At 36.8% G+C, this 61,165-nt stretch overlaps 2 protein-coding genes across 4 annotated transcripts in view; both read left to right on the top strand.

Moving 5' to 3' along the window:
• Positions 1 to 4,893: 4,893 nt before the first annotated feature.
• On the top strand, positions 4,894 to 30,980 carry uso1 (USO1 vesicle transport factor). 2 transcript variants are annotated; one of them, XM_059341776.1, is made up of 25 exons: positions 4,894 to 5,124; positions 8,806 to 8,892; positions 9,926 to 9,990; positions 10,292 to 10,368; positions 11,275 to 11,328; positions 13,545 to 13,645; positions 13,746 to 13,848; positions 14,412 to 14,467; positions 14,634 to 14,754; positions 14,872 to 15,050; positions 15,858 to 15,998; positions 16,107 to 16,195; positions 16,288 to 16,442; positions 17,666 to 17,871; positions 22,006 to 22,116; positions 22,355 to 22,473; positions 23,585 to 23,766; positions 23,865 to 23,986; positions 24,971 to 25,109; positions 26,605 to 26,771; positions 27,784 to 27,840; positions 28,344 to 28,442; positions 28,537 to 28,641; positions 28,794 to 29,009; positions 30,593 to 30,980. In XM_059341776.1, the coding sequence occupies exons 1-25, from the start codon at positions 5,059 to 5,061 to the stop codon at positions 30,665 to 30,667; spliced, it is 2,892 nt and encodes a 963-aa protein (XP_059197759.1). In that variant the 5' UTR covers positions 4,894 to 5,058; the 3' UTR covers positions 30,668 to 30,980. The 2 variants fall into 2 exon arrangements, with proteins under 2 accessions (XP_059197759.1, XP_059197767.1); XM_059341784.1 differs by lacking the exon at positions 11,275 to 11,328.
• A 6,830-nt stretch (positions 30,981 to 37,810) lies between these two features.
• Positions 37,811 to 61,165, top strand: part of coro2aa (coronin 2Aa) — a 50,924-nt gene continuing 27,569 nt past the window's right edge. The window contains exon 1 of one of the 2 annotated variants that reach the window (XM_059341753.1): positions 37,811 to 38,108. In XM_059341753.1, the coding sequence (XP_059197736.1) occupies positions 38,094 to 38,108 (15 nt within the window). In that variant the 5' untranslated portion in view covers positions 37,811 to 38,093. Of the gene's footprint in view, positions 38,109 to 61,147 lie in introns of those variants that run through there. The other variant, XM_059341761.1, reaches the window with a different exon arrangement.

The following is a 61,165-nucleotide window of genomic DNA, read 5'->3' as shown; positions in this document are numbered from 1 at the left end:
AAGCCGATGTGAAGCTCACAGACAGACCGGGAGCCTTGATGTATCAATTAACATAGTTTGTAAGTTAAAAACAGATATACAGCGGGAAATTTGTGTGATTTAAACAGCTCTCTGAGCATAAAATGCTTCACTAAACGTGACTGTGGATTGCACGATAGAGGGTAAATGTGGCGCCCATGTCTTGCAACAATAGCGCTTTTGCACCACTCTGCTTGGACGCTAATAATTACTTTTAAATTTGTAATGAGTTAAGTAAAATCACTGTTCGTCTGAGGCCAATGACCCGTTTGTAGGGCTGACTTCCGGGTGGTCAAAATAAGGAAGTTAACATTTTTTTTAATCGGCTTTGTAAGTTCTTTATGAGGAATGACACACACACATCATGTTTGTTGGAAACAATTTGTTTTGATGAGATAATGAATTCTAGCTTACAGTAAAACTGCACATTTTACCTTTAACAGTGAAAGATGCCCTTAAGTGGAAAAATGAATTGCAATCATGTGAACCTTGAATACAGTTATTAATTTATAATTACTGCAACTAAAGGACTCAATCAGTGTAATCCTCCAGCATCTCTTCAGTCATTATCCTCTTCAGATGATGTGTCACTTGATGCAGACTCAAAGCTTTGAGCCCGGAGGGGACCTCGCTGATTTCCTGTTGGTTTGCTGTGAGGGCTCTTTGGGAACTGTTTCTCTCTCTGAAGATCCAAGAACCATCGAGGCGCCGGGAGAAAGCCAGATGTACCAACAGGAGAGTGTGGAAGAAGCTGACCCCCTCCCTGGATAAAGCCGGTATTAGCAGCACCTTGTCCAAACACATAAGAGCCTCCTCTCACTGGATACTGGAGAACGTAAAAAGGCATGGCAGGTTGGTAGAGGACGTTTGGTGGAGGAGGAGCCGGCTTCGGTCCTGGTGTTCTGACGAGGATCGGAGGTGGAGGAGTCAAAGGTTCATCGGTGGCGGGAACAACATGACATGGAAGGTTTTCATTTCTTGTCCCAACGGCAGCAGCATTTTTCACAAAAGACCCTGAGAAAAGAAGCAATGCTAATCTGATTTATCATCACTCACTGGCATATTAATATTCTCAAATTTGCGTGCTGAAAAATGAATTCATTTCATACCTTGTTTGCCATTTCCAGAATCGTCTTGTTGATAGTTGATAAGGTTGCTCCTGACAGGAAGGGCTCCTTTAAGAAAAGGCTTTTATTTTACTATTATGTCTTTTATTTTCTGTCATCAGGATTTTCTGAAACACGTCATGAGTCTAATGCATTTTGACTGTTAAACTTGTAATAAATAATAACTTTTCTCCAAATTTTAACTCTGCACACCCAGTCATTGATATTTAATGTTAAAAATAATATTTGAAGACTTCTTTTAACAGTTCATATTCTCCATAGAATTTCATTTCACAGTATAAAACTCTAAATGCTGTAAAGCCCTCTTTACAGTGCAATAAATACAATTCTACTGGGTAAATAATGAATCTTTTTATTATCTTAGAAGTCAGAATTAAGTGGATCAATTTAATATTACATCAAATCAAAATGATTAAATAAAATAAATTAAATTTTAACTATATTCAATCTAATGTCTGAAAGTCAGCATTAAGTATATAAATTTACATTGAATTCACATTCAATTTAAATGATTAAATTAAATAAATGTATTATATTTAGTGTAACGTCTAAAAGTCAGAGTTAAAGTCAGGTAAATTAAATAACAATTATTAAATAAAAAATATCTATAAATAAAATAAAAATCAGGTAATATATTTAGTCTAAAAGTAGTTTTAAGACAAGACAACTCAATTTCATTCAAAAATCATCAATTTGATAAAAAAAAACCCATCTCTGTTCGCTGCACAATATCTTTTAACGACTGTGTTAAAGAACGGTGGCTGAGACGAGTCTTACCTGTGTTTTGTATCTGTGAGCACAGAAGAAGAGTCAGAGCTGCTGTTAACAGGTCCATCGCTGATAGAAAATGTTCCCTGGAGACCCTCTGGGAAGCTTTTTAAAACAAGAGGTGACACCTTATTTGTTTTGCTAATTAATTTGTGTAATGACTCAGGTGTTGTATCACTCTGTATAAATATAATTTAGATAATCGCACTGGGTTACACCACTTTACCAACAGGATCTCAATTACTTTTAATTACTAAATGTGCCTGAATCATCTTGTCTGTGTTTTTGTAACGGTTCACTGAGAAACCGTCTGAGCTCGGATCAGTGAGTCACAAGAGGTCTTATATGTGTTTTTTTTAAGTTTCAAGGTTACATTTTTTAATCTATAAATCATAAATGTTACAGGGCTGATGTCCTAATCAACCAACAATGATGATATTGAACACTAATGACACAAGGCCTCACTACAAGACATTTCACCCCAGAACCATAAATACATAATTTTTCTCTTACGTGTAGTGCTATTTATCAGATTGTTCTGGTTTGAGTTGTCGACTGTTAGAGCTACTGAACATAGAGATGTGTACTTTTTCTTGACATCAGTGTTTCTTACAAGAAATCTTCACCCGCTCAATAATCTACAGACCTTGTGGTCTGCAGTTTAATGTAACCATTGAAAAATATTGAAAATATTGTCTTTTTTAGTATAGTTCTGGTATGAAACTGCTCAAAACAAGGTCTGTGAATTATCTGGAGTTGCTATTATCTTTGGGCTTTTTGAGCACCACAAACTGAGTGCCATCTAGTCCCAGTATAATGAAGAGAAGGCAGACATCTCTACAGTTAAAATTAAAAATATGTATTTTGGATTTTGGGGTGAACATTCGCTTTAACTTCTCCCAGATGTTGGACCATCCATGGTTACTTGACTGTGTGCTGTATTTGGATGTATGTCTATAGTAAGTGTGACATTATGTATGTTTCCTTTTATTTTATTGTACATTGGTTTATTATTATTGTAATAATTATGATTATTATTTTGAAAATTATTCATCTATGTATTCTCATTTCCCTTTTCTTATATTGTTTTTCATCGTATTGTACTGTTTGTGTTGAAAATGGCAATACACACGTAAGAAAACAAAAGCAAAATCTGAACATAAGACAAGACATTTTAATGTTATTATTATTATTATAATTATTATAATTATTATAGTTATTGTTATTTGATAATAACTATAATAAGCGTTATGTTATTTATGTCATGCATGTGTCTTATGTATAATGTGTATATAATGTATGTATAGTTATGTATGTACCTAATGTCTTATTTATTATTCTTACTTTAACATTTAAAATCTCAAGCTGCTGTGACGACTGAATTTGGCCACTGTAGGATAAATAAAGTCTCATCTTGTTTTATCTTAGCTTATCTTAAGTTAAATTTGACTAAAATATGAACATGAATGAATATATTAGCAAAGTATGTACTATTATACTATTCGCTATCTACACCACCTCTCTGGGTCAGGTTATCCGCTCACATGGCTTTTCCTATCACTGCTATGCAGATGACACTCTATCGCTCTAACGCTCTATCTGTCATTTCCTCCTGATGACCCATCGGTCTCTGCTCGGGTCTCTGACTGCCTCTCAGACATAGCCACTTGGATGAAGGCACATCACCTCCAGCTGAACCTTTCAAAAACTGAACTGCTGGTCCTCCCTGCTAAACCCACAATACACCACAACATCAACATCAAGATTGACTCCCTGTGTCTTTCACCCACCAAGGTGGTGCGAAACTTAGGGGTGATGATTGATGACCAACTCACCTTCTCCAGTCATGTCGCCTCAGTTACCCGGTCATGCCGCTTTGCACTTTACAACATCAGAAAAATCAGACCTTACCTAACTCAACATGCCACTCAACTCCTGACACAGGCTGTTGTCATCTCAAAACTTGACTACTGTAATGCCTTCCTGACAGGCCTGCCAGCCTGCTCAGTAAAACCGCTTCAGATGATCCAGAACGCGGCGGCGCGTCTGGTCTACAACCAGCCAAAAAGGTCACATGTCACTCCGCTGCTCATTGAGCTCCACTGGCTACCTGTTGCAGCCCGCATCAAATTCAAATCTCTAATGCTGGCCTACAAAGTTGTCTCCGGTACTGCTCCTACCTACCTGAACGCCCTGATTCAGACATATGCTACCTCACCACCGTTGCGCTCTTCTCATGAACGGCGCCTGGCTCTGCCCCCCGTTGGTCCAAGGCAATCCAGACTCTTTGCATTTCTTGTTCCCCGCTGGTGGAACACACTACCAGTTCCAACCAGAGCAGGGGCGTCCCTCTCTACCTTTAAAAAACTCCTGAAGACCCAGCTCTTCAGAGAGCATCTTCTCTCCTAGACCACATGATAAGTCTACTCCTCAAAGAATTGTGACTAGCACTAATAGCTCTTATTGCACTATACCTTGATTGTTTGCTTTTTACTCTTCCTGTAAGTCGTTTTGGATAAAAGCGTCTGCTAAATGACTAAATGTAAATGTAAAAATTTATGTTTTTTTATGTAGATATTATTGCAAATGAATAAACTAAATCAAAGAAACTGTAAATAAGGATGTAGTTAATACATACACAGTCATGGAAAAAAATATTGAACCACCCTTGTTTTCTTCAATTTCTTGTTCATTTTAATGCCTGGTACAACTAAAGGTACATTTGTTTGGAATATATAAATATAATGATAACAACAAAAATAGCCCCAAATAGCAAACAAATGTACCTTTAGTTGTACCAGGCATTAAATCAACAAGAAATTAAAGAAAAAGGGTGGTCTCATATTTTTTTTCTATGACCGTAGAATTAATCAATCAGTAATCAATTACTTTTTCTTTCCCTTTAAACCAGTGAACTGTCTGCTGATCAGCCACGTATCGCCACGTCTGCGCGCATGCGCAGTGTCCTCACATTAGTGTTCCGGGGTCGATCAGTCAGTGTACACACAGTAAAAAAACATCAGTGTGTACCTCTATTCATTTTCTATTCACAACGTGATCACACGGACCACTGAGAGGGGAGTCTGAGGGTTTATTCAGGAGGGAGAGACGCTTTGATTACGGCACCGAGAGGACGTCTGTAAGGATGAACTTCTTCAGAGGAGTGATGGGTGGGCAGGGAGCCGGGCCGCAGCCGTCCGGAGCGGAGACGGTAGGAAACCAGCCCGGCTATGCTAACTGTGGCTAGCTGCAGCGAGCTAACACACTTCCACCACCGACAGACCGACGCCAAACACACGTCAGCAGTAGAACTTCTGTTCATACACTGATAGGGCATTGTTTTCTCTTAAAAAAACACATAGAGTGACATGATAGGAGACCGGGGCCTCCATTAATAGAAACAACGAGCTAGTCAGAATGCTAATTAGCTAACGTAGCATATCTGTCAGTAAGCAGCAGCAGCAGTCTGTCTGACATATCTGCTGTTTCTCTACGTGTAGCTGTAATGAATGGGCAAATGAATGAAAGAAAGCAGTCTATTAAGAGCTGTTGGCAGTCATTCCCTTAATAAACAACGTCCTACAATATCTGCTTAATACATTCACATCCAGTTAAAAGGATTTAATTTAAGGCAATTAGTACCACATTAATAATAGGCCTTGTTCTTGCTATGCACTTTCATTTTCATGTGCAGCAAAGGGGCTTCAGTAATATATAGGGGTTATAGTAATATATTTTTGTCTTCTGAATTTTTTTAGCCAGTAAAGTAGAGACCATTTCTCATCATCTCTCAGGGTCCAAGGTGACATCTTCAAGGTGTCTGCATTGTTCAGTACCTAAAAATATTAAAGTATCATATCCTCGTCATATCCTGATCTTCCAGTGATCTAAAATAAGTCAAATAAATTAAATAATTATCCTCACAGGGTTTCATCCCAGAACGAAACAATCAACATCTTGTATGTCATATAAGTATGACAAAATATATATCATCAATCAATATGAAATATGTCAAATTTGTAAGATATTTTTATATTGTTTCTATCATAATGTAAAAAACAAACAAACTGGTTGATCTGTAATTGCAATATATATGAAATCAGGACGACATATTACATTTTGATCCTTGCACATGGGAGCAAAGCTGGAGCAAACTATAAATGCTCAGTTTTTCTAACATTGAGAATACATAGGATTTAATATGTGGTTTCATATTTAATATAGACTATTTATACAGTGAATTACCAAAAACAAGCAGTCGTGATTTGAATCATAAACAACATATGAAATAACCCTTTATCAGGATTGAAGATTTTAGCTATATCGGCCAGCAAGGTACAACATTTGAACCATCCACGAGACAAGTGCTGACGATATAGGTGCACTATATTGTAAATCTGTCGAGTGGGTGGTAAAATTTGAACATTCACAATCGATTTGGCCAGTGGACTAAAAAGTTTTTTGTAAGTAAAGTAATTTTGCTCTCTAAGAGCAGCATATGTGATGCATGCAGAGAATAACAGGCATTGCAGAAGTGGTGTAGCTGCATAATCAGATCTTTGTGTGTAGACATTCCTGTTTTGGCTTTTCTCACTGGCAGCATGTCTCTCCTGCAGAATGCACAATACGTCCATCAAGAAACTGTATTCAATTTTCATGTCAGTGGTTTTTAAAGAGCAGCTAGAGATTAATCTACTCTTTCAAATTAGTAAATCATATTTACAGTCAATTTACTGTTTTATCACTCGATTCTTGTCCCATTCTGCATTATAGTGCTCATAGCAATTAACGTTCCCTGCCATTTTCCAGATACTTGAGTAATTCTGTCATCTAAATCAGTGTTTCCCAGCCTACTGAAATTAAAACAATGTGGGGATGTTACAAGTTCAATATCTCAGCTGGTTGTGACCATTTTAGCCAAAGAAAATGTGTTTCCCTTTCCAATAGTTTACAAAGATTAGCTAACAGCTACATGTGTCACAAACTACTAAAGGTGGAATCTGAAATTCTGGAGATAAATTGTAGATATATTCAACGCAGCACCCAAACATTTACCCCCCAGCACCCCTGTCAGCGGTCCTCCAGAGCGTTGGCGTGTGCCAGATTTACCATCCCTTTTGCTTTCCACTTACACATTCATTCAGCTAGTTGACTGTGAGGAAATATTTGGTGAATTTGACCTTAGGTGAACCTTTAAGACATATAATACTGAACCCAAAAATATACACAGATATCATCATGCATAGCACTCTCTCTCTGCGTTGTGTTATTTAGTTGAGACCAGGACATCTGATTGGCATCCAGTCATTTATTCTGATAACTGATAACAGATAAAAACAGGTGCATCCCTCATTACACCACAAGGTCCGAATGCCTCAATTGCATGACAATAAACATAAAATACAAAAATCATACCTGATAACAGATAAAAACAGGTGCATCCCTCTGAAAAATATAAAATTAAAATACACTATCAACTTTTTACTAAAATAAAGTGAAATTAAATTAATTAATATTAAAAAAAAGACGGAGCTCATAGCCCGTAACCTTACCATTACACCACAAGGTCCGAATGCAGCTGCCCCCGGGGTGCACGACACTAAACCCCAGGGGTGCTGCGTTCAAAACCCATGGTTATTTAGAGATGGCAAGTGGAATCACTAATGCCCTGATTAACTATGTTACACCTATCCTCTCTCGACCAGACCCCCTTCAGTCCTCCCTGAACCCTCTCATCCTCCTGTCTACACCTGTTTTTTGACACCTGGGGTAGCTATTATTGTGGGGGGCCATCATTAAAGAAGGGAGAAGAAAGAAAAGCAGCTTGGACAGGCTCCCTCTGTTGGGTCTGTGAGCTGCCCATTTTGGGGCACAACTGAAACAATATGGGCTCTCTAGTGGAAATCTGGAAGTCAGTCTAACCAGTGGGATACCTTTCTGCTTCCATCTCCCATGCTAGCCTGCCAGTTGGATGCCTCAGTACCTGGAGGTTGCGTTCTTCCCACCCTCCATCAATAAGAAGAAGAATGCCTTTATTGTCACTATACACATGTACAATGAGATTTAAGAGCTGACAACAGAAAGCAGTGCGACAATAAATAAAATACATAAAAGATATACAATATAAACATAAACATACACCTACTTAGGCAAGTAAATGTAGATATAATGTAAAACATAGGCAAGAAAGGGAGGTAAGGTGCACAGTCTTCAATTCAATTTGCCATGATGACATTTAGTGTTCATAAGTATATTGCACATTGAAGGACAATTTATTGCACAAATTATTGCACATTGCCAAGAAATATTGCACAGTAATAAAGTCCATATGGAAAGTCAGTGCATATGAGACTTCAGGGTTGTTATTGCTTTTGGGAAGAAACTGTTCTTGAATCTGTTTGTTTTGGACCTGATGCACCTGTAACGCCTCCCTGAGGGCAACAGGTCAAAGGTCAGAGCCAGGGTGGGAGCTGTCCTTAGTGATGGTTCTGGCTCTGCTGAGGCAACGGGAGGTGTAGATGTCCATCAGTGATTTTAGAGGGCAGCCAATGATCTTTTGGGCTGCCTTTACAAAAGATCAATAACCACAGAACACCATACCTAAATGTGCAAGCAAACACACACCTTAGTCTACACACTCCACACGGACATCCCGGTGTCATTGCCACACACTGCCGCTTAATCTCGACTGTCTTTAAGTTGCATCATCACAGAACCTCCCTTTATGACACGTGTTATTTGCTTGTTTCTTCTCTCTATGTTCTTCATTTCTGGTTTTTTTTTGTTAGTTTTTGCATGATAATGTTTTAAAAAAGAAAAAATCACAGATTTTTTTTCTTCCCTTGGCAGTTTATGAGGCTAGCAAAATAAATAGCGATTCCTCTATTAACAGATCCAGAAGTTGTGTGACCGGGTAGCCTCCTCGACGCTGCTAGAAGACCGCAGAGATGCTGTCCGGGCTCTGAAGTCCCTCTCTAAGGTAAAAACTGGTGCAGCAGAAATACACTCAGTCGCTGTTACACCTTGCTAAAGCTAATCTAGTCTAATACAACAGTCCAACAGCACTCCTGTTTGTTTTTTGCTGAAACTTTTGTGGGTTGGACAATATACTAGAAACATTGCCCATTATAAAAAGCAGTTTGAATAGCATTATTTAACAACATTTGAACATTATAATCCTTAAAGATTGGATTTTTTGGAGGGCTGTTTTAGGTGTTATAAACTGTCAACTGAGTGAATGAGGGAGTTTTTGTTAAGCCACATTAGAGATGCTTGCAGTACTTTAGTGTTATTAACCTTTTTTAATTTACTGGAGTAGCTGTTGCAAAAGAGGACATAGCATAACAGTAGTTAAAGGAAATCCCTGTATTACTGTCATGTAAATGAAACAGGACATTGATGAAGGTTTTCTCCTCTGTCACTCTGTCACTGTCATAAAATGAACTGATCATTGACACAGACCTTTCCAAAGCCACATCTCAGTACTGTTCATGCACAGTTCTGTTACTGGCTGCCTCATCAACCATGAGTAATGAGTTTATCAGGCATGAATAAGAGGTTTAGGAGGCACAGGGCTGCACATGAACACACAGTGGTGTCAGTGCTGGTCAGGAACACAGAGACGGATGTACCGGCTTCCTGAATTTGATAACCGATGCAATGCAAAGTTCATGATTGTTATTTTTCTTTGTCCATGTGGATTGAAATTCCAGTGGATCATTGGACAGCTGTGGTTTATAAAGCATTAAGTGGTTTAGGGCCAAAAAAACATTTCTATCTACTACAAAGTTATGGACTGCCCAGACCTCTCTTTTTAAGTGTTGTTCTCTGTTTTTACAACACCTTTTTATTGGATTAAATATTGACTATCTATTCATACTTTGCACTGTAGCTGCACTTCCAAGATAAAAGAAGATAAAAAAGTATTTTAATATCTGTTATATACAACACTTTGACTTTCCTTGTTAAAAGGTGCTTCACAATAAATTTGTCTTCCCTGTTAATTTTTGTAGAAATATCGTATGGAAGTTGGCACACAGGCGATGGATCACTTGATTAACATACTGCAAACTGACAGGTATGTTTCTGTAGTGTTTGTGCTGTATTGCTGTGGTCAAGTTGTCCTAAAAAGACGTTTGACTTAAATTTTGTTAAAAATGAAACAAAATGTGTTTTGTTCATACTTGCTATAAGATTCAAGAACTTTATTGCCATTATTAACAAAATTGAAATTGCATCAGCTTCAAATGGCATTCTATTAAAAACTTCACACATGTTTATAAAATATAAATGGTGCTAATGAAATAAGAGAAAAGACATGTAAGTGATTTAAAAAGTAAAGAATTGAAACGACACTCTGTTTCTTTCTGACTGAACAGGTCTGACTCTGAAATACTCGGCTATGCTTTGGACACACTGTACAACATCATCTGCAATGATGAGGAGGAAGAGCAAGGTATTAAACCCTCTCATTAGCATTAATAGAATGTATATAATTCACCTTATATTGATTCTAAGTGATTGAGTAATTTGAAGATAATTCCTCTTAATTGTGCGGTAAACGGTGACTGAGCCGTTGTTTTTGTTTACATGTTTAACCCTCCTGTTATGTTGGTCAAAAATGACCCATTTCAAAGTTTAGAAATCTAAAAACAAAATTGTAAAAAGTATTTTTTGGGGGATGAAACTTCTTCTGCTTGGCTTAATAAGCATAATCAACATATAAAATGAAAATGGCTCTTAAAAAAATGGTTTAACATGCTTTTTTTAAAATGAAAAACTAGTGAATTATCTTCATTGAACCATGATCTGTGAGAGGTAAAGAACACCATTGCACTTAATATAGATTGAAATGGTTAGTAATGGAGTTATAAACAATGCGTTTTGGGATTTAAAAAAAAGTTTCTGATACTTTTGGGTAATAAAACATGCCCAGGGTCAAATTGACCCACGAACATTTTTGCTGTTCTAGAGAAAGAACATAACAGGAGGGTTAATTAAAGTTTATCAGTGGCTTAGCGTTCCTCTCCTCTTTTCACTGATAATGACTGCATCATGTAAAGATTCTCGTCTCTCTTTTCTCTTCCATGTTTTAACTCTACAGATGAATCAGAAGGTAAAACTCTTTGACTGTGCATGATGCCACCCCTCCCTCCCTTTAACCACCAGCAGAGCCTACAAATCAAACATTGTTATTGGTTTGATTGTTTACACATGCTGCAGAAAACAGATTGTAAATATCTGATGAAACTCACGGCTGATTCTTTTAGTCCTGGCGTATCATCAGCTTATTTTTCAGAGTGGTTGAGGTGAATGCTAGCTTTTGGGGCGAGGCTTTAAACTTTCCTCCCTGCCCTCGCAGACGCAGTAGCCCCTATCCCTGCCTCAGGGAAGCATAAGAATGCTTCCGTGCCTGGTCAGTACTGAAGCCAAAGCTGTCCCTGCCGTAGTGTCCGTACTGCTAGTTAACTAACTTTACTAAAATCAGCTAGCACCAGCGAAGTGTCTAGAAGGTGTTTGGGTGGTAACATGAGTGCTTCACTAATATCGTCACATCCCCCGAACCTCTGTCTGTTCGTATGTTGTTTCTCATTGCTCCTTTGTTTCCCCCGCATTTTAATACCTGGTTGTTTTTTGCACTGTTGTGGTGAAATTGTATATAAATTATTATATATTATATACAGTACAGGCCAAAAGTTTGGACACACATCTCTCATTCAATGCGTTTTCTTTATTTTCATGACTATTTACATTGTAGATTCTCACTGAAGGCATCAAAACTATGAATGAACACGTATGGAATTATGTACTTAACAAAAAAGTGTGAAATAACTGAAAACATGTCTTGTATTTTAGATTCCTCAAAGTCACCACCCTTTGCTTACTAGAATATAAGACATGTTTTCAGTTATTTCACACTAATTCCAAATGTGTTCATTAATAGTTTTGATGAATCTACAATGTAAATAGTCATGAAAATAAAGGAAACGCATTGAATGAGAAGGTGTGTCCAAACTTTTGGCCTGTACTGTATATATTTTTTAGATTTTTTTTTTTTTTAATTGAACCTTTATTTAACCAGGAAATATCCCATTGAGATTAAGAACGTCTTTTTTCAAGGGAGCCCTGACCAAGAGGCAGCAAACACCAAATACAGTTACATATTTACATAAGACACAGACTTAAACGTGTTATGAGAAACAAGTGCATATTGTGGAATTGGCCTCAATAACTCTCAGTTTGGATATAAAAGTGCTCAAAGAAATAAAGTCAGTTAGTTTCCAGTCTTTCTGTAGCATATTCCAGCATAAGGTGCAGAGTAAACAAATTCCCTTTTACCAAACTCCATATGAGCATAAGGGACAGAAAGCAACAATTGATCTTGTACAGAGTAGTTTGAACCTTCATTCATTGACATTCAAATTTTAAATCAACATTCAATAAAGATTGATATTATTAGTATTAACTATCTGTAGAATTAGAGTCCAGTGGGGGCTGTGTAGGATTGTTTCCAAACATTTCCAATTACTCCAGAGCGCTTTAAAATCTGACAGTCCAAACATGCTTTTATCATAAAAAAAATTCTGCTTTAATACATATTTGTTGTCATTTAGCCTTTCTGCTCCAACAGAGCCCCATAGTTATTGTATTATTGTACCGTTTATTAATCAAACAAAATTGATTCCATTAACACTTGCATTTAAAAATAAAACAGAATTCAAAAATACGAAAAATGCTTAAAATAAATACTTTAAAATAAAATGCATACAATTTTAATGTTGCAAAAAAATTAAATGAATAAACAAGTAAACTATATATTAATTATATCAACACATGTCAAAATAGAATTCAAATGCAATGTTAGAAAAAAGAAAAAAAGATAAAAATAAATGGTGATAATTTTCTTGTGAGGAAAAAATATAAAAATCAAATCAAATTTTTAGGTTAAAAATAAATAAGTAAAATATTTTTATTATGGAATTTGAAACTACACTACAATATCAGTTGGGTCCATTATTTCTGCATAAGTTAGAAAAGGTTGCCATTTCACGTTTTCAGTGCACAGCCTTTTGTAGAATATAGAGTTTTCTCTGATGCCAAATTATGTTTAAGGTTTTTGATCCTAACCTTAAAGGTTTGAGGAATTTTTCCCTCCATTTAAGCAATTTTGCAGCTTTTGATGTAATTTTCCATTGCAACCACAAAACCCCATTAACAATCATTGTTTTGGGCTGCAAACAGAAATCGTAGAGGTGAGAGGTGAGTATATACTTAGTTTCAGTGCAGTGGTGTTGCTAACCAGTGTGTCTCAGCTTATATCTACATTTAGTGTTTTTTCCACAGTAACCCTACTGAGCTCACCCTGTTCACCCTCCCATCCAGCTGTCCCCTCACCTGTGTGTCACCCTTTTTCCCTCCAGAAGGCATGTTCACAAGTATCACCCTGAGCACTGACACTGTCTTGAATCAGAAAACCACCAGTGATAAAAACTGGAAAAATATTTGATTAATAATTATTGTTGTCTGACTCGGGCTGATTATTATGAACAAACCAGCTGGTCCCCTCACTAGACTCCTGCTGTTGTATTTATTGTTGATGTTACTAACTTCAGCATTCATTTTCCTTCACAGATGAGGCGGCACAGAAGCAGGCAGACGACCTGGGAGCCCAGTTCACAGACCAGTTTGTTCAGGACCCCGAACATGTGACTCTGCTTCTCACTCTGTTGGAGGTACTGAAACGTTTCTGCTTCAGTTAGAGATAAGATAATTGAATTTATCAAAACAACTGTCTGATTGTTTGCACTGATGTGATTTCTTTTCAATATTTAGGAGTTTGACTTCCATGTACGTTGGCCCGGAGTGAAGCTGCTGACTGCTCTCCTGAAGAACCAGGGCGTCCAAATGCAGGGTATCATCCTGGTCAGCCCAATGGGTGTGTGTCACATTAAGCTTGTTTTGTGATGTCCGAATTTTACTCACCCTCAGTTTTGCATCAAAGTTGTATATCATCGCAAAAAGATGAGCCAGTTTGTATATATTTAACAACCACTATTTTTTTGACAATGTATTTATTTTTCATTTTTACAACTGAAAGATGGATACATTATTTTTTAAATAAAGATAATAGAAACAAACAAACCAAGTCATGGAACACCAGATTAGATTACTTCATGCATGCAACACCAGAGGAAACACTGATAATTTGCAATAAGAACAATCAGGAAAATCCCAGAGACAGAGAGGCGTATTTGACCGTAGTTCAAATAGCGTTTCTAAATTTTCTAGACATGGTCTGTTTTTGAATGTGATATACATGTAATGTATTCTAAAAGGCACTAAATCAATCAACGTTCTCTGCCATCCCCTTTAATATACAGTACTTTTCCCTTAATCATGCGCAATAAAATGTTTTCCCTTGCAGCATAAGTAAGTGATGTTACATATCTGCCATCATACAATCCACCTATATTTAATTATTCATATTTCCATTTGCAGGTGTGTCCAGATTGATGGACCTATTGGCAGACTCAAGAGAAGTTATTCGCAACGATGTGAGTACTTGTCCCTTCTGTTTACATTTTGTAATAAACCAATTCCTGTATTAGAACAGACACTAACACTAGCCCCAAACATGCAGCCACCTGCAGGACTAATTGTGTGTGTTTGATACAGCTCTTTTTGCCAGATGCATGACGACATGTTTTGTGCTTCCAACAGGGCCTGCTGCTGCTTCAACAGCTGACCAAAAGCAACGCGGCCATTCAGAAAATTGTGGCTTTTGAAAACGCCTTTGAGCGTCTTCTAGATATCATCACAGAAGAGGGCAGCAGCGATGGAGGTAAAAGGATTTTGAGATTTGGAAGTTCTGTCATTTTTCAGTCTAGTTCCTGATAATAACATTGTAAGATTGTTGTTTTACTTATATAATGATGCACATCCTTTTCCCTCTGTGCAGGTATTGTGGTGGAGGACTGTTTGCTGCTGCTGCTCAACCTGCTAAAGAACAACAGCTCCAATCAGAACTTCTTCAAGGAGGGCTCCTACATCCAGAGGATGAAGCCCTGGTTTGAGGTTGGTGACGATAACTCTGGCTGGTCTGCACAGAAGGTCACCAACCTCCATCTAATGCTGCAGGTAACCCAGAGCAATCATGTTGAAATGTTGCTTTAACCTATTAACAGACTTGATGTGTTCTATATGTGTGTGTTTTGCTTTTGTTTGATTTATTTATTATTCTTTAACTATTTTATTTTTTCCTCCCTCGCTATTCAAATATGAATAATAAATGTTTGTACACTGTATATTAATCTTCTCGCTTAATGAGCACCACTGCCCACTTTCAAATACGGACTCTGTCTGGATATTGTTGGGATGCCAAACTCCATGGACTACCTCTACCCCATGTACAGTACAGGCCAAAAGTTTGGACACACCTTCTCATTCAATGCGTTTCCTTTATTTTCATGACTATTTACATTGTAAATTCATCAAAACTATTAATGAACACATGTGGAATTATGTACTTAACAAAAAAGTGTGAAATAACTGAAAACATGTCTTATATTCTAGTAAGCAAAGGGTGGTTACTTTGAGGAATCTAAAATACAAGACATGTTTTCAGTTATTTCACACTTTTTTTGTTAAGTACATAATTCCATATGTGTTCATTCATAGTTTTGATGCCTTCAGTGAGAATCTACAATGTAAATAGTCATGAAAATAAAGAAAAACGCATTGAATGAGAAGGTGTGTGTCCAAACTTTTGGCCTGTACTGTACACCTGTGCTGTTTCTTTGAATTTGTGAATGTATGACTGCACCTGGAAAAAAGGAAATAAAAAGAAGTTAAAAAACAAACAAAAAAACCTATTAACAGACAAAAAAGGAGAACATTTAGATTTATTCTTTTTGCTATAATCTTGCACAATGTTGTGTTTTTCAGCTGGTGCGAGTCATGGTGTCTCCAGTGAACTCTCCTGGAGCTACAGCAAGCTGTCAGAAGTCCATGTACCAGTGTGGTCTGCTGCAGCAGCTGTGCACCATCCTCATGGCCACGGGCGTGCCTGCTGACATCCTCACTGAGGTAATGACGGAAAGCACGACCCAGTACAGATAAGAATCGCTGCTTACTCAGATAGCTTGGCTTTTTTTGAGACGTTCAAGCTTGTGATCTGTCTGCTGTTCCTTTCAGACCATCAACACTGTATCAGAGGTCATCAGAGGCTCGCAGGTCAACCAGGACTACTTTGCATCTGTCAACGCTCCTTCAACCCCACCGAGGTGAGACACGGCCAGCTAACCAGGACATTAAACCTCCCATATCAATCGGATAGTTAACTGACCCAGTGTTCTTTCTTCTCTTCTGTCCTCAGACCGGCCATCGTGGTGCTGCTCATGTCCATGGTGAATGAGAGACAGCCGTTTGTGCTTCGCTGTGCAGTCCTTTACTGTTTCCAGTGTTTCCTGTACAAAAACCAGAAGGGACAGGGGGAGATTGTGGCGACGCTGCTGCCTTCCACCATCGATGGTCAGTTACACCAAGAGGAAAATCTATAGCTGTCATTATCAGTTGTTTTGCTATAATTTGTCCTGAGAAGGTCTCCAGTGGGTTAATCAAATTTATGAATGCAGTCTAAAAGCATCTTTGGATTAATATACTTTTTTTTTTTGTCAAACTGAGACTTTTTCAAGGACCTCACAAAAAAAAAAATTATATATATATATATTTTTTGAAAGAACCATATGAAGTGAATAGTGATTTTTTTCTCAATTTGTTTTTCCTACTCAAATTAATTGCCATGTCTCTTTTTGTGAATGCAGTGTCTAAAAGCATCTTTGGATTATTATTATTATTATTATTATTATTATAATACTTTTGTCAAACTGTGAGACCTTCCCAAAGACCTCACCAAAAAAATAAAAAATTGAATTAAATGAAAAAATAAAAAAGGGTTAAAAAATAAAAGCAAGAACTATATCAGTGAGAGTGAATTTTTCCCAGTTTGTTTTCCTACTAAAATAAATGATCATGATTCTGACAGGTCCAGTGAAATATGTTTATTGGTATTAAGATATTACATATACATGGTATTTTGGGTTTTGAGTAGAAATACATTACTTTATTTTCAAATGGATACATTTGTCTTCTGTATGGACACCTTTGAAAAGTTATGATGAAACTGGATTTCTGTTGTTTTTGTTGTAAACCAGAATTTGCACAATGCAGTATTACCATACACAGTGGCGGTTCTAGACCAATTTTACTGTGGGGGCCAAGGAGGGGCCAGTGTTAAATCAGAGGGCCACATTAAAAATTGTCGAAAATGAAATTTAAGCATTCAAAACCTTTATTTTAGCTAAAAGTTTCATTTTTGGAAGAACTACATTGATTGAAGCAATGAGACTTACCAACATTAACAGTTATTTTTGTATGACAATGACATTTCATTCATTATTACAAAATAAACTATTATACAATGTACACATTTGTGTACAATGAGATATTGTTTGAACAAAAAAAAAGGTAAGAATTGTTCTGTCGTTCATCGTTATAAATTGATCATTTTATTATTAATTTGACACAGGGGCCACAGCAGAGGCCAAAGGCTTCTACACACTTTAGGCCCCTGTGTAGAACCGCCACTGACCACACACAGTTAGATATGAATGGACTGTTGTTTATTCTGCCTTCAGCTTTATCTGCGTATTCACAACTATTTATTTACTGAGTCGCTCTTTTTTTTTCTGCAGCTAATTCCATCTCAGCGGGCCAGCTGCTGTGTGGAGGCCTGTTCTCAGCTGACTCTCTGTCCAACTGGTGTGCTGCTGTGGCGCTGGCTCACGCCCTGCAGGACAACCTCACCCAGAAGGAGCAGCTGCTGAGGGTCCAACTGGCCACCAGCCTGGGAAAGCCCCCTGTCTCCCTGCTGCAGCAGTGCACCAACATCCTCTCCCAGGTAGGACAATAACAGCCGTACTGAAATTAAGATGTGTGTCTGGGTCGGAGGGGTTTTGGGTTAATGCTGACGTGTGAACAACAGTGAATAGAACAGTGTCACATTATTGTGGTTTTGCAGGGAGATAAGATCGTCCGGCGGGTAAGTAACATGTGTTTGTGTGTTATGAGTGTTTGGGCGGCACCTATGCTGGTTTTTTGGCTTGGCATTTGTAGTAGAGGTCTCGATGGCCCACATGTTTGGGGTCTTGCTTCCCTTTAACTCCTTACTACCCGTTTTTCATCCCTAACTCGTGGCTATGACCCCGTTCTTCCTCATCAGGGTGGCATACTCCCACCAAAAGATTTGGAAGCTCTCACTGTTCACTCGTGGGGAAGCACTCCAAGTTGACACCTTACAGAAGTTTGGAGAAAAGGGACACAGCAGATAGATAGATAGATAGATAGATAGATAGATAGATAGATACACACATTGATAGGTAGATAGATACACACATTGATAGTTAGATAGATAGATAGATAGATAGATAGATAGATAGATAGATAGATAGATAGATAGATAGATACACACATAGATAGATAGATAGATACACACATAGATAGATAGATAGATACACACATAGATAGATAGATACATACATACATACATACATACATACATTGATTGATAGATACATACATACATACATACATACATACATACATACATTGATTGATAGATAGATACATACATACATACATACATACATACATACATACATACATACATACATACATACATACATACATACATACATACATACATACATACATACATACATACATTGATAGATTGATTACTTGATAGATCCCCGAAGGGAAATTCGGTTGTCACAGCAGTCCGGTATTTAAGTACAATAAAATACAATAGAATAAAATACTGAGGTAGCATAAGTAAATCAACAATAGAAAAAAACACAGAATAGAACAAGGACATTTAAGAAGTTAAAAAAAAGAAGATCAGTTGGTAGGTTGGCAAGATGATGGTAATTATACTGATGATGCAGCTGTTTTGTTGCAGTTTTGTCGTCCTAACCGCTGCTTTGAGCTGTGACCTTGGTTTGTTTGCTGTGCTGCCAGCGTCTGACTGTGTGTTCAGGAAGTGTGTTGCAGCAGCTTTTGGGCCTTTTCCTGTCCGAGGGAGAGATCTCCACTCAGCTTCTCTTACTTATATGAACTTACAAATGCACGGTGCAAGTGTCAGAACATTGTAGAGTATAAACTAAAATGTTCTATTTAATTTTCACTGTGGATTTATCAATAGTCAGTGTATTGTAGATGGTGGCCTGCACACCCCCAGTTTGGAGCAGCAGCATTTTTATATTTCACCACTTTATCTTTCCTTCAGACTTGCCCTTTCTGATAGGGAGCTGAAGCTTTGCTCTCTTCAGGAGACGTGCAGGTTTTTACTGGACTGTTGCAGACTGTTGTATCTGACCCCAAAGGTGAAGCCCTCACTTCATCTTAACCTGGGATAATGACTTGACAAAATGAGATTGGGAATTGGATTCAGGAGCTTGGATGTCTGGAAATGGTCAGGAATATACAGTGGCAAGAAAAAAAGTATGTGAACCCTTTGAAATTATCTAGTCCCAAGTATAGACAAACACAATGTGCTTAACCTAATATCACAAACAATTATAATATTTCGTGAACATTTTTTTTAACACATCCATGAAACATTCATAGTGCCTGGGACATACTTGGGACATTTTATGACAAATCAATGCAGAAAACTAGGTTATTTCAAAGGGGTTGCATACTTTTCCTTGCCACTGTAACTCCTGCTCCTTTTTGGTAAAATGAGACAGCAGATGTGGTTCAGACATGAACAGGTTGGAAGTGTTCCAGTCACATCTAACTGGTAGGAGACCAGTTGGACCAATGCAATGCATTCCTGTTGCTCCGTCCTATGAGCCCCGAGGCTGAGAAGAATGTAGTCTGTGAGCTTTTAGATTTAAAGATGTTGACCTTAAAATCATTGAAATGGTGGTTTTCATGTTTGAAGGAAGGGATATGCCTAGTTTTTTCTCGCTTGAGTCTCTGATTTTAACTGTTTTTATCTGGGGCCGATCACACTAAGACATGTCGCTGCAGGTATGGCTGCTTAAAAAACACCCGGTCAATCTAAGCAGAGTGATGAGTCTGTGAAGCGTAGCTGCTCTTACAGTCCAACAGCTAACTGGCATCATATACGCACCAGAGATTTTCACCTGCTGCTCAAGCATCTCCATTGATGTATTCACTAATAAATAGAGCCCAACGTATATGGGATCTTTGAGACTGATACCGATACTGATTTTAAAGGGGGAAAATTAATCAATAACTGATATGGTGGACGATATAGTCATTTTTTGAGCTGGAATTAAATTGGACCCTTTTATGTCCATTGTGCACCAATTTTTCACCACTCTGCAAACGTACCAAGTGAGATACTTTCTCAAACCTAAAACTTCATTAAATAATGTAATACATTGCTTATACATTATACAAACAGTGTATTACATTGTCAGCCGATTCTATAAATTATATCTGAGAAAAGCAAGCAATGTTTTCTGCATTATGTTTTGTGTCAAAACATTTTTTTCATAATGGCACATATCGGACAGCATAAACACTGATACCAATATGCATGTGATAGGCTAATATTTGTTGATGATATCTTTCTGTCAGCCTCTACCAATAAATATTTGAATAATGGGTTTTAAATTAGTTCATCTACATTTACTTTTATGCATGTTTAAAAAAAAAAAGCTAAAAAACGTGATGTGCAGCGCCAGACAGAAGTGCACACCAGGCGTACCGTTACAAAGGAAAACAATGGTTTTACTGGTGGCTTGTTATTAGCAACACATCTCAGTGTGATCGCCCCTTTAGTCTGTAATTTTCTGTAGTCTCCCACAAAAACAAACACAGAAACGCAGTGTATGATTTTTATTTTTCTGCAGAGGGCAATGTTTGTTCAATTGATACTTGTGGTCATATTCCTGTCTTTTTGTTTTCCTCTTCATTTTTGCATTACGTCACATTTGGAGACTAAATCTGAAAAGGTGATTTTGTAAGTTTTTATAGTTTGTAATGCTGCTAAGTTTTCCCCCCACACCTTCATCTCTCAGATCTCCATACTTTCTATTTTTTTTAGAATTTCACTTTGAGGAAAGAGGTTTGCTCTTCTTAAAGCATGACGTGCATTAAGTGTTAATGCACCGGCTTATTAGCAACCTAGAGTGTAGAGTTTATAGTATATTTGCCTCTGCACTCAGTCAATCAGTCTGTATTGATTTTCATTACCTTGCGTTGCCACTCCATGAAAATCATCCCTTCTTTTTTCTACAGCTTATTGAGATCAATTATTCTGCATAATTAATTACTGACATAAGACAGGTGTTGCCATTGAAAGCTGATTAATGTGAGGTTAAGGTTGAGGTCTGTTGCAGATCTGAAACCTTTCGTCCCTGTTTCTCAAAGCTGTTTTCATGGAAATGCATGGTCATTTTTATTTTTAGCATCCCTGTTATTTATTATTCTTATTGTTATTTCAGTTCTGTTTTCTTTCTCTGGTTTTGCTTTGCATGTGCCGATAGCTGGAAAGGCAGTAAAATTTTCAATTAGGATTTCATGATACTTGGATTGCAAGTCATCAGCCGCGCGCAGAAATAAAATTGCAAACCACACACTAATTGAAAATTATAAAATAGCTGACGGCTGGAGGTAAAGCTGAGGGTTCTTTCGGCTTTAAGGACTTTGATTTCTTAATACAGTTCATCTAACCTGGTTTGAGTTTACTGAATGTATTGATTTTGTCCTTGATTTTCTTCATGATAACCTCATTAACTACTAATATTTGATGTGATTGAAATGCTCGGAGTTTATTTAACCACCACCTTTTTCTTGTTGAACTACCAAAATGTCAGGATGGGAACAAAATTGGACACGTGTGGCAACAAAATGAATGCTTGGTTTTTTTTTCAACTCAGTCCCTTACTTTACTTCATTCTTAGCCTCAGGCCAATCTCTAGAATATTACATATTTGGACTCTTTTAAGACGTTTTTGCTGTCACATTGAAGTTTGTTTTGCTTTGTTTTTCTCTGCAGGGCAGTAAAGTGCAGACCAGGGTGGGCCTCCTCATGCTGCTGTGTACCTGGATCAACAACTGTCCAATCGCTGTCACTCACTTTCTGCACAATCAGGAAAATGTTCCTTTTGTATCCTTCAAGCAGTTTGCAAACCACCCACCAATTTCATTACAATTCGTGTCTGTGTTGGTCATAATTAAGTTAACAAACCTTTATGTTTAATATTCTCACTCAGGCTGATGAATGTGCCAGTAAAAACAATTATCAGTGATAATGGGAACACTGTATTCCAGGTTTAAAAAAAGAGTGGGGTGTTTGAGTCTGAAACTGGTGCTGAACGAATCCTTGACTGTTTGACTGATTGCAGCTGACAGCTCAGATCTCAGAGAACTTGGGAGAGGATGAGAGGCTGGTGCAGGGCCTGTGTGCGCTGCTTCTTGGCATCTGCATCTATTACAACGACAACTCGCTGGAAAACTACACCAAGTGAGTGTCGGCGCGCACACACACTGATTAAAATCTCACATTTACATGAACAACTGCGGTTGAAGTGCTGTCAAGAGTATGCAAAACCAGCAGCCGTTGATATATTGGCAGCTGTGTGTTGGAATATGTAGCAGCGACCTCATTCTGACTCGTCTGTTCCTCAATATAAGGGAAGAGTGACTGTACATTTATGTGTAAAAAGTCCTGTTAGCAAGGCGAGAACCACCACTATTTTGATACCGCCTCATTTGTGACGCCTCAAAAGGTAGACTGGCACACGTCGACTTTACAAAAACTCACTTATCTCTGTCTACATGTCAACACTGAAAATTGAGTCTCTTAACCAATTATAACCAAAGTCCGTCTAGAAAAAAACCCTCTAAAACAGGTTTTGGGAGTTGGTATTGAAATGGTTTTCTGAAAAACTGCACAGAATATCAATGTTTCCTAGAAAATCTATTTCTCAGCCCCCAGCAGATGGAGACATGAAATAAAAAAAACATTTGAAAGCGTGAACCATTGGCTTGAACTGTAGAGCATTGCTTTTGCCCTAAAAGTCATTAAGATTAAAGAAAAAACACCTATAAACATCATGAAAAAGTATAAGGAGTAATTAAATTTCTCACCATTATAGTTTGAATCGCATGTACGTCTCTCCAGGTCTTAAAGGGATACACATGCAAATGTTGCTTTGATGGATTAACATCTTCACACTAGAAGGAGTTTGGACTAGGCCTACAAAAAGTCTTCTCATGAAACCATCATTTTATAACAAGAGCACAATAAAGTTACATTTTCAAGTCAGTTTGGATTCAAATATTTCAGTAGGAAAGACAGCTAAGAGTAATGATCTTCCTTTTTTCCTCTTCTACTTTTATTACAGTGATATTTCCCTGCTTTTGTTCTTTGTCATGCAATGATATAGTGCAGATATAGTGTTTTAACATTTAATAACACATGCATGAAGAAGTACTTTCCTATAAGTAAGTATTTTAGACAAAGTTATCTAAATACCCAAACTGAATTTAGCACAGAAAAGATTAGATGACTTAAATAATGTCAGCTCAGTGTCCTATTATAAAACCTGCAATGTCTTCTCTGTCCTCCTCAGAGAGAAGCTAAAGCAGCTCATCGAGAAGCGAATTGGAAAGGAGAACTTCGTAGAGAAACTGGGTTTCATCACCAAACATGAGCTGTACTCGCGGGCGGCCCAGAAGCCGCAGCCCGTCTTCCCGTCTCCGGAGCAGATGCTGTTTGACCACGAGTTCACCAAGCTGGTCAAAGACCTGGAGGGTCCGTCTGAGACAAATCTCCACATCCAGCTGTTGTTAACTTCTCATGGTGGTTGCAAAGTTAAAGTGTGTTTTTATGATTTTTTTCTTTTTCCACAGGTGTGATCACCAAAGCAGTTCACAAATCCAGTGAGGAGGAGAAGAAGGAGGAGGAGGTGAAGAAGACGTTAGAACAGCATGACAACATCGTAACTCAGTATAAAGAGCTGATCAGAGAACAGGTAAACAACAAGCTCATCTTGCGTGCTTGTTTTTCGTCTCTGTGTATTTGATGTTATTAGGGTCTCGGGGCAATCGCACCGAGCACTGGTCCCATACAGCAATAGCAGTAATATAATAGTATAATAGTAATATATTAAAAACGCAGGAAGATTTCTTAACAAGGGAGATTTAACAGTTTTTTTAGATCGCTCTAACAAAGCTATTTTTTCATTTTTCTTAAAAAAAAAACATATGTAGACGTTCAGGAAGAACTCAGGACGCTCAAAGTGAAGTCGGATCAATGATAGGTATTATGGTTTTGCCAAAAATGCTTTCTGTTCGAGACCAGAAATTCCAGTCTGTCCACCTCTGCTGTCACTCTGCCAGAACAGGTGTCTGTTAATTCTGTTGATTGCTTTGATCTGATTGCCTTTGATCTTTGATGTGATTACAGTTACAGATACACACACATGCGCGTAAGCACGCACACTCCTCACACATGCATACACATGCTTCAAACGCACGCACGCGCGCACACACACACACACACACACACACACACACACACACACACACAGTAACTTTATGTGATTTTAATTACACACACACACACACACACACACACACATTTTGAGGTTAAAGGGCATAGTTTAAAAATCTCTGAAGAATCTCATCATAGTGTAAACACACCGGCAGTAGCCCCCGTGGCCCTTTCAAAATTTCCCCAGAGGAAATTTTCTAGTTTATATTTGATGTACTCTTTTTTTTTTTTTTTTTTTTTTTTTTAAATCCAAGAAAACGGCAGGGCTTGTTTAGCAACAATAGGCTACCTGATTGGTCCACAACACACAACACTTGCTCAGTGTTGTGTTGTCTTATTGGCTACACACCAACATGGCAGGTTGATTGACAGTTTCACCTGCCAATCACAAAATTTACCCGCATTTGGTGTGTCGGCGGGTGCAAATTTCATGCCCTGACTCTCTCACTTGTGCAATCTTCAGGATGCTCAGATCCAGGAGCTGAAGCAGCAAGTAGCGTCCGCGTCGGCTCAGAACGAGCAGATGCAGACAACAGTCACTCAGCAGCTGTCCCAGATCCAGCAGCACAAGGATCAGTACAACATCCTCAAGCTAAAATTAGGTGAGTCTGCCTCATTGGTTGAATGCTAACAGGTGTTTTTACCCTCTAGAAAGAAGCAAAGTATGAACAACATTTAAATCCTAATCTTCCCTTAATCTTCAATAAAATGTATATGTGATTTAACTTTAACCTGGGTCATATTTTTACCCTTATTGATAATAACTTTTTACTGCTTCATTACTGAGATATGAGGCGGCAGAGATATGCAGTGACATCACAAGATAGTTTAATAACAGTGCATGTAAAGGGCATGCATGATCAGAGAGGTTTTAAAGAAGTAGTTCAACATTTTGTGAAAGACACCTATTACATGCACAACTACAATAAACACTGTAGCTGAGACTTACATTTAGGAAGGAGTGATATCAAACAGATGTTTTTAAAAGAAAGTTTGAGAAGCAATTTTCCTCCATCTGGACTTGTTTAAAACCTGTCTGATGGCTCATGTGGTTTCCTTGTTTCTCTGTAGTAATGCTGAATGTAGCACTGTTTATGACACATTATCTAAAAAATTTAAATAATTTTCTACTAAATACCGAAATAAGTAACAGCCTATAAAAAACAAACAGTATTGCTCGCAATATATTATCTGCAGTTGTGATTTTCGATGACCCACAGGGGTCCATAACACTCTTCCAGAGGGTCCCTGAAAAGGTTTCAGATTTAATTAATGAATAATATTATATGAAGCTAAAGTTTGTTACAGTCAAATATTATTTATTGACACATTTATTTTCTATATACCTGTTATGTCCCTGGTTCGGCCATTATGGTTATTTTTGTGTGTTTTATTATTATTTTTAATATTTATATTTTAGTGTATATTATTTAAAGTAATTATCACATTCAAGTCCAAGACTAAGCTTGTTGTTATTGTTGTTGTTGTTGTTATTTTTTGTGTTTATATATTATTTATATTGTATTTATTTTATTGTATATTATTTATTACAAGTCCCAGGTTAGGCCTATTATCGCTCTTTTTAAATGTTTTTTAAAATTATATAATATCATTTATTTTATTATTTATTTATTTATATTTTACATACATTTATTGTATATTAAAAAAAGAAAATCTGCAATTAATGTAGCCTATGTATGCAAGAAGCGGCAAATACTTTATCCTGATGTGTGTGTGTATATGTGTGTGTCTGTGCGTGCGTGCGTGTCTGTCTGTCTGTCTGTCTGTCTGTCTGTCTGTCTGTCTGTCTGTCTGTCTGTCTGTGTGTGTGTGTGTGTGTGTGTGTGTGTGTGTGTGTGCGCGCGCAGTTTGGTTTACCAGTGTAAAAAAATGGGCTATGTCTAATTATTATATATATATATATATATATATTTAATATATATTTTATATATATATATTTTATATATATTTTATATATATATATATTATATATATTTTATATATATTAAGGAGTACTCAGTGTATTCTCCTGGTTTATAGAGAAGTAACATCAACATCCATATCACATTCCCACATTTTGTGTGTTTATAACTGCAGGTAAGGACAACCAGAGCCAGTCTAACAGTCAGGGAGACGCCTCTCAGGTGAACGGGCTGCAGACGGAGGAGCTCACACAGCTCCGAGAGGAGGTGGAGGAGCTCCGCAAGCAACACACGCTCCTTCAGACACAACTCGGAGACAAAGATGCACTCATCAACAATCTGGTTAGTAAATGTCTATGTTTGTGTGAGTGTGTGAGTGTGTTTGTTTGTGTAAGCTTCAAGTAGAGGTGGATGAGCTGTGCAGAAAAAACACACACACACACACCCACACACCCACACACACACACCCATCCAGACACAACGCCCAATGTAACACCCAAAAGAACCACGGTGGTCATTGTTCAAACACAGCGATGTGATATATTGGCAGACAGACTGCCTTCAGTTCATCACAGAAACAGTTGACTTTGTTTCATTTTCTCTGGTCAGATATATGAATCACATATCAACAGCAGATAGACTTTGAATAATAAATGACACACACTGAACTTCACACCACACCTCCACTGTTGTGGTAACAGCACAGAAAACATCACAGTAACTGAGACTCATTAAAACAACAAATACAGTCTTACAACAGAACTTCAGACCATATTCAGTTGAGAGACACTTCAACGATTACTAGAAGTTTGTGTGTTTTGTAAGACGGAATGACTTAGAGCTGCAACAATTAGTCGATTAATAGTAGGGTTGCACATCTCTCTGTGATAAACGATTCGATACACATCTAGATACACAGATAACGATACGATTCAAAAACGATATACTTTTATTACAGACCGATGGGGGGCAACCCGCTCTACCAGCTGAGCCACAGTCAGAGTCTGTCTGTCTGTCAGTATTTTTCATCAGTCCCACGTGAGGCTGATTATTCCTGAGTGAAGCTTTGATCTGAGTGACATCATTCCTACATTTTCCCTTAATCATCTAACCTAATAAAACATTGGCATTGGCATTGGTTCAGCGGACAAAATAAGAAGGAGACTAGTAATAGGAAAACAAAATAAATACGCAGATGAATTGATAATGAAAATAGCAGTTAGTTGCAGTTCAGGTCTGAATATAATCCTACAATTGAACTTAACGTAGAGTTTTACTTTTAACCTTCACAGTGAAAACAGCATCACAGTGTTTCACTATTTTGTTTGTTAATTTTCTCTGTATGTAACTGTAGAGGTCGGAGACAGCAGACGGTTCAGCAGGAGGATCAGACAACACAGAACTGCTCAAGGTGAGATTCATCACTAATACACTTGACCTTTTACTCTTTAACCTTTGTATTGTCTTCCTGTGAAACTTTTGTACTCCTTGGTTTTGTTTGATTTTCATTTATTTTCATTACCAAAAGGTTAACACTTTTTATGGCAATTAAACAAAAGGCACCCAAATGTCTGATATAAAACATTTGAAAACGGGTCAAATTTGAGAAGGACCAGACTGGAATTGCTGTATATTTTTCTTTTGACAACAAATCCCAAGCAAATATTTGTCTGCCTGATATTTATTTTATATTTTATTTTATATTTTATTTAATTTTTATGTATTTATTTTTATTTGTATTCTTTCTTTTTTCTGCCTGATGTTTTATTTTAGCCGATATTTGTCTGCCTAATTGAATCAGCCTCAAGCACTTTTGTTCCTAAAACATCACCAGCGAATCTCAATCATTTTTAAATTGTTTTTCCAGAGGAATCAATTTATATATAACATGTATTTCTGCTTGTGTGGTTGCAGGAGCTGGAGGCTCTGAGGAGTCAGGTCCAGTCCCAGTCAGCAGAAATCAACCAGATGAAGACCGAGAGACAAGAGCTGCTCAGACGAGCTGAAGCGGGGGTAAATATCCGGCAGATGTGACATGTTGTGCCAAGTATATCATATTATTCTTGATGGATGGTAAATAAATCAACCTCCTGCTGGTTTCTCTCAGTCCTCGGATGCCGTCTCCAGCAGCGACGGCTCATTAGACGCCGCCAAGATGGCAGAAGTAGAGAGCAGACTCGCAGCACAGACAAGTGAAACAGAGAGACTCAAGGTGAGCAGAATAACTGTTCATCAAACTGTGTGCATGACTTCACCCTGATTTATTTCTAATATTTATTCAGCAGTTGTCTCTCTGAAATGATATATCTATGCATCTTCTTTCCTGAGTTCCCATTCTAACTTGGTTCTTCTTCTTGGTTTCAGGGGGAGGTAAAGAGTCTGTCAGAGAGCCGGGCGGAGCTGGAGCAGCAGCTGGCTTCATCCACCAGCACGGTGGCAATCCTGCAGACGGAGAAAGCCAAGCTGCAGACGGAGGTGCAGGAGTCCAAGAAGGAGCAGGACGACCTGCTGATGCTGCTGGCGGACCAGGACCAGAAGATCCACAGCCTCAAACAGAAACTCAAAGACCTGGGAGAGACGGTAGACAATCAGAGTTTTATGTTTTATCTAAATTCACAGCAAACCTACGCAGAGAGGGTTGTTATGGGTAACTGCAGAGGCTGATGGGTTGGTCCAAACTTTGTCATGAGTTAGGTTCAAAACGTAGAATTAAGAAACAGCTGCGCAAATGTCTCTAAATGCCCCCTCCTGCTTGTTTGGCTACATGCATCACAAAGAAGCATGTTTTTTGCACATTCTAAGTCCACCTGACTGGTGCGTTGTCCTCCATATCTACTCCGTTATTTTACCTGACTATCAAGACAAAAGCTAAACTTCAAAGCTTTAATAATCTTAAAGGGAAACTTTTTAGACTTGTCCAGTATTGATATAGTAAGCTGCTGCAATGTAATGAGGGATGTTACTTTTTGAATTAATTTTTAGCCAATTAACTGACAATATTAATATGAACCATAGAATCTTGTAGCCGCTTTTTTCAGACCTCAAATAATCCAAAAAATACAATTAACAGGCCAGTTTTCAGTACAGCGGACAACGTGTCAGCTGTATTTTATTCAGAAATAGCAAAAGATCCTCATGCTTTGAAGTCCACCGGGCGCGTTACAGCCGCGGAACGGCATCGCCGCGGTCGCCGTTGCAAATAGCTTCCACTCTAATCAATGAGAGCATTTCCACCGGGCGCGCTGCGGAACTTAACAGCAGCGTCTCAGCCGCGGCTCTCCGCGAGCATTAGGTAGGACTTCTATTTTCTCCGCGAGCCGCTGCTAAACCGCGTAAATCTCAACAGAGCAGATCGCACCAGACAGGAAGTCCGACTCAGAATCAACGTAAAACACTTCCGCCCCCTTTCAAAATAAAACACAATATGCAGTTCATGCAGCCTAAAACTACTTCACATCAACATTATGTTATGACCGGGGCACCAGATCAGCAATCAATCAATCAATCAATCAATCAAAGGGTCTCAGAGGATCGGCGACACGGACGACAAGAGACTGATTGTTGAAGTGGAACATCATACAATCATTTATGACATAACATATTGTTTTTATAAGGATAGATGGTCAGATCAACAGATCTTTCCCATCAGAGAAGCAAAGTAAGCTGTTGGTTGTTGTTGTTGTTTTTTTACTTTATACAAACAGTTTATCCATAGACTGTATAAATAGAGTTTAGAGTTTATCACGGGATCTCGCGGTCTCCCGTATGGTCAGGATTATCGCGTGTTCTCGTTATCTCGCGTGTATACGACCGGCTCGCTATGCTGCCGTGCCGCGGCTGTAATGCGCCATGTGTGAATTGACGCCGGGAAGAAGACGGAGCAAAACCGTGGTGGAGCCGTGCCGCGGCTGTAACTCGCCTGGTGGAAACCCCCAGTCACTGTCAATGGAAAAGCCCTATTAAACACAAAAAAATGTACAAAATGCCAAGTTCCCCTTTAAGGTCTGCTCCCACCTTAACCAGTTCCCTGTGTTGGTGTGTTTGGTAGCAGAGACGTCGTGAGTAGCAAACCTTACAACATTTCAAAGACGAACTCTGTGTCCCGACCACTCAGCTGTGCTCTGTGTGTTTGCTTTAGTTAGACTGTGACACTTTCCTTACAGGTGGACGATGAGGACGACCTCGACGCTCGGGACCAAACAGACGACGATTACGAAGAGGACGAAGACGAGGACTGAGAAGAAAAAACACTGAAAGAAAAGAAAAGAAAAAGGAGACACGGGGGTTTATTTGTGTCTGCCAACAGGCAAGAAAGAACTTTTCAGAAAGAAACACACCTGAGAAACTGAAGAATAGGACTAATATATTGATGCAGTTTCTCTCTCCAGCTGCCATGCTATCTTCATCTTTCTTTACCTTCTCGTCACGTCACATGTACATGTTAGTTATCTGGACATTTTCCTCTCCAAGGATTCAGTTTTCAATGACAGCGAAAAAAAAAAAGATCTGAACATGTCAGTGCATTCATCTCTGCTACTTTTCCCGGCAGCTTGTGCTGGATTTTACCGGTCTTGTGTTTATTGTAATGTTCTGTCATATAGTTTGTAATCACAAGAATAAAACGCTAGGTTATTATTTACACAAGACATCTGGAAACTTTAGAGAGGAGGATTTAAAATGTAGCAAAAATGCAACTGTAACCAGATTTGATATTATTTCATCATAAACTTTAGGTGCACCTGCAGCGTTAGAATCACCTGAATTTATCGTCACACCGAATCAGTTCCAGTTTAGTGCGTTAGTGTTTCAGTTGTCCCATTTCACTTTGACGACACAGCCTAACCGCTCTACAATATGCTGCAAAACACTGACAGAAAACATGTAAAGACAAAAAAGATATTTTTGCAACTTTTTGTCCAGTACTGGCATCCAGCTTCTGTATGATATTGTGTAACTTATCAGTTTATGAGCCGCATTGAAATGAATAAAGAATCTATCAGTCTGTATGCCTGAATGGAGGGATAATTGTAGATAAATTAAATTTTACTAAATCCACAATCACACTTTTGTATGTGTCTTTTCAGGGTTATGGGTTAGAGAAATTACACGGTCTTTCTGGTAATTGTCTTGTTTAAAATTAGGGGAAATTCTGTGTTATCTCTGTTTCTAGGATGTGACAATACCACAAAGATACATTTTATATACTTTTGATGATTTTAATAATAATAATAGCTTTCTTTATAAAGGACAGGTTACAAGGTGCTTTACAACAACATTAAAAATTAAATGGAATAAACCATAGACTGTATAAAAGATGGGGATGCACAATGAATACTGAAATTGTTGGCCTATAACAGGAAATGTGTATTATGTATTATTCCAATAATCAAATTATAGCTGATAAATTATTGGGTAATAATACAAAGCCGCAACACTTTCACACTTCTTAATACTCTGGTATACTGCAATAATTTAATAGTATCCAAGCCTACCTCCTATAGTCCCTTCTAAGGATTTATACAAGAAATTAACATTTTTCTGATGCGTTTTAATAGTTTGACACTATTTTAAATGCAGCTATTTTCAAAACTCTGTCACCAAAACCTAGGGGGAAAAATATCTCCAGGAGCCTTCCAGCTCTTAAAAATAGTACATCTGGGTCCAGTATTTCATCAATTGTTGGAAAAAACCCAAGATACTGTACAGTCTATAAAAAAAACAACTCCATATTTCCAAAAAGCCACGGAATCCTTTAAACGTGCCATTATAACCTAAAAGAAAGAAGTGGTGGGATGTAACTAAGTACATTTACTCAAGTACTGTACTTAAGTACATTTTTGAGGTGTTTGTACTTTATACAATATTTTATGTGACTTTATCCTTCTACTCCACTACATTTAGCTGAAAGCTTTAGTTACTTTTCAACTCGAGATATAACATGAAAAACATGATCAAATTAAAGTGATTAGACTTTTTTTTTTTTCTAATTAAATCTCAACAGTTTGTCATGACCTGGCTGCTAACATACATGCATCAATAATAATAATACAATAATATACTTGGAATATGTTAACCCTCTGGAGTTACCAAAAGCTCCAAATCATGACTTCTTCATCACATCCAGACTAGAAAACAAAGCAGCGCGGAGCCCTACTTAATTTACCTCTAAAGTTCTGGCTGTAAACTCCACGAGGCCAGTTTCAGTTTGATGATGATATACCAAGAAAAACTGCAGACAAGGTCAAATATATTTTGTATAAAATGATAGAACTGGATGTAACCCTCTTATATGTTAGATTTGACACCTTTGTTCACATTTGCAACAAAATCACATTTTATGTTGGACTAGAGGACTAAAAAAGACACAAAATTACCCAAAAAAGAGACAAAATGACTAAAACAAACACAAAAGAACTAAAAAAAACAAAATGACAAAAATAACACAAAATGACTAATAAACGACACAAAATGACCCAAAAAAGACACAAAAAACTAAAAAACACACACAAAAAAGACACAAAATGATACAAAAAAAGACACAAAATGACCAAAAAAAAGACAACATTACTTACAAAGACTCAAAATGACAAAATAGTTGGATGACAGGATCACACACAGTCACAAGATCACATTTATGTTGGTTTTTCTTTGTTTCTTTTTGGTTCAAAATGTTGATCCAGTAAGTCAGAATAAAAAAATCAATTATTATTCGGTCATATAGGTGAGGTTGTGCTGAAAAAAACAACAACATGGCATTTAAACATTTTTTAAGTGGTGTATACAGGCAGGATGAAAAGGATTCAAAAATGAACAAAATAGCCCATAAAGACTCCATAGAGTTGAACAAGCTGAGTGGCCCATTCTGCATAATGAGTGCTTTTAGTTTTGATACTTTAAGTACATGTTAATGCTGGTACTTTTGTACTTTTATTCATAGTGGAGTAGTTTCAGTGTGGTATTAGTACTTTTACTTAAGGAATCTGAATACTTCTTCTACCACTGAAGTAAAGGCAGTTTCTGCCTCCATTTGTAATACAAAAAGTTTCTCTTTTTGGATAGGAAGCTTGTTTTTTTCATGCACATGTTGAGGCTGCATGGGAAAAAAGAGAGATTTGTGTTTGTGCTACACTTTACAAGCAGCAACAACTTGTCCGAGCAGTTCAGCTATTCAACCTCCTTGGAGCCTCTGGGGGACGAGGTGACAGATTATGTAGTTCACACTTGGTTTTGGGTCAACCACGCCTTAAAGAGCTGCAGGCGTTCTGAAGACATGACACACAGGAAAACATTTTGTTTTCCACTCCGCCCCGATGAAGAGGCACCCTGCAGTCTGCTCAGAGCCCAAACACCGTATGAAAAAACATGCATGGAAACCCATTTACACCAGTTAAAGAAAAAAATAAAATGAGAGCTTATTGCGTTTTGGAAACTGCTGTAAACTTGTTGGAATAATGACAAACTTTCTCAATAGATACTATATCATTATTTTGAGGATGTTACTTATTATGTTGAGATATGAAGTCATTTTGGATATGAAGTCATTACTTTAAATATGAAGTCATTATTTTTAAAAAACTAAGTCAAAACGAAGTCATTATTTCAGATATGTTCTCATTCATTTGCAACACAGTCATTATTCTGAGGAACTAAGTCATTATTTCACTCATTCATTTGCAATACTTATTTATTATTCTGAAAAATGTTCTAATTTTTGCAAAAGAAAGTCATTATTTAGAGATGCAAATAATTGTTTTGAGTAAATTTCTCATTTTTTGTGACACCAAGTCATTATTTTATTATTATTATTATTATTATTATTATTATCATTATTATTATTATTAATAATAATAATAATTATTATTATTATTATTTATTTATTTATTTCCAATACAAAGTCATCATTTTGAGAAAGTTTCTCATTGTTTTCACAAAACTAAGTCATACTTTTAGAGATACATTTCAGTTCATTTTGAAGGTTTTTCATAATTTTGAAAAATTCTCTTGATTTTTCCAACACATTCATTATTCTTAAGTCCTTATTTTTGAGAAACCAAGTTATTATTTCAGATATTATATTCATTGGCAATACAAATCATTATTTTGAGAAATATTCTCATGATGTTCATAATCTTTTTTTCTTTTCTTCAACAACATTGTTGTGAATTGTAGATACACTAATTGTAAATGTATTATTAACTAGGGATGCAGATATTATCGGCACGTTATTGGTATTGGCTGATATTGGCATGGCAACACGCCGATATCCGCCGGTATAATAAAGTGATTAAATAATCGGGTGCACATCACCTCTCTGTTGCACCTTGTTTGTAGCTCATAGAATTGTGCAGTGTAGTCTGAGCCCAGCTATTTATTTATGTCCTGATTAGGGACTGAAGCTGCTTATATTTTTTTTACTTTTTGTGATTTTGTTTGCACGGTGCAGATTGAGTCGTCACATATTGGGCTCCTGTTTTAACTTACATTTGAATATAAGCAGCAGTCTGTAAGGTACATGTAGTTTTATTCAATTTGGGTTTAACCCTTAATAGGACACTCATTGAAATATTTGGAAATTACAAATTTCAACCCTAGAGAATATTGGAGGATATTACATACAGCCAGAATGTGTTAAAAAATAAAAATAAAAAAAAACAAACGGGGGAGGGGGATAATATTTTGAAAAATAAGTTACAAATCTATGAGAAAAAAACCTCAAATTAATGGTAAAAAAAAGTTACAAATTTGTGAGAAAAAAATCTCAAATTAACGGTAAAAAAGTTGATGAGATTAAAGTGGCAAATCTACAAGAAGAAAATATGCAGATTTATGAGATTTAAAGTGGTGAATCTGCGAGAAAAACCTTTTTTTTTTCCTCACAGAGAGACATGGGGACCCTATTTAGACATCCACTGAAGTTACCAAATATAGTTCTTCACTCGATAAAGGGTTAATTGCTGTAAAGTTGCACTTTTCACATGTTCCCAGTGAACACAGGTTATGTTTACTTATTATGTCAATTGGGAAATTGGCCAAATTTGCCCTGATTGTGGATATCGGTATCGGTAATCGGCTAAATGAGTTGTAAAAAAATCAGCATATCGGATATCGGCAAAAAAAATCCAATATGGTGCATCCCTAGTACTAACCTGCTTAACGTCTGAGGCAAACAACTTTCTGTGACCACGCACCTGAGCTAAATCTTTTTTTATGACCAACCAGAAATGAGGAAACTCTCACACAGGTAACTAACAGCTCCTGAGGCTCACACATAAAACTGTTATTTTTGACAAACTCGTAGCACAGGATGGACAGACGAGGATGAACTCCGTCACTTCTGTTTCCCATGAAATTCATCTGGAGGCAGTGTTTGAAGTTCTCTGTGTTTTCAAAACACGTTTGTTCAAGGCAGCCAAATCGTTTTGGAAGTCAGCTTTTTTTGGTCATTTTGTTTTTTTATTGGTCATTTTGTCTTTTTTTTATAATTTTGTGGTCATTTTGTGTCTTTTTTTTAAGTCATTTTGTGTCTTTTTTGTTTGTTGTCATTTTGTGTCTTTTTTTGGTCATGTTGTGTCTTTTTTGGTCATTTTGTGTCTTTTTTGGTCAATTTGTGTCTTTTTGTGGTCATTCGTTGTCATTTTGTGGTCAATTTGAGTCCTTTTTTGCTTCATTTTAGTCATTTTGGTCAGAGAGATGTTTTAGTTGTTGTCTGCTTCATTATTTGTCCAAAATTCGTCGTATCAACTGAGTTTGTCTGATCCTAACTGTGAGATTGTGTTCAGTGAGCGGGGGTCACGGACAACATGCATGTTAAATTGGGGGTCTCGACTCAAAAAGGTTGAGAACTACTGGTTTAAGGGACATTAAACAGGATTTCTTTCCTCATATTCTGAAGTAGTTTGTGTGAACTTTTGAGCCATAATTGAGGCTGAATTGTCCTCTGATAAAAACAAATGTAAACATCTAAACATCTAAAACCTGGACCACACTATTTTTTTCTTTCTGATAAATAAGAAAAAATGATTGTGCAGTATCTCCCGCTGCCATGGTGATGTTTGTGTCTCAACACCAGGAGGCGACAAACTCCCTCAAATAAAGACTAAAAAATGTTTTGATAAAAATAAACAGTGATATTTTAGGTAAATATACATTAAGAAAAATTACGGTATGAACATACAATGAAATAAAAGAAAGTAATACAAAACATGCCAGGGGTCTACAGAAAAAAGTAAGTTAATAGTATCCAGTAGCAGCATTCAAACATAAATTGAACATACACCATACATACATTAAAATTAAACTTAACCTATAAATAATTAATCCATGATAAATATCAATTTAAGTTAAAACCTTTGCTAAAATATTAACCCTTCATCAGGCAAAGAACTATATTTGGTAACTTCAGGTAATATTTCGAGAAAACAGTTGCAAATTTACTAGATTAAAGTGGCAAATCTACAAGAAAAAAAATCGCAGATTTAAGAGATTTAAAGTGGCAAATCTGCGCGAAAAAAGTCGCTGTAGTGACTGATATGATTTATGTTAAAAATGAGGAAAATCAATAAAAAAAGAATTGAAAAAATTATATTAAAAAAATAATTAAAATGCTAAAAAATATATATGAAAAATAAAAATGTTTCTCCTACAGCTAGTATCCAACCTCATCCTGGGGGAGAAATCACTTTGCACTTTATGTTTTTTTTTCTTATCTCTCTTTAATACATGGGTCTCAAACTCGCAGCCCGCGGGCCAATTGCGGCCCTCGTGACGATATTTTGTGGCCCCCACCTTGATATGAAAGTTTAATGTGAATTTTATATGAATGCCACTTTACAGTGTTGTGTGTGGAAGGTCCCTTTAATTACTTTTTTTTTTTTTTTGCAATTTTGTGTCTTTTTTAAGTAATTTAGTTTTTTCTGTAATTTAGTGTCTTTTTTAATAATTTTGTGTCTTTTTTGGTAATTCTGTGTATTTTTGGTCATTTTGTGTCTTTTTAAAATTAATTTAGTGTTTCTTCAGTCATTTTGTGTTTTTTTTTGTAATTTTGTGTCTTTTTTTTTTTTTTGGTCATTTTGTGTCTTTTTTTGGTCATTTTGTGTCTTTTTTTTAAGTAATTTAGTTTTTTCTGTCATTTTGTGTCTTTTTTAAGTAATTTAGTTTTTTCTGTCCTTTTGTGTTGTTGTTGTTGTTGTTGTTGTTGTTGTTGTTGTTGTTGTTGTTGTTGTTTTTTTTTGTAATTTTGTGTCTTTTTTTTTTTGGTCCTTTTGCTACTGCCTCGTGTGAGACCCCTGCTTTAATCATACAGTATGCTTGTAATGAACCTGCCCCGCCCCGCCCTCCTCCTCCTCTCCCGTCGCATCCTGTGCTCGCATCTCTTCATCCTCCTCCTCCTCCTCCTCCGGTTCGTGTTTTCTTTTTTTTTCATGGTGCGGTGTGTTCAGGGACATGCTCTGTCTGTGAGATTTTTTTATATATTTATTTGCCGGGGACTCTTAAGGTCGAGCAGGGCATCATGACTTTTAAATAACCACCATGCAACAACAACCACCGGTGTTATAACACGACTCGTCCCGCCCGGCAGCTCCACCAGCACCACCAGCACCGCTGCACTTCACCCAGCCCTCTCCAGGGAAAACTGCCACCACCTGCCGACGCCTCTCGCACCATATGACCGTCTCAAAGGTGAGTTTCTCCTCGGTGTAAAACTCCTGCAGTGTGTGTGCTCTCTCTCATGTTGCAGCCGTGTTTCTGCAGCGCTGCTCTGCACTCTAAACGGATTGTGTGACAGTTTTATTTTGGGGCTTTACACACTTGCAGCGTGCAGCTCTGCCATGCGGCTCCACAGCCAGGAAACACACAACTCCTGGTCCTCGCGTGTGTGTGTTTCAAGGTGTTTTAGCTCAATGTTTTACTGGCAGCAAGTAGGTTAAAATGCATCTCTTTATATCTGTTTGATACAGACCTAAGAGCTTGTTACGTGATCTTTTTAACTTGGAGACAGACTCTGAATACATGCAGCATGTTGTTTTAGTGCACAGCTGCTTCTACTGAAACTGATAAAATCACATTTCTAAATGTTTTCTGTCGCACTAACTTCAAATGAAAATGAAATTTAAGTAATTTAGTCATTTTGTAATGCTTTTTATGAGCTAAATGGCTGAAAAGGAAACGTATGAGCATGTCTCTGCTAAGCACAATGTGTAAAGTGGGGCTTTTTTGTGGAGATATTTACTTTTTCAGAACTATCTATTACAGTCATTGTTTTGACCATGAAATGACTGAAAACTGGTGCAAAATTAGCATTATTCTTTCCAAAAGCCCCGAAATCTGCAAATGTTTTGTTCGGGTCTGCAAGAACCACAGACGGAAACTTGATTATATATGATATGAATTTTCCTATCATAGATAAGACAAAAAGAAGAGCTACTTAGTATTATAGATTTAAATCAACTTGCCCTAACCTACAAAATCATATGCAAGTCAACAACAAACATCTTTTCGTAAAGGACAGCATTGATATGGTCATTGTTTAATAAAATTGGGATTATTCCATTCATTGTTTTGGGTATAAAACGACTGCAAACTGGTGAAAAATGATCATTATTGTTTCTCAAAGCCCCAAAATGTGCAAATGTTTTGTTACGGGTCTGCAAGAACAACAGATGAAAACTTAAGAATAATAATTTAAACCTCACAATTGTTGGAAATAACTTATTACTTAATGAAATATTTCAGTGCTGATTCGTTTTTAACTGTTTGACAAATTGATTTGAGAACAATTCTTTATTTCAGCTCTGAATAAAAATAATCAGATGCTGAGAGCTTCAACCACACCTCACTTTAAAACTGCTGATTCACAGTTGTCAAGAATGTCAAGAAAAAAAAAATTGAACAGCAGGTTGACAAAAATGTCTGTTTTTCACTGGAAATGACACAAATTCTTATGTAGTAATGAAAAGACAAGTCGATTTAGAGTTAGTGAGTTGATAGAAATGAAAATAAACCCCAAATGATAACTGATTTGGTCACTTATTTGTTTTATTTTGTTTTTTTAACATGTATCATATTGGGTTGTTAATATAAAAGAAATGTTAATTTTAATGTACATGCCACCCAGTTTTATTATGTTCAAAACTATCTGAATACAAACTTCCCCCCCAAAATAATAAATAAATGCATAAATAATAACAATAATATTAATAATTTTTAAATGAAACATAAATACTGTTTTTTTTTTTAATATGAGGATTTTTTGATACTTTTTTATTTATTTGTTTGTTTTTTTATCATCGATTAATCTGCTGATTATTCTCTTGATTAATCCATGGAGTTTTTTAGCTATATTATTTATAAAATGGTGAAAAAATGGCCACTATAATTTCCAAGGAAAAATCTTCAAATTCCTTTTTTTTTATCCTGCCAACTGTCCAAAGACAAACAAAGAAATAAACAATAGTTTTTCATCATCTTTGTTTCAGCAAAGCAGAAAATCTGCATGTTTGAGAGGCTGGAATCAGCAAGTAATGACAATAGATAGATAAAGATAATAGATAATAAAAGTAGTAAAAGCAGTACATTTCTGTCAATTGATGAATATATTACTTGACTAAAGACCTAAAGAAAAAAAGCACTTAAATTTGACTTTTTATTTTCATTTTATTTTTTTAATATTTTTTAGTGCATTTTCCAACATAAACAAAAACAACAAACAACACACTGTGGCCACAAAAAACAAATATCCAATTACTTATTACGTAATACAGACAATACAATGAAAATGCTCTGTCCCATTACGATTGACAGTGATGTAGCAAATACACATCTGGAAAGAAGTGAAGAGTCGTTAAAAAAACAACAACAAAAAAAACATTTTTTTCAAAAATCTCAATTTCCATTTTGAGAGAAAATGCTAATTTTTTTTGATAATTAAAAATAATAATTATAAGTAAATTAATGTCCTTTCTTATAACCTAAAAACATCAGTTAGCCAGTTTCCCTCATTGCCATCTATCATCCCTTTTAATACAATAGTTGTGAGTCGTTTACCAGCATATTTAAAGAAGGGTGCCCAGATCTTTAAAAAGTCATCCATCTTACATATAAATCTGTGTATTAGATATTCCATTGGTATAAGATCATAAATTTTACTTTTTAATATTGCCGCATGGACGTTTCGAGTAACAGTAGATCATAAAATCTATAAAAAATAAATAATTGTCACCTACTGCATACTACTGAAACTACGTAATGTTCATATAGTGCTGAAACCAAAAGTCATAAAAAGACTCACAGTTGATTTAAAAATGAAAGAAATGGGAGTTTTCCCATCTTTTTATATCAATTCAAATTTAATATTTTGTTTGTTTTTCATGATTGGTTGAACAAAACAAACAATCAATTGAATTCTGGGAGCCAGTGATGGTCTGTTTACTGTTTTCACGTCCTTCAGATGAAACAATCAGCTAAAATGAATGAATTGTGAAACTGATCCTGTATTGAACTGCCCCATCAGCCACAGTTCCTTATCTTTATATTTGACCATAAATGACGGCATTGAGTTCAGTTCAGGCCGTCTTCATGTCTGCAGACACGTCATTAGTTCAACATCACAGTGAAGTGTGTTATTGAGGCTCTGTGGGCGGCTGCTCGGCCCGTCCAACAGTTCACCAGATGGTTTGGATCCATTGTTTTTGCTCACTTTTGTCTGAATGGACGTAAACAAACTTAAGACAAAAGAAAACGCAGTTTGAGAGCTCTGTGTTTAATGACCCGGCTCTAATGTTCTCCACATGTAGCAGAAATTTAGGACTTGGTGCTAACTGGCTCCTCCAGTGTGGCATCACTTCCACAGCGGCAGGTCCCACTGGGCACACAGCACGGCTTAATACCTGCTCGATAAATAAATATTTCAGACTGTTATGTGTTATATTGCTCCAGAACTGACTGAAAAACTGAATATAAAAACATGTTTTGATTATTTCATGTGTGATTTTTGCTTATTTTCCAATATATTAATATATAATATCATATATAATAAACCTGTTCTACCGAAAAAATGACAGACACAAATTCCGTTATTGAGGATGAACATTTATTTTTCAGAGGATTTGTTCATATGAAACAAAAACATTTTTTATTGTAATTTTTCCAACTTCTAAACCTGCACTGCGCCAGAGGAAACCCTTGTCCCAGACAAGAATTCATGACTTCAAACAATTGAAAAAATATTTGGAAAAGTCTTAAAAATCTAAAATGATCAATACCTACTGATAAAATAGGTGCAGAAATGTACTAATATTATAACTTTTGTTTTAAAATATTTTTTTATTGAAATGTTGGCACATTAAAGTTGAGTTGGCTATATCTTGAGGACCCCTGTCTCACATCCTGCTTTAAAAAAAAATAAATAAATAAAAAAAAAAAAAAAAAAAAAAAAAAAAATATATATATATATATATATATATATATATAAAATGTATTTAATAATATTGCTAACCAGTGTGTCCCACCCATAACATGTCAACTCTGTAGCTCCTTAGATTGACATCACTCATGTCTGGAGGCAATTAGCTTAGCTTAGCATAAAGACTGGAAACAGAGGGAAACTGTTAGCCTGATGTGCTGATTGGATAGAGATTTGTAATTGGAACAGAAATCTATCAGCTAAAGTTAGATGAATTTCTTACAGCCTATTAGTTTCAGTTTTATGAGGCTCAATTGTAGAGCTCGACCGATATGGGATTTTTGAGGCCAATACTGATTTTAGAGGGCAAAAATTCATCAATAACAAATATGGTGGCTGATATAGAAATTTCTTCTGTAATTGAATAATAAATAGACACCTTACAGTGAGTGTTTGCCCTGTAATTATACTGTCAGGAACTCCCATCATGCAAAAATAATTTCTGTATGACAAAAATGATGCCAAATATCTGTTTGAGTTTCTGCTGTGTTCTCTCTGCATTGCTCATACACTGCAAAAAAGCCAACTTGTATTTTTTGGCCTAAAACAGTGATTTAATTTGGTAAAACTTGGAAATATAAATTACTGACATTTAGGCCAATAATGTAAGTTAGCACAACAAAGGAAGCCAGTTGTCTGCTCAAAAACAAGTTGGTGAGTTGTTGTTACTTATATCTTTAAGTTGGGGTTCACAACAAGGAACAATAGTTCTGCTAACTCTTATTTCTTTGTTGTGAAATTCGGTCATTAGCGAAAGCTAGCAGCTAACTGATGCTAGCGGCTAACTGATGCTAGCAGCTAACTGCTGCTTGTTACAGCTACAAGAGTAGCCATTAGCGTATCTATGCTAACTCAAAATTGTGGTCACAACATTAGCTGACATTTCATAGCGGCGTTACAATCATGCCAGAGAAATTCAGAGTTTAGCAAACTCAAAAACAAAACTTGAAATATTTTGTTTAATTGTCCAACTTAAAATTTTATCTAAGTTTGTTGCCTTGAAATTTTGAGTTCACCCAACTTTTCTTTTTTTTGCAGTGTAGGCAGCGCTGCACTGTTGGAGTTCACGAGTGAGGCGTGTCCGTGGTTACTTCACATGTCTGTAATAAAAGCAGGACAGTCGAGTGTCTCGTATCTAAACTACTAAAGTCTGTGAACCAGATGAAGAGTTAGCATTACAGACAGCTTGTGTATGTTGCCCCACGTTTGATTAGGCCACTTGGACAAAAAATGCATCTTTCACAAACCTGCAGGTTGTTTCAGTGTCTTGACTTTAGGAGTCGTGTGAAGTGGCGAGGTGTCATGCCAGCTCTCCACCCTTCTAACTCGGCCTGTCATCCACCTAATGGCAAACTCCTGCCAACACGAGCATTACACTAATGAGTTTCTAACACGTCTTCACTTGTGGGAAACAGAAAACTCCTGCAGCCAAAAATAACCCTCAACACAGCCACATGCAGACTTTTAATGAGGCGTTCGTGGCATCTGAAGACGCTTTTATTTAATTCTACTCTGTCTCTAGTGAAATCTGTTGTGCACTTTCATGTCAGACCATAAAAACCTTTTTATCACTGGTATGTTATCGCTCAGACTGTTAACACATACCTGGAATTCCCTCGCTCTCGTCCAACCTGTGAACTGCGCTGTTTGCTATGTGGAAACTCAGTTATTCACAGGCTCTGTTTTGTTGTTTCTACAGTGACTAGAATTAAGTTCAGGTTGGTTCAAAAACGGTAACAGGTGTCAAAGTCCTGCCTGCTGTAATTGCTGCTGTGAATTGAAGGCGTGCTTCTGAGCAAACATGTCCTTGAGCCTGAGGGCCTTATTGGCCTGTGCCACGCTGCTGTTGGGCAATAAAGTGATCGACAAATAACAGAAGATATAACCTGTATTCTTGACAAACAGTTATAGTTAGTTAGTTATTTAGTTAGTTATTAATTAAACAATTATACCTCAAAAGCGGTTGATATTTACCTGTAAGACTGCACTCTGTTTTTTTAATCTCACGTGAAAATGAGACACAATGAGCTGAAATTTTTTCAGATTTATTAAATCTCCTGTTAACGTTTTTTTTTTTTTTTTAAGGAAGAAAAATAACCTCGGGCATGTTTAATTGTCCAAAAGTGTCAGAAACGTAAAAAAAAAATCCCAATAAATATTGTTTATATTTAATTAATAATTCCATTGCTAAACATTTCAATAAATATTAAGTTCAATTGTGTTCTTTACCTCTCACAGATCATGGTTCAATGAGGATAATTTACTCCTTTTTTTTTTTTTATACTTTAATTTTTTTTCTTTTCACAACACAAACATGAGGTCATATACAATCACAATACAATCACATTGAACAATACACATAAGCGTTCACCACAGGGTTACTCCTTTTTTCATAAAAAATATGATTTTTCTTTCTTTTTTAGAAAAAATACTTTTAACTACTTTTGTTTAGATTTTTAAACTTTGAAATGGGTCAATTTGACCCGCAACATAACAGGAGGGTTAATTTACAATTATATCTGTAAGAATCTATTCATTAAAAGTCAAAAATAGCACAGATTGTTTTCTTCTCACACACTGAATATCTGTAGGTCCATGTGATATCTCATCTGGCGCTTTAACATCACATCACATGATCTTAATAGAAAGATGGGATTTTGGGGATTTGGGGCCGTTAAGCCAACATGGATAAGAAGAAGTGCTCAGTAAAAATGAAAATTCCAACATCTACATTTCCTTGACTTCTGGATGTTATATCATCATCTGCTGCTGATGGGGATCATGTGATAAAATAGAAAGCTCCAGAGCAGCTACTTAATGGCACATGAAGTAAGATCGATTAGTTGATCCCTCCTCCGTTGCTCTCCCTGAGGTTTTTTCTTCCCCTCTTTTTTTGGTCTGCTGTGAGGGTCTAAGAACAGAGGGCGTGGTGCCCTGTGCAGACTGTAAAGCCCTTTAAGGAAAATGTGTGATCCTGGTCTATATATAGAGTAGAATTAAATGAATTGAATTGAGTTAACCCTTAATAGGGCACTCATTGAAATACTTGCAAATTCCAAATTTCAACCCTAGAGAATATTGGAGGATATTACATACAGCCAGAATGTGTAAAAAAAACAAACAACAACATACGGACCCGGGGGAGGGGTGGCAATATTTTGAGAAAAAAGTTTACGAGATTAAAGCGGCAAATCTACGAGAAAAAAATGCGCAGATTTATGAGATTTAAAGTGGTGAATCTGCGAGAAAAAAGTTGCTTTTCCCCCATTTTTTTCTTGTAAATCTTGTCGCGCATATTTGCCACTTTAATCTAGTAAATTTGCAACTTTTTTCTCTGTTTGTATTTTTATTTTTAGGCCGTCATAGAGAATAACTCTGTTTGTACGACTATTCCTTGCAGATTTTTTTTCTAAATTTTTCATTTTTACATTGGAGGTCAAGGTCAATAAAGTTAATATTATTATATTATTATCATACTGATTGGTCAGATGCCATGGTGTCACTGTCTGTGACGTAGCCTGATCTGTGCTGATTAGCTGGAATAAATCCATGTGGTTCTATGACCTCACAGAGAGACATGGGGACTTAATTTTGGATATCCGCTGAAGTTACCAAATATAGTTCCTCGCCCAATAAAGGGTTAAAGAAGACTGGAGGGAGACTGTGATGGCCTTTTTTTCCACATTTCCTAAACAAACAAACACAAGAAAAAAATATGCAGATTCTCAAAAATGAAATTCATTGTTATTGTTATATGGCCTTTATGTATTTTCACTTAAATATAAATGAGCGGTTTCAGCTGATAAGAAGAAGCTCAGATAGCACACGCAGCTCTCCGGCTGTTTGAACTGTTGAATGTGTCGAGTTTGTGGCACTTTGATGGATCATTAGTTGTAACTCCACACTGAGGTGAAGAAACTAATTACAGGGTGTTGGGTCATCATGGAACCAGTCCAGACTGTTGTGGGTGTGTACAGATGACTAAAGACAACAGAAGATGGTAATAATCTTCTTCTTCTTCTTCTTCTTCTTCTTCTTCTTCTTCTTCTTCTTCTTCTTCTTCTTCTTCTTCTTCTTCTTCTTCTTCTTCTTCTTCTTCTTCTTCTTCTTCTTCTTCTTCTTCTTCTTCTTCTTCTTCTTCTTCTTCTTCTTCTTCTTCTTCTTCTTCTTCTTCTTCTTCTTCTTCTTCTTCTTCTTCTTCCCCCCCCCGAAGCTTTATGGTCAGTTGGAAGTGTGTAACTAAGCATTGTTCTAATATTAATTAGTCTTCAGATAAATCCAAATATATTTGAGAAGCTGGGAATATTTGAATATGAGAATATTTGACATTTTCAGCTGTGCTTGTGGCCAGTGTTGGTGGATCCACTACTTCAGTCCAGACTGAAACATATCAACACATTTTTACAGCCTGATGAAGACCTTTTGAGGATGAAGGGATGGACAAAGGATTTTTATTCACAATCAGAGTAACTCGGATACTTTGACTTCAATCAACACAGTGGTTTTCAACCATAAATAAGACTGGACAGTCATTACTTGAGCGCCACTCATCTATTTTTTTGACTCATCACAGCACAAAGTTGTTATTGCTAATTGATAATTTGTGCCAGCATGAATAGGCCTCTTGAGGATGAAGGGAACTGAATTTGGTCATCCCATCCTTCAGACAGCCTCTCCATCACGTCACAATTTTTATTTGTCCAGCAAAACGAATGACAGTTGTCCACTGTGATAATGTGGGATGCACCGATATATATCGGCCTTGTTGACTACAAGCAGACTTTCTGCAAATAAGATGACATTCAGTGATGTCAGAGGTCGATGTTTAGCTGATGTGTTGCATCACTTTTTTGCCAGCTAAATGTTTGTTTTTAGGGGTCGGACTCAAAACTGTCCTTTTTAAAATACGTTCAGTTAATTTTAATAATGGAGATTTCTTTGTTTCCTTGGCACAAAAGGTTTATGCCGATAAATAACAGCAAGAAACATCGGTATAGGCCCAGAATTTCACAATGAATGCATCCCTCGTCATAAGTGCCAATGCTAACATGCTAAACTAAGATGGACATTATCCCTGCTGAACAATCTGCATAACACAGTGGTTTAGTCTGCAGAAGGTGAATTAACTGTGAAAAATGACCATCACAGATTCAAAAAGCTCAAGATACCATCTTGAAAGTATTTATGTCCAAATGATCCTCAAATATTAAATGAACAACTATTTTAAAACAGAGAAAAGCAGAAGAGTCTCTTATCAGAGCAGCTGAAACTAAAAACAATTGATGACGTAGAAGGGCACCTTGAGAGCACTGACCTGTCATGGCCATGTGCTACCTGACAGCGTTAAACAAAGTGAAAATAATCTGTGAATCTGCCTCGTGATTTGGTTCTTCCTCGCCCCATAGGGATTTATCCTTTCAGCAAGTTTCATGAAAATCCCGCCAGTAGTTTTTACGTAATTCTGCTGACAAACAAACCAAACTGAAAAAAATGTGTCTCCAAGCAGCAACTAACACTGTGTATTCCTGTGTGCCGTTCTGCTGGAATATATCACTGATTTAGTAACAAGTTAGAAACAGCCTGAAGGTGAACGAGGTCACCTCCCATGTCCTCTGCTGCTTCAGAGTCAAACCACACGTGGAGCCTCGAGGAAGAGGAGGAGTAGGTGGAGAAGGTGGAGAACCTGATGCTGCCTCTAAATGATGCCTCATACATGACTATACCTGGAGAACAAAGCCCCCAGGGGCCTTAAATCCCTGACTCCACCGCCTCCACTCCCCATGTGGCTCACTGAGCCTAATGAAGGCCGGTCTCTCTGTCAGCACGACCGAGGTGACGTCACTGCTCTCAAACTGTCCGTGAACCTGTTGATACAAAATCACATTATCTAGAATAGGGATAGGCAACTTAAATTAGTTAGTTAGTTAGTTAGTTAGTTAGTTAGTTAGGTTCTTTATTGTCCTCAAAGGGATAATTGTTTTCACAGTTTTTCAGGACAGCATACATTTAAAAAAGGCACAGCACAGTGTAGCAACACTGTGTAGCTGGAGGGGGCCACAATTTTTCATGGACACTTCCACAGGGCCACATATAGGACCGTGCACTTAACCAGATATGATTAAACTGCAATTTTTAATATGTTTACAGTGCAGTAACTTAACATATTTCATGCTCAAACGCATGTATAACAGTATAAATAGGAATACAAAAGGTTTGAAGGAGAAAAAAAAACACTGTGATTTCTTTTTTTTTCAGTGCAAGAACAGCAGACCAACATTAATTGCAAGAAGTAATTTTGTGCATTTTTACACTGTGCTTTTAATATTTCATGCTCAAATGCATGTAGTAGTGCTGAGGGCCACTTCAAGTGATGGTGCTGTTTTGTTCAAGTTTATGATTATGTCTTCAAAAAAAAATCCTCCATGTTAAATTCACTTTATTTCTGCACAGTGACACCTCTAACCATCGACATCATGACAGGATGATGTTTAAATCCAGAGTAAAAACAAAAATTTTTAAAATCTGTTATTCAGCAACATCTGTACTAACATTATTATACGTAACCCACCATGAGCTGGTGCTCGTACTAATTAGAGTTTAAATTCCACAATTCTGCAAATACTTTTCATTATTGATTATTTTACCTTATGTTGTTGTGATTATTTGTCTTTTTAAAATGTTTTTATTGTGAAGCATCATTCTCAAAGATAACAAACATGTTAATCCACCGCTTCTTTTCCTTTTATAAACAATGTAAAAAAACATAGGGAAAATAAATAAGTAAATAAATAAATAAATGAAAACATTAATAATGAAAATAAATAAACAAAAATATAAAAATAATAAACAAAATAATAATAATAATAATTGGGAAAACTAATAAAATCAATACTATGTAGATGTTGAAAAAATACAAATATTTGAAAAAGAATAATCAATTTAAAATGTGATCAAACTTAGAAAAACAGCAAATCTTCACATTTGAGAAAATGTTTGAAAATGGACTTAACTGATTGATTAACAAAATAATTGCTGATTAATTTTCTATGGATCATTTCAGCTGTTTTATTTTTTATATTTTTGCATCAATACACAATTCAGATCTGCATCATCACTGACTTTCTTCATCAGGTGAGGTGTGTTTTACATATTAAGTGAATTAATCATCTGACATTATGACTTTATTTCAATCTTTGAAATTACAGTGAGGATGTCTGATGATTGATTTTTATATCCCCTTGGTGCTTTATGGCCTCCAGGCAGCAGCCAAACTGATTCAAACAAATCTGCCATGTTTGAGTGCACAAGCTTTAGGAAACAATCTGCTGCTGGATGTTCAGGATGATTACTGTACTCGTCCTGACAATGGTTTAGGAAATCCTAAAATGCTCTTATGTAACTGAAGAGTGCACGTGACCGCAGAACCTCTCACTGGTATTGTCACACATAGACCGTCTACAGACCTCCAGCCTCTGACTGGAGCAGCTCCTGCTGGCTCTCTTCAATGCGGCTCACTTCCACTGCAAAGCATAATGACTTTCCGAACAATGGATGGCTTCAAAAGACCTGTTTGTGTCTCCGGGCTTCTCTGTACTGTTACATCACTGTCACTCAGATCAGTCTCTGCAGGTCGTCCTGCACGTTTCTGACATGACAGCTGTCCGACCGTTTGAGGATTATCTGCTCCCACGTGGGGCAAACAGGGAGGGGATTACTTAAAAAAAAAATAGGGAGAGAGAGTCTGTGGATTTGTGCAACAGCCAGCTCACCGTGTCGATTGCACAAGTTTTTCAGGCTGCAGGAGAGAAAAGTCAACACTTCATTAGGACACAGAGGGAAACAAACAATGTGACCCTGCAGGTTAAATCTTTCTGTTCTGGGGCCACAGTTTATACCTCTGCATTTCAAATTGCACTTAAGTCACAGACACAAGGATCTATTTTCTGGAAGAAAAAACAAAAACAAAAAACTGGCAATCTTTGAAAACACATTAAAGAAAACTTCATATGTATTTTCAGAACCCTCAATGATTTTTAACCCGCTTTTCAGTAACCGTTTCCTGTGCTGGCAGCTGGACATGACATTTATATGACCAAATAGAAATATAGATTTATATTTGTACAAAAAAAATTAAAATAACACAGTAACATCACAATAGTATGAGGGCCATTGTACATATACAGAAAAAGATCAGAATTTCTCTGATTAAAGTCGTCAATTCATGAGGAAATTTTTTTTAATATTCTCTGAGGTTAAAGTGGAAAATTTACAAGAAACAAATCAAAAATACTGTACTGTAACACACAAATCTGATACTAATAAAATCACAAAATTGCAAGAAAACAAGCCAAGGATTAAAGTTATAATGTAAAAGTTGTAACACCTTCTTAACATCAGTAAGCGTTAATGATCTTCTGGGATTTTACAAAAATCACCAGGTATTTATCTTTTAGATACATAGCACTCCAGTGTGAAGGGTTTTAAAAAAAATGTTTTTATTGGTTTTATATTAAGTAGAAATTTCACAATAGCACTAGTTGAGTATTGAACATCACAAAATATTATATCTTTCAGACACAGAACAAACATCCCCCATGGCGACCTCTTATGATCTCTCCAGAAGATATAAAAAGCTCACAGTATTTCTTTTAAATTTTCTTTATTTGAATTAACTCAACACAAACGTGTGAAGGTAGAGGAAATAACTAGTCTTGAGTTCATCCCAGTCTGCAAGTCCACGTCCCCTGTTGACCCCTGAACCCGTTACTCCCCGATCACTCACTCAGGACTTCATGTGTTCAGGCATTAGTGCATGGAACATAACTTGAGTAAATAATTAATGAAAAAACCTTTTTATAAAATGAAAATCATTCATAAATCTTGACTTATGAGATTCTAGTGGTTGCCAACTTTTCTAACCTCACAAATTAACATGATATACCTTCTTTAGAGTGTTATTTTCATACTTTTATAGGCCTTAATAGGCAAAAATGTCCAGTATTTCACAAGAAAATATCAAAGAGAAAGGCTTGCACCTGGAGCTTAACAACATTAGTGCATTTAATGTAAGTCGGATAAATCTATTTATGGTAACTAAATTTATCATGATAATTTTAAAATACGAGCTGGTGGTTCCCAACACTTGAATAAAAGCGATTTTGTGTATTTTTCAGTAAGTCCTCATGGCATAAATAGGCAAAACTATACAGTATTTAACAGAAATTGCAAAGATAAAATAAATGTAGAAGCTTCTTTATACTTACTGACTTCCTAAACATCTCAGGACCCTTCATGTTGGGACCCACTTGCTTTTTATTTCCTCGAGGTTTAAATAGATTATAAGTGCATCAGCAGCTACAGGATGTATTTATTTAACCCATTAAAGCCTGGAAAGCGGATACATCGTTTTGTAGTATTTGTAGTTTTTTCCACCCATTTTCGGTCTCTTGGCCAATGAAATGCATCAGAATACTTGTGGGAGTGTCGCAATGCAACATGGGAGTTTTCCAGAACTAAAATCATCACCAAAAAAAGACACAAAATGACCAAAAAAAGACAAAATGACCAAAAAAAGACACAGAATTACCAAAAAATGACATAAAATGACTTCAAAAAAACTTCAGGTTTTAGGGAGTTATTTTAAAATCGCCCATAGGTTTTACAGGCATTTTTTCCAGCCGTTTTAGGCCTAAATGTGTTAAGCGGGAGTGTTTCTGTGTGTGTGCGCTGCTGTTGTTTTCTGGACTTGGAGGGTCTTAATCATGAAGCAGATGGGTCAGCAGAGTCTGATTCATTATTCATGAGAAGTAGAGAAGTGGCCTCTTACACTGATCTGTGCATGTGTGTGTGTTCACCATATTGATTCCTGAGGCCTAAAGTAGCCCTAATGGTTGTACCTCATGAAAAATGCTGTCGGAGCGAGTGTACGTTTGCTCCCTGACGAGGCTTCTGTTTACATTTGTTTATTAGCTCAACAAGATCCCAAATACTAGGTCCGTGTTAAGCCTGTTTTGAAGGAGAGAAAGTAATTTGAGGACTTTGAAGAAATGTAGTTTCCAGACGGAGTCGGGGATCCTTACGTGTTTGGTGATCTGCAAACTTTTCCTGTGGAGCAACCAGCATGTTTGACATTTATCTTTTCCAGTTAAATGTCTCGAATGGATTGTTGTGAATAAAAAAAGTTGCTGAGAAAAAAGTTGCTTTTTTCCTCGTAAATCTGCGACTTTTTTCGCACAGATTTGCCACTTTAAATCTCTTAAATCTGCAACTTTTTTTCTTGTAGATATGCCACTTTAATCTAGTAAATTTGCATTTTTTTCTCAAAATATTACCTGAAGTTACCAAGTATAGTTCTTTGCCTGATAAAGGGTTAAAAACATGCTACTCTAAGATATTGTAACCGAGTATAAGGGCGCCAATACTAGATGGATAATAAAATAATAAACGGACACGAATAGCTGTCTTCAACAGGAGAAGTCTCACTTTTATTCCTCCTCTCAGCTTGCTCTCACAACAACAGTCAATACTCCACCGGAACAACAACACTACTTCCGGTCTGTCCTTCACAATAAAACACTTGTGTAAAGAATAGTATCTGACAAAGCTCTACTAAGAGCTACCATAACAAAAGCTAGGTTCCAATATCATTGAGATGTTAGCATTTAGCTCAGTACCTCCTGACTGAGTATAGGTAAAGGTTAAATGAAGTTCAAATACTAGTTTTAAGTGTTTGTTGTGGTCGTGTGCTCCGTCAGCGAGCTGCACATTCTGTGTGTCGTCGACTATCACAACAGGCTAATGCAGTTAGCTAATGTGGGTGATCTGATTAGCGGAGGCCTCCCTCAGCCTGATAGCGGAGCGTGCACTGCAGCTGTCTGTGTATTGTTTATGGAGAGCGGCTGTGCCTATATAAAGGCAGCTAATCCCCCTTGAGTCACAGAAAGTGAAACTCACCTTGACTGCAGTTACTATGGTTAGGATGGATGCATGGCTCACTGACACTGTGTTAATTTAAGTGTGACTTGTTTGGTCTGCTCTGAGGCACGAGCTCGTCGACTTTGCTGAATAATTGATCCTCTTCAGCCTATTTGTCATTTAATATTAATCACATATAGTAAATTCTGCAATAAAATGCCTCTCTTTACCATCATATCAAACCCTAAGGCGGTGCTGCCGGAGCTAATTTTAGAACATCAAGCCTCATTTTGTGCTCATTTTCTGCACCCCTCTCTTTGATGCTGAATATTTTTAATTGTGTCAGGAGCTTCAGCTGCAGAGGCCACTGGCTGTCTGCAGAGCAGCTCGGCTTAGTTGTAATTAATACTAGATAACAGAAACTCTCCAGAGGCTACGACCTGAGACAAACCCTTTCCTCTGTGCCAGGATGTGACATGATCCGTAATTATAATTACCTCGTACGATAACGGGGGAGAATTTTCTTTTTCATTTTAAGTGGCCTGCCATTTTTTAATAGGACAGCTTTACATACAGATACATGGAAACATGCACTGTGCTCCAGTTGCACAGAAAAGAAGGAAAATAAAGACATGACCATATATTTACACTGTTACACCTGATTATTTGAGTAATTAATCAGAATCTGTAAAGCAATTAGGAACTGGTATCAAATAAATTGCAGTGTAGTAATTATCCAGTGAAAAGTACCTCAAAACGACTTAATTATGACCCAGAAAGGTTGTGACCATGTTGAAAAATGTAACGACAACAAAACTGCATTGATTTGTAAAATCCTTTATGACTTATATGTATTTGAATACAGAACACAGACAGTGGAAACGGCTGATCAGTCTTGAATTAAATGTTTTCTGTGTTTGTAAAAATCAGTGATGCACTAACGAAGTACATTTAATCAAGTGCTGTACTTGGGAGAAAAAAGTTTCTTTTTCCCCACTTTTTTCTCGTAAATCTGCAACTTTTTTTGCCCAGATTTGCCACTTTAAATCTCTTAAATCTGCAACTTTTTTTCTTGTAGAGTTGCCACTTTAATCTAGTAAATTTGCAACTTTTTTCTCGAAATATTACCTGAAGTTACCAAATATAGTGCTTTGCCTGATAAAGGGTTAAGCTTCATACAGCAAACAAACAACAACAAAATAATCAGCTACTTGAACAACAAAGTACTTGACTGCCTCTCTCTCTCTGATCATTATATGTTGTGTGCACCACAGCCATCCAGCCCATCTTGAGTCTGGACCCTCTTACCGTAAGCCAATAAAGGAATTGATTTAGCTTCCAGCTCGTCAAACCCAGACGATGTTTGCTGTAGTATAGTACTCATGGATGCCAGACGTTGTGTGTGTGTTTGTCTGGATTATTGCATTCTTTAAGTCTACAATCATCACAGCACACATAATTTATCTAAGTCTAACTTCTTTATATTTAAAGGCAAGTTTTCCTGAGTGTTTCTTTTGATGTGAATTCAGAGATTATTGGCTGTACAAACTGTGTTTCGCTGCCAAAGTTGATGTAAGCAGGTGAGCAAAGCTGTGATAGCACTGAATGGGAACAGCTGTGTTATTGAAGATATTTCAGTGAATCAGATATGAAGGAACGCGTTGCGCTGCACGGGCATGCTAACATGTGAGTCATGTAGCATTTTAACTAACCTGAGGTGAGATCATTATCACACCGTGTACTTTAATCGCCCATATGATGAAATGTGAGTCTTTACATGTAACCACAGGCATCAGCAACATAGTTTTAAAATGACTTCTGTTCATCGTATCAAATACTTTGATGACAGCATCACATCCTGTTTGCTGATTCACATCTTTTTGATTTTTTGATAACGAAACTGGACAAAAACTTTAGTTGGCAAAGCTGAAACTCAGTGATCGTATCAGTCTACTTTAGTCACACCTTTACCTGTTGAGACACACGAGTAGATTTAGATCTGAGACTTGACATGTTGGATCTACATTTTTTTTTATAGAAGTTTCTCCATAAACTTACTGCACATTTCAGTCTTGTTGCAGTTGTGTAGTGAGAAAATATATTTTTAAAATATTTTATATATATTCTGATTGGAAAATTTGGTAGACATTTGATGAAGTTGTTTAAAAAAAACAAACTTATTTGATTTTTTTTCTCAAACTCTGCAGTCTACAAGAGAAAATCCATAATAATAAAATATACAAAATATGATTTTAAAAAAATAAAGTAATAATCCCACAAGACCAGTCCACCACCCTAACCAGCAGACTGCTTTATTTATCTTTTTGTGTGTGCTTGTTTTGTTATAATTTCTTACTCAATAAAAGTGTAAGAAGTCATTATAAGTATATATTATATTTTATTTATTTATTATGTAAGAAGTGATTACAAAACAAGCAAAAACACATACGGGGATCCATAAAACCCCAAAAGATGTTGTAAAAAGTAAGACCGAGACACACAATAAAAAACAAACCAAATAAAAATCTGCCTCAATCACCTCCATTATCCCAAAATGAAGTGTTAACACGTTTTCTGTTTTCTATTTTTAAGTCAAACTATACTTTTTTTTCCCATTTATATATCTAATTAAGATATTAGAATGTTAACGGCTCTGTTTGCACATTTCTTTACTTTGGCAGATTTTACTTTTTGTATTCACACTCCTTGTTTTTATAATATACTTTAGAATTCTCTCTCTTTTGTAAAGCACTTTGAGTTGCATTTATATGTATGAAAAGCGCTATATAAATAAAGTTTGATTGATTGATTGAATATAAATTGAATGAAATTAATTGTAGCATTTTAAAGTGTTTTTCCGTGTGATGGGTTGTAGAATTAGTACCTTTCCTGTGTTTGAATGCAGGTGTGGCTCCTCATTTGCACAGTAAACAAACATGCAAATCACAGATTTATTGAAAAAGCTTGACCTTGCTTTCCTCGTCTGCTCACTACTCGCATGTTAGTGCCGTATGAAGTGATGCAAACAGGTTTTATTTATAGAAAGGTGTAGCCCCATGCACTCATGAAGTCATTTATTTGCTTTCTGAATGACACATGTAAATTAATCTGTCTTTAATGGAGGTTTCTGTGTACACGGGACGTCAATAGCTCTGGAGGACTTATTCAGTTTTTGACTGCACCTGTTCAGTTAAGTATATACTTGAATGGGACTAAACTATTTGCTCAGTTGGTGCAAACACTTGAGCATTTAATTCGGCTTAAACCTCAATGCAGCAGTTCAGGCTCCAAACTGGAGCATTGGATTGCACTTGGCACTGAAACCAGGTGTTTTACAGTCACAACAGAGTCAGACGGCTAATCAGGAATGACAAAGTGAGGAAGCGAAGGTCATTGTGTGTCTGCAGTGTCAAAGGCTCTGCTCCATTTTCTCACAGCAGCCAGCTATTAGTCTGCGACTGTGTGATCTGTCATTAGAGAGCGAGCCCTTTGTGGTTCCAGCTCTTTGGAAAGAGTCACAAGCTTTTAGGACTCATGCCCTGTCCTTATTGATAATTGCCACAACTCACACACACACACACACACACACACACACACACATACACACTAGAAGCACCAGGGTTTAATCCAGAGCCAAGAGCTGAATAAGAGGAAATACAGTGTGTAACAAGGCTGCCAGCAAAGTGTTCATAAATCAGAGCTGTCAGTCTGCTTTGATAAGACGAGCAGAAACATGGTGACACTGGCTGATCACTAACACTGTTTGTGTCTGTGAGCTTGATGTCTTAGAAACACCTTTGGCACAGTGATACTGGTTTCAGTATTACATTTAGTGCCGTGCCCAGTCAAAACGTTCCTGTTTGGAACGGGCTGCTTGCTCCTTGGCCTCCAGTCCAAACAACACTGCCATTCCTTGTTTTTGTCCTAACTTTGTTTATTGCTTTTTTGACAACAAAAACAGACAACAAGAAAGACCATACAGGTGACAAAGCGGAAAGCTGAAAATAGTTAAAGTGAAACAAATTTGTGACACAATATATGCATACATTGCACAGCAAATTGAGAAGAGTTGAATTCTTGGTGTTAAACTAGACATACACTAGTAGAGTTGATTATACTCTGGATAGAGTTAATCCATTATAATTAACTCTCAGTCGATAAATAGTTGTTGTCAAAACCGAGTGTAAAAAGGAAGTGTCACTAAATCAAACCTGTAAGTGTAAATGTTTAAATATTAACTCCGAAATTCTTACTCTAAACTCTGATCCTGTATTTCACACCTCAAGTGTTAACGTCGCCCCCTACACTGTACAACACCGCTCTGCTGCGTGTCAATCGGTCTAAACTTAAGATAGAGCTACATCTCAACTTTTAACGGTTACACTGTTCAGTAAGTACATGAAGTATTTGATAAAATTGTATTTTAATATTAATATTACTCTTCGGGCACCCGGTCATTTTGCAGTGGTGAGCCATGGTATCTTTACTCGTCACGCTGTTACTTACCACCTGAACACCTGCTAAATTGTTTTATGAGCTAGGGGTTAGCATGCATGCTGGTCTCACTGTAACATAAAAATTGAGCAACGGCAGTAAACGGTAAGTTTGGCTTGACGTTTTGGCTGTGTGAGACGAGTAATGCACTTTGTAACCATAGATATAAAACGTGATAAGATGATGCTATGGTTCGGAGTTGCTAGCTAGCATGCTAAAGTGGCGCTAACGCTAGCTAGCCCTTCGTCCAAAGTCATTTCTACATTTTTTTGTTGTTGCGAAAATAACACCGCTCTTGGTGAAGTATAATATAATTTTTGTCAGTAACAAACACACACTGTGAAATTGCGGTTTTGGACAGACTGCTCATGTTTACCGTGCCAAAACAGCACCAAGTCTTTTTACTGGGTCACACTAAAACATCACTATTATTTTGAGAGGGGGTTATATTTCTAAGTGTCATATGGTTTATCTTGGGAGACACTTCAATGTCGGTTCCCTCAATGACTTGAAAATAACTAACATTATTTATTTCTGTGCTTTATCTCTTTTAAATGTGTACACAGTAAAATCATACCCAAATTAACACTGTAAGAGTTGATCTTAACACTTTTAAAGTTATGGGTCCACACCTCAGAGTGTTAATTTAACACTTTTTCGAGTGTTGGTACCTTTACACTGAGTTAGTGTAAATTTGACTCTTTTTTGGTGTTACATTTTAACTCCAAAATAACAGTAGTCAGTAGTAAAAAAAAAAACAGGATAAAAGGAAAAATACATATACATTAAATTAGTCCGGACTATCAACAAAACTTCTCAACCAACTGAAAAAAAGCCCTCAAAGTTTCCCAAATATGTTTGAAGACTCTTACAAACTGCCATTCCTTAACCCTTGTGCTGTCTTAAGGGTCAAAAATGACTCCATCACGTTGTTCCCCGATAAAAACAAACCAACACGAAAAAAAGTGGGGAAAAAAGTGGGAAAAAGCAACTTTTTCTCGCAGATTCACCAACTTTTTTCTCGAAATATTACCTGAAGTTACCAAATATAGTTCTTTGCCTGATAAAGGGTTAAAAATCACCATACATTGTTGAGTCAAACTCCTGATGAGCCAAACACATCTTTACCAGTGTGTGTGCGTGTGTGTGTGTCCCGTTTCTTATCTCAGACAGTGTGTGACCGTTGGACTTTGTTGTGTATTTGGGGGGAGATGTGTTTGTGATCAGCTTTATCAGCAGTGAATATGTATGTGGGTGTGTGAGGTAATTTCTCAAGCACCACGTACAACCTGAGAAGATACGTTTAAAACACTAAACATAGTCTGACAAAACATGATGCACAACAGCAGTCTAGGTAAAATTGGCTTCATCTCAGCCAGCTCCAACACTAATGTAAGTCATCAGTGGTTATAATCAACAAAATATTCAACACTCTCAAGGAGGCCATACTGTATAATAATAATAATAATGATTTAGTTGATTATATTGTATCTGTACTTAAATACTCTTTTCCCGATCCACTTTAAATCTAATTCTGATCAAATCAAACCCTCACAGTCCCGATGGAGCACATTTTATTCCTAATAATAAACTATTTTTAAAGATGAATAAATTAAAGTAAAATTTTTAAATGCAGAACCTTTTTTTTCTCAATTATTTTATTTATTAATTTATTTTTAATAAATAGACTTTTCAGGTACAAAAATGATATGAATGTATGAAAAATATGAGGACTTTTATTTCTAATGGAGTACTTTTTACTTGGATAGTGCAGTTACATTTACTTAGATAATTTAGATGTATTTAATGAAATCCACCTTTATTTATTCCAGTGTGAGCAGTTCACTCTCTTTTGCATGTGTGTGTGCACAAGGTATTAAAAGCAAAGGCAACAATTAGAAAAATAGCGGCAAATTAAGGATAAATTAAGGATAAAACTAATAAAGGTTAAAAAGGGGCATTAAATACAACAATATAGGATAGAAAAAAAGTAAATCTTTAATATCTGCACCTCATTAACGTCTAACTGTTGCAGGAATTAATCCTGGTGATGATCTGAATGCTTTAAAACTGGCGTGCAGGCATGCACGTTTATGCAATAACAGGATTGATCAGCCCTTCGGCTACTCCCCCGTTTGACCGCGTGAAGGCCAGCTTTTTTCAGCCGTGCTGTTATCGACCCGCTAGCCTCTCCTAGCCTCCAGTGCTAATGTGCCATTACGTAATACGTAATGAGAGTGAAAAGCACCGCTGCCCAGCTGAAGCCGTGTGGATGGCTGAGTGTAGCAGCTGGGCTTCCTGCCAAACAATCCAGCCAATTTAATTTTGAGTGCATGTTGCACCTTTTTTGTTTTACTTGAAGTTTTGCGAGGAGTGTCAGATGTAACTTCATAGAGGACAGATGGTTTAAGAGGCACTGCCAGAGATTATGACATTAAGTGGAAATATTACTTTGTTGTGTGCAGAGAAGAACATCTGGAACACTCTCACACAGAGCAGTTTATGAATGAATGAAATGAAGCAGTAAGGCAGGATTATTAAATCTATAAAACAGCTATTAGTAAGGAATGCAAAGAAAAAATGTGCTCAGATACTCTTGTTAAATAGGAGAGATTACATGCAGCAAAGGCTCCTTGCCAAGAAGGGATGTCTTTAAAGCAGTATTCTACCAGTTTTACACATGATAATCAGTTTACACACAGAAAACTACTTCTCCTACTGAAAACTAGCAGTTTGGCTCCATGAAAAGTCTCTTTTACACACTGGAAGTATGTTTATAGATCTGTGCTTTTATCAGTCAGGGCGGATCTAACGGAAGATGTTATTGAGATGCATTATGGGAAATGTAGGGTTCAGTGTGGGCCTAAACTAATCTAGTACTCGGTATTAAGGATATCTCAGCCTTGGATTTTGACATGCGTCTTTAAAAGTAGAGCTGAAATGATTAGTTAAAATAGAAATAATACAACTTTAATAATTTAGCACTTTTCTTAGCAGTGTTACAAAGGAAGATAAAATGAGAATTAGACAAAAGGACATGAGTACAAAGTAAGTACAAGAAATAAGATGAACAAGAACAAATAAAAATGAATAATAATATAAATTGAACATTTTACAAAAGCTTTCACAAAGAGAAAAGTTTCAAGAAGAACTTAAAAAGAAGCTTAACCCTTAGTGTGACTGAGAAGAATTGTCCTTATTATGGTGAGTAAAGAACATCAATTTCTGATCTTTTTTTCTTAATGATGGTGTCTTATAAGACTGTTTGAGCCTGTTATAATATTTGTGCATGACACTAATAATAATCAATATGAAATCAAATGTACTTTTCCTTTGTCTGCAGAACTTTTATTCCCCTTTTTAAATGTTGGTCAACTTATATCTGCACAGTACCTGTGAACTGTGAACTTTATATTTTATACAATTTTTAATTAATTTTAAAAATTCAACTTGATTTGGAATTATTTCTGTCACTTCATCTTTCTTCTGTCAGACTTTCTATGAATGTAATGTGTGCTTATTTGCTGTAAGTTAAGTGAACAGACACACCTACCAATAAGTAATTTTATTATTGTGCAACAAGAGGGAAGAAGAGCGTCTCCCTCTTTTCTTTCCTCCTTCGTACCTCTCCTTCTCCTCAAAGATCGAACGAGAAATCCTGATTGAGCAAACAGAGTGACGAGAGGGAGCGGCGCCCACAGAGAGAGAGAGAGAGAGAGAGAGAGAGAGTGTGTGTGATTACCTGCTGCTCTCTCTCTCTCTCTCTCTCTCTCTCCCTCTCTCCTTGCAGTCACCTCCCTCTCTCAGGGAGTGTACACACTCTCCCCTCCTGCTTGTTCACACACGCACTTGGCTTCATGCTGCACAC

The sequence above is a fragment of the Centropristis striata genome, chromosome 1, assembly GCF_030273125.1.
Source record: "Centropristis striata isolate RG_2023a ecotype Rhode Island chromosome 1, C.striata_1.0, whole genome shotgun sequence".
NCBI lineage: Eukaryota > Metazoa > Chordata > Actinopteri > Perciformes > Serranidae > Centropristis > Centropristis striata.
Note: the sequence above shows the minus strand (reverse complement) of the source record. Positions and strands in the feature narration are given on the sequence as shown.

Excerpts from the sequence above, each read along its gene's own strand:
- uso1 (XM_059341776.1), top strand. The coding sequence starts at position 5,059 with ATGAACTTCTTCAGAGGAGTGATGGGTGGGCAGGGAGCCGGGCCGCAG. Across the intron at positions 17,872-22,005 it reads GCACCAACATCCTCTCCCAG|GGCAGTAAAGTGCAGACCAG; the intron begins GTAGGACAATAA and ends TTTTCTCTGCAG. Across the intron at positions 22,117-22,354 it reads ATCAGGAAAATGTTCCTTTT|CTGACAGCTCAGATCTCAGA; the intron begins GTATCCTTCAAG and ends GACTGATTGCAG.